Genomic DNA, 72,089 nt, shown 5'->3' with positions numbered 1-72,089 from the left:
TTAATCAAACGAATAAGTAAATCGCATTCATGTTTTACGAAACAATAACTAGATGTAATCAATTCATATCACATATATGTTTATGGCTTTGAATTCACCTATAGCTAAAACGAAATTAGTTCCACATGTTTGCAATTAAACAAAACCAATCTAATTTAAACATTGAACTAAAACTAAGGATAGAAAGAACCCAGAAACACTCCAGCACTCCAATGGCCTTGGATGGCAGGTCACAGCACAAGTCCTTCTTCTCCTTCCTTCCTTGATGCAGCACTCTTTATATTTTTCTCTTTGAAATTCTCTCTAAAGCTCTACCTTTATGCGGCAGATATGTGGTGTATTTATAGGGCTAGGGTTCACGACACCAATCCTTGGAGGACAAGGATAGGGCATGAAAGATTTCTAGGGGAAAATGATAGAGTGGTTTGGCACAATCTTAGGGCTTCTAGAACCAGATAACAGGTGGTTTCATATGAAAAGGAGTCCCCCTTGCAGCTGGAATTTAGGTAAAATAAGATTAGGATAGGATAAGATAAAATAAGGTAAGTTTGGATAAGTTTTAGATAAAACAGGACTAGATAAGGTCTCCTTGTTTTCAATTGATTGCAAGCCATAATAAATCCTTCCTGATTCCTTGCACATTCCTAGCACCTTGTAAGCACCAAAAACGTCCATTCCTTGCACTCCATACACAAGCTATCCATTCCAGCCCAAAACTGCTCCAAATTGCTCCAAAATGCCATTTCTTGTCACCTTTGCCAATTGGACCTACAAACACACGAAAATAGCTTAAAACACTCTAATAAATATAAACTAACTGAGTAAATGCAAGGAAATAGGCTAACAAAGTCTCATAAATATGTTCCTATCAAGAGCCTTGCTCTAGATATACACAGAGTGATCTCTGAGATTTGCTGGTATTGGGTGGAATCTCACCATAGATTGTGATCGTGTCGGCAAATCGTGTAATACACCTTCATTGTTTGATGGTACAAATTATGCCGCTTGGAACGAGAAGTTTCAAATCTTTTTTGAGGCACAAGATCTTATTGATGTTGGTTATTTCACTCTTGAGTGGAAGTCTCCATTGGGCCTAGTCAATAGAGAGTCTGTGATTAAGCCAAAATGTGAATAGACTCAAGGAGAAATTGCTTCGGCTATAGCAAATGGGAAACCAATTAATGCAATTGTTTCTGCCATTTTCTCTAATCAGTTTGCTCATGTTCGATGTTGCATTACTACCAAGCAAGCTTGAGACAAACTCCAAATTCTTCATGAGGGTGATAAACAAGTGAGAAATCTGAAGCTCTAAATGACCCTTTCAAAATTTGGGGATCTGAGAATGCTCGAGTCTGAGACTTTCTCAAGTCTTCTATAAGAAAGTTGAAGGGTTAACAAATGAGGCTTTGGGGTTAGGGAAGCCTATTGATGAAACAACCATTGTTCAAAAGATTTTGAAATGCTTGTCCAAGAGATTTCAAGCAAAGAAGGCTGCCATTCAAGAGTTTAAGGACCTAAATGAGATCAAGCTTGGAAAATTAGTTGGGAAACTTATTACTTATGAGATGGAGCTTGACATGGATGAAAGTGACTCCAAGAAAAGAAAAGAAGCAGCCCTTCGTGGTGTTCAGAATTGTGAGGTTGTTACTGATGTATGTAAACATGCCTCAGATGATGATCTTACTCTATTCGTTAAACAATTCAGAAGAATTCTAAAAATTAAAGGGAATGATTCTAAATAGTTTAGTGAGCCATCAAACAGTCGGGAAAAACAACCACTAGAGTGAAGAATAAAGTGTTCACTAGAAAATGAGACAAAGGTTTATTGAAGGTATCTGGTCCCTGCTTTGCATGTGGTGGAAGTGGGCATTGTTCTGCTGATTGTGCTAACACCAAACTCCTTGGTCAAAAGCGTGAAAAGGAAATGATGGTTGCTTTGAGTGATGACAATGAACAAGGTTTTGTGCAATCTGATCAGTTGTCAGATGATAAAGAAAAGGTTGTTACTTTTGTTGCTCCAATTGAAGAAGTGTCTCTAAGTGATGATGATTCCGTTCTAAATGGCAATGAGGATAAAACTTATGATGAATTGTGCATTAAGTATGATACTCTTTGATGAGACTTGCTCTACAAAAGTGGAGAAGATTGAACTACCTAAAAAAGTTACTGAGTTACAAAAGGAAAACAAGTATCTTCTTCTAGTCAGAATTAAACTGGATGAAAAGATTGGTTATCTTGAGGCTCATGTTGAGGAGCTAAATGGGAAAGCTCATAATTGCAATGACAAAGTTAAAGATAAAGATGTCATCTTTACTCTTGAAGCTCAAGTCCAAAACTTGCTAAAATCTCAAGAAAATTTGACGAATCAAATTCATGTGTTGTAGCCAAACAATGTAATGTATCATGAAACTAACAGGAAACAGCTACTTGAGTTGAATGAGGCAAATGATAACGTTATTCGCCTTACTATTGGAGCTAAAAAATTTGACAAGATGCTTAGTTTTGGGAAACTACACGGTGACAAAAGTGGTCTTGGTTTTGTAGAATGTGGCTCAAGTTTTATTCCCACCAAAACAAAATTTGTGAGAGAATCTAGGCCTGTATCTTAGAATGCCGAACACTGTCCGAAGACAAGATCTGTTCCTACGTGTCATCACTGTGGTGAAGTTGGGCACATTTGTCCAAAATGTAGAAAATTGTACTCTGGAAATACCAACTTGCTGAAGGATCAGGTGGACTGTCTCATCATCGAAATCAACAGAATTGCTCAGCTTGTTCATTCTTCTTCATCTGGAAATATTAAGCTAAGTTCGAAGTGGGTTGAGAATGACTCAAAATGGTGCCTAGTTGTTCTAAATGTTGTATCTTTAACCAAACCAAATGTGTGGTATCTTAATAATGGGTGCTCTCATCACATGACTGAAGATAATGAGGCTTTCTCATCTATTGCTCTTTTTATTGGCGGTGGTGTTATGTTTGGTGGTGGAGACAAGTCTCAGATCATAGGGAAAAATGATGTCAAGATCCCTAGATTACCTAAGCTTGAAAATGTTAGCTATGTCGATGGGTTGAAATCAAATCTCATTAGCATTATCTAGTTGTGTGATGATGTGGCTAATGAAGTGTGCTTCTCAAAAATAGGGTGTCGGATTGTAGATGAACATGGAAATAACTTGCTTGTACTCCAGAGATCTGGAGACAGTCGCTACATTCTTCATGATTCTTCATGTCTCTAAAGTTGTTGAATACTCCTAGTGTCACAAAGCTATTGATGAAGCTAGTGTTCTGTGGCATAAGGGACTTGGGCAGGTGAACTTCAAAGACCCCAATAAGTTGTCTAAATATGAGGTTGTGAGAGGGCTGCCACCTCTTTCTGTTTCTAACTCATATGTTTGTAGACCATGTCAATTGGGAAAGCAATCTAGGGTGGCTCACAAGAAAGTGACTGGCATCGAAACAACCAACCATCTTTAATTAATTTATACGGATCTTGTTGGACCAATTTGATAACTCATATATTTCATACATTTATTGAAGGAAGATTTGTGAAAAACATGTTCATTTAAGCAATATCAATAGCATGCAATTAACAATTAAAGGCGGAATCATGCTTGTATGCACTTAAAAACAAAACATTTACCCATGAAATTCAAAGCCTAGTAGATAGGTGAACCAAGACTCAACTCAAAACAAAGTGAGTTGAGAAATCAATACCTTTGTAGATTCCTCTTTGCATAAGCAAAGGCTAATCACCCAAAGAGAGGGCCTTCATTCCTTGCATCTTAGATCCATGGATTTGGATGGATGAAAAGGTTTCTCCAAAGTTCCCAAAATTGAGAACCTCTAATGATTCATCACCAAGGCATAATGAAGAAGAAATGAGTGACCTTGGAGGAGTTTGATTGCTAGATGATCCCTCCAAGGTGGCCGAAATTTTAGAGAGAAAGGAGAGCTTGTGTTCTCATCCTTTCCCCAAAAAAAATCCTCAATGAATTTTAGGCTATAAAGTCCTTTATATAGTCCCTTCAAATAAGTGACCTAATGGACCAAAAGCCCTATTCTTCTAACATGGCCGGCCTATAGGTTTATTGGGCTTTCAAGCCCTTTGTTTATTCAAGTTGTCATACAACTTGAGTTAATGGGCTTGACATTCAAATCCCATTGGGCCTTGCGGCCCAAAACTAACCCGAGGTCTTTAACGAACTTATTCGTTTGATTAATTAACATATTAATTAATCCTAGCCTTAGATAAATAATTAAACCATTTAATTATTCTTACTCATCTCCGTTGTTTCTTCAAACTCTACCTTACTCGGTGAACGATCCATTAGGTTCCTTTTAGCGAGGCAGTGGGCGATTAAAAACTCTTTCTAATCGATTGTGAATTGAAACTTACTTTCAATTCTCCCGTTAGTGATAATACACTTTTAGGGCTTCCACAAACCATGGCTGACGCCTAGCAGCATGTCATGGTTACCCAAGCTAATCAGAAGAGGTGGAGAACCTATTCAGTTTTAGGATTACAAATGCAATACGGTCTTTCTCTAATACAATACTCTTGACCACATTGTTTGGTTTGATAGTTTATTCATGTCTACTATCCAATGTGAATCTTGTACTTATATAATTACCTTGAATGTGATCTGGAACGCATTCCAACATCTCATTCATACTCTGGCCAGAGATTCTAAATCATATCATAGAGTATTCTCCCTCAAACAGTTTGAAGGTTAGAGATCCCTTGTTGCGCATTCACTTGCCTCCATGGCTAAGTGGCTTAACCCCGACGATGCCGTGGACACCCTGATAGAGTGACTTTGACATAATCAAAGATCAAGTACCTAACCACAAGACAGCTGTGATGCCTCAGGTCAAAGGACTACTTTGCATTATCCCAACCATGAGTTCTCATGTGACATGAATATGAGAACTCTTCGTTGATCGTGTTCAGTGAACTCATTCTCTATTGAGCACCTACGTACTTGTCTTGATGTCACACACACCAATGACTCGAGACTAATCACTCTCCCTGAGAGAAGACATAGCACGTACTGATCTTAACGGACTGTCAATGCCCAATTGACAATCCTATGATCAGGAACGTTTAGGATATGTCTACGAAAGAATGGTCTCATGAATCTAACTTCTTTAGATCGCATTCTCCCAATCACATATTCCTTGGACTTATCGTTTAAGCATATAACATTTATATGAGACGGCTCAAACAATAATGTTTGCCCTTAATATTAAACTAGATTAGTTTAACATGTGAAATGTCCATAAAGTATCATCATATGATTGGTTTTAGGGCACATTTCCAACAATCTCCCACTTGCACTAGAGCCAATCAGCTTAGTCATCAGTGATGATACCTCTTCTGTAGTCATTTCATAAATGGCTGAGTAGTAGGCCTAGACAATGGATATCTATATGTTATCCATAGAAGCAACCTTGAGAATAACGACGTCACCATTATACATGATTCTCAATCATGTGGTTCAGTCTCTCATTTGAGTTCGGACCTTGATGAGACCTTGATTCCCTGGCTTGAGCTATCGCCCCATTAGTGTCATACACTTTCTGGTTGGAACCGAATGGAGAGTTCATAAATGAACTTTCCCATCCAAACAACAATGTTGTAAGCTTCTATATGGCAATATATTTTGCATACATGATGGAACACATTAAAGTCATTACTTTTAACGTTTCCACCCAAATATCTCTTTAGTCATAATAAAGAGATATCTCATTATCACTTCATTCATAATGAAGAGATATTCTATGATGGATTAGATTCATAATCTAATACATTTACGCTTCCATTACGTTACTCTAATTCTTCCTCATTCTTGAGGAATCCATCCTTAGTATTTCTTTAAATACTTAAGGATTCACTTGACAGTTGCCATGGTTCTGATCCTGGGCTTGCACTGATATCATCTTGTACCGTTCTAGGTACAACTTATATCAATGTTTTCATACAATATGAAATACATAAATCACCTTTCTGCGTCTGCATAAAGGATTCTATTTACGCATTATTTCTTTGGGAGTCAAAGGGTACATTCCCTTTGAGAAGAACAACTTCCTAGTCTCACTAGAATTGTCATTCTAATTGAAGTTTATCATCATATGAGAAACTTCCTAGCATCTCTTGTCTATTTTAGGGATTGATATAATCCAATTATATCTTGAAATCTATCATTATAGATTTCCATCCCATGTATATAGACTATGTCTCCCATATACATTCTATCATTATAGAATGTTTAAAGTCATAACTTTAACGATGAAGAATTCCTTTCATTTTCAAAATTAATATATATCATGTATATATATATATATTCAAATTTAGGAATATGATTAACTCCCACTAATCTTTTGTAAACCTAGTAAACAAAAGATTCATTTACATCTTTATGAGAAATCAAACGATTTGATCCTTTTTCTCATAAGATGCTTATAGCTCCCACTAACTTGCTGAGATTCATGATGGATGGATCTCTATAACTTATATGTCTTGTGATTCTTAGTTTTAGACATATATTATCAAGACTATCTTGATAATGGTTTCGGAAACCGATATTATGTCCAAACATTGAATCACCATTTAGTTGTTTCTTGCAATCTTCGAATTAATTGAAACTAAGACTATGTCAAAGACGGTTTCTTCAAAGTCAACCATTTTCTTTGAGTGTAGTCACCTTAAGCTACCGATTAGCTATTAAGGTTTCATTATTTCGATTCAAATGGTACTTTACCATTTCCTTGAGTATATGTCATATATATACACTCAGTGTAGTCATAAGGATTTTCATTCTTATTTCTTTCGAATTAAGAGGTGTAACTCTATGACATAGTCATAAAGTTCAAACCATTCAACTGAGACGATTTATATATCCTTCTCGACTACCTTGGAGCTTGTGGTGTAGGAACTAGGTTGTTATATTTGTTGATCATATCAAACAAATATTGCTTATTAGCACACAACCCCAAATCTTAACATGTTTAAGATTTGTCTTTCTTTCCAACTACATCTTATGGAGTTATGAAAATTTTGGAAGATCTTCTAATTGACAATCATATTGTTTTAGAAGTATATATATCCTATATATGGGTAATAGATAACATCCAACGAACTAAATTTTATTCAAGTTCGTTCTTCTCCTAATGGAGAAATTCATTATCTTATGATGCTATTTTCCTTGATATTTTCAAGGAAACTCATCTAAAGTGTTATCTTTCCTTGGATCAAATCCAAGGAGGTAAATACTTTAGACGTCTTACTCATCAACTTACATTTCTTGAATTCTTTGAAACCTTTTGCAAAGTATTCGGACTTGTGTTTATTCAAAATAAACTATAGTCCAACCGAGAGTGATCTTCGGTGAATGTCATACAACATGAGTAGTATTATGTTGTGGATAAGTGCCACTAACATCTAAGTGAATTAATCTCGACAACTTTGTGATTCTTTCTTCTTTCCAAAAGAATAAAGATTCGAACATTTCGCCTCTATACAATTTTAACAAGAAGGTATTGGATCCGGATCTTACGATCCAAAGCATCCATCTATGACCAACTCGTAACTTATGTTTTAGAGGTATCACAACTCAGTTGGGATTAGTCACTACCTTGCAACCTTTTGGGTTTTAAGCATCATCGTATTCTAAACAGTTAAACTACCACATCATCTCTACTATAGAGACAACCAATTACAATAATCTAATTATTGATTAATAAAGAACAATGTTTTGTCAAACAAAACATTCATCCATCTCTACTATAGTGACGGATTTAAGTTCCTTAAAATTGGAATGTAAAGACAATCTTTAGTATTTTCCAATTTCTTTGGTAGTTCATATGAGGAAGTAAGTACAATCCGCTTTCGCAGAGATCTATATTTTATTCACTTTCCGAATGTGAAGTACTTTCTCTTCTCTCATTAATCTTCTACTTTTTATTAGCACACTTTTACAACAATTGTAAAACATAGTTACTAATACGGAATCATGCATTCAAGTAGAAGAACCAACTGTTTTGAACTATTTCAAGAACATATTACAACACCTTCGAAAGGTGTGTTCTTGACACTTGCAAGACATTTCTTGCAAATACCCCTTCCAATGTCCATCCTTTCATAAAGAAAGTTTGTTCCCTTGGAGTTATTTTGCCTTCTTCATTTGACTTCTCCTTTGACTACAATAGTCATGGTCCCTAAACTCCCACTATCTCTCTTGAAACTTATTTCAATTGTGTTATACACATCAAACAATTTGGAGAGTGTGTGGTTATTGTTCACTATATAGTTTACAATAAACTTAGTGAACCATTAGGATAGGGACACAAATGTGAAGTCCTTGCCTAGTTTCCGTCTCGTTAAGTGGTTTAACACTTCAACACTCAATGATTCAAAATCATCATAAGTCCATATAAATGGACTATTTTTGTCAACCAACCATTATGTTCTAAACATAATAACAAACTTTCAAGAGTTGTTCAAGGCAACTCTCATTTCTTCATACAACAATTTTGTAAGTGAAGAATCATGGCACATAAGGTGTCCATGCCCTTGTGCTTACTTCTCAAGTTCCTTGTTCGTGTAACAAAGAGACAAGCACTAAAGTTTGTGTTGATTAAGGGTTGTTCAAAGCAACTCTTATTTCTTCATACAACAATTTGTATTTGAAGAATTATGACATTAAAAGTGTTGTCCTTCTCATGTTAGACTTATCTAACATATTCTTCCAATGATACATTATCAATAGGAAGATTGTGAGGATGAGACTACTTAGTTACATCTACAAGTCATTAAAGACAATCTATGGGATTGTAGAACTAAGTCCGGAAATTAAAGCATTCGGCTTTTCTTTGTCAAGTTTTGGATAGCGTTTGCAAATATATTGGTAAACAAATACATAACGAATATAAATTGATTGATTTTAAGCTATTTGATCCGGGTCTTTAAATCAAAATAGCACCACCCACTATTTTTAGCAAATTCCATATCCCTCATCGGAATTCGAGAGTTTTAGAGGAAACTCTTAGTAGGGTATGGGAGGCTCACTATTACCAAGCCCACCTCACGATGATACGATATCGGCTAGCATTAATAATAATGAGAGAGTACGCTTACTCATTTGCATCTCTTGCAAGTACCCATCTTATTTGGCCTCTAGAGAATGTTGCCTCACAATGATATGATATCGGCGCCATTGCACTTAGTTAAGTTATTCCCACCATGCTTAGTTCATGAAGGGGTTCAAGAATAGCCTCACAATGATATGATATTGGCCATCCTCGTTGCCTACACTCACCTCATCATATGCGTATAGACTCCTCCTGAGTGTAAGCATGCACTTTGTACTCCCCCATGATAGTGTGAAGCCGGTGTACAAGTCACAAACGATTGGAGCCTACCACGGTGGAAGGCCACGAAGAGATATTCAAAGCATCTCTCGCTTATCAACTTAATATTGATTTGGTTGAGGGTTTTTAGGTCTCATCACATATAAACATACATTTTAATCCAATTAAAACATTTTGGTCCTATTACAACTATTGGTCCATATGATTGATTTAGTAGTATATAATACTCCCACTATGCTTTTAAAACGGTTTTTAAAGCAAGAGTATATGATACTACTAACATAAGGTTTGCATTCATTGATGGACTATATAGTTGCCTTAGGGCCTTAGGATGACTATGAACCTTTGATTCGATTCAACACGAGCCTAGTGTTGAATCTCGGTCTAGGGATGGTGATTGATTTTAGTTACGCGTTTAATCACATTAAGGCGTGTTGTCTTATTGGGCGTTGGACCCAACTACTCCAATTTCATGCATATCGAATAAAACAAGAAAGGTGTACTTCAAAGTAAATAAGAGCTTATGCTCTTTTACAACAATTGATCAAATCAAATTACTTTAAAGTAAAGAAGAGCTTATGCTCTTTTACAACAATTGATCATATCAAATTACAACCAAAATTTAATCTACTCATTCCCATGGTTCAAACAAATTTGAAACGGCCATTCACATAGCTCAATTATCGTAGGCTAAGGTTCATAATCACCCTTTCTTTAATTAATTAACGCTTTAACTAATTAAACTTGAATGCAACATTTTCATTTGGTTTTTGTATCCATAGAATTGATTTAAATGGAGCTAAATGAAATGAAAATCCAATTCTCATTTAAAGAGACAAAACAATTTTGTTCTCTACCTAATTTGGGCCAAAATGCTATGACCTCAACTTTTGCGCCATTTTACAAAACTTAAACTTTTGGGGTCACTTTGTAAAAACACAAAAGTCCACTACTTCATGTAATTACAACTACAACCCAAAAAATTTCCACAAAAGCTAAAACTTCATTAAAGGAGCAAAACAATTTGTCCTTTTAGTGATTTTGGACCTTTACGTAAAAACGTAAACTTTTGGGTCAAATTGCAAATACACAAAAGTATCAAAACTTTATATAATTGCACAAAAGCCCCACAAGGACCCTAATTGAGTAGGGTGGCCGGTTTTGAAGCAAAGTAATAAAAAAAATTTCAAAGTTTTTGTAAGTGGGGTGTGTGTAATGGAATAAATCATTACACACCTACCCACTAAAATTTCTTTAATTTTTCAAAACAAATATCTAAGATATTTAAACATAAGAAATATTTCAAAACAAAAACTTTATGAAATAAATCAAAACTTTGAATCAAAACACCAAACCTTTTGTTCTTGGCAAGAACATATCAAGAACAATGAAGAACATTCATGAAAACCCATAAGAGCTCCATGAACATTCTTCACCCAAAAACATACCAAAACCACTCAAACTTAAGGGAAATAACATACAACCATACTAGGGTACATAGGGGTTCCAAAAGTCACTTTAAAACACTTTTAACAAGTCAAACAAGAACCCAAAAATCCACCCTTTGGATTTGGCCGAATTTCCCCAAAAACATGGCACCAAATTTTAGCTCCAAAATTCATGCTCATATGAACTACATCTACAACATTTGAGATGGCAAATTTTCTAACAAAATTTACATTCAAAGAAGCAAGAATAAAGCTTGTAACAATTACAACATTCAAATCACAAACTATGAACTACAAAACCCAAAAGGATTCACCAACTACTAGACTTAGGCTCTTGATACCACTCGAAGGAAGATTTGTGAAAAACATGTTCATTTAAGCAACATCAATAGCATGCAATTAACAATTAAAGGCGGAATCATGCTTGTATGCACTTAAAAACAAAACATTTACCCATGAAATTCAAAGCCTAGTAGATAGGTGAACCAAGACTCAACTCAAAACAAAGTGAGTTGAGAAATCAATACCTTTGTAGATTCCTCTTTGCATAAGCAAAGGCTAATCACCCAAAGAGAGGGCCTTCATTCCTTGCATCTTAGATCCATGGATTTGGATGGATGAAAAGGTTTCTCCAAAGTTCCCAAAATTGAGAACCTCTAATGATTCATCACCAAGGCATAATGAAGAAGAAATGAGTGACCTTGGAGGAGTTTGATTGCTAGATGATCCCTCCAAGGTGGCCGAAATTTTAGAGAGAAAGGAGAGCTTGTGTTCTCATCCTTTCCCCAAAAAAAATCCTCAATGAATTTTAGGCTATAAAGTCCTTTATATAGTCCCTTCAAATAAGTGACCTAATGGACCAAAAGCCCTATTCTTCTAACATGGCCGGCCTATAGGTTTATTGGGCTTTCAAGCCCTTTGTTTATTCAAGTTGTCATACAACTTGAGTTAATGGGCTTGACATTCAAATCCCATTGGGCCTTGCGGCCCAAAACTAACCCAAGGTCTTTAACGAACTTATTCGTTTGATTAATTAACATATTAATTAATCCTAGCCTTAGATAAATAATTAAACCATTTAATTATTCTTACTCATCTCCGTTGTTTCTTCAAACTCTACCTTACTCGGTGAACGATCCATTAGGTTCCTTTTAGCGAGGCAGTAGGCGATTAAAAACTCTTTCTAATCGATTGTGAATTGAAACTTACTTTCAATTCTCCCGTTAGTGATAATACACTTTTAGGGCTTCCACAAACCATGGCTGACGCCTAGCAGCATGTCATGGTTACCCAAGCTAATCAGAAGAGGTGGAGAACCTATTCAGTTTTAGGATTACAAATGCAATACGGTCTTTCTCTAATACAATACTCTTGACCACATTGTTTGGTTTGATAGTTTATTCATGTCTACTATCCAATGTGAATCTTGTACTTATATAATAACCTTGAATGTGATCTGGAACGCATTCCAACATCTCATTCATACTCTGGCCAGAGATTCTAAATCATATCATAGAGTATTCTCCCTCAAACAGTTTGAAGGTTAGAGATCCCTTGTTGCGCATTCACTTGCCTCCATGGCTAAGTGGCTTAACCCCGACGATGCCGTGGACACCCTGATAGAGTGACTTTGACATAATCAAAGATCAAGTACCTAACCACAAGACAGCTGTGATGCCTCAGGTCAAAGGACTACTTTGCATTATCCCAACCATGAGTTCTCATGTGACATGAATATGAGAACTCTTCGTTGATCGTGTTCAGTGAACTCATTCTCTATTGAGCACCTACGTACTTGTCTTGATGTCATACACACCAATGACTCGAGACTAATCACTCTCCCTGAGAGAAGACATAGCACGTACTGATCTTAACGGACTGTCAATGCCCAATTGACAATCCTATGATCAGGAACGTTTAGGATATGTCTACGAAAGAATGGTCTCATGAATCTAACTTCTTTAGATCGCATTCTCCCAATCACATATTCCTTGGACTTATCGTTTAAGCATATAACATTTATATGAGACGGCTCAAACAATAATGTTTGCCCTTAATATTAAACTAGATTAGTTTAACATGTGAAATGTCCATAAAGTATCATCATATGATTGGTTTTAGGGCACATTTCCAACATTTATACCATCAATTCCTAGTCCCTTTGTGATATTTTTGAGTTAAACTAGTTACATTTTACCCTCTTTTGTGTTAGTGTGCAGCTAATCATATTTTGGAGCTCAGTTGAGGACAAATAAGGCAAAATGGTGCTAAAAGTGGAGAATTGAATAAGGATGCCAATGTTGACAAAGAATTAAAAGTGGACACTGAATATGGTGCTGAATATGGCTCTTTATAAGACCAATAACAGCAAAAAACGTGAGAATTAAATGCCCAATTACTGGGATGTATTGGCAATCTGTAACAGCCTCTTTAACCTTGTAAAATTGAGAGTTTCAACCACTTTTACATAAGCTTCCCCTTGGGGACGCCCATAGCTCTCTTTCTTCTCTTTCTTTGGCCTTTCTTCCAGAAACAAAACCCTATTTCCCTTCACCATCCGTTGCCACCGAAGAAACCACGCAACCGCGCTGCTCTTGAAGGATTTCAACATCAGAATTGTTTCAAGGGGGTATCTTCTATGAACTTTAGTTTCACAGTTGGGGATTTCAATGTAGCCTTGCAAACCTATTATATGTTATTAAGTTAAAGAATTCAAATTACCAATCTATGTTCTTGTTTCATTCATTAATTTTATAGTATAATTTGTTTGTTAATCTTAATGTTTGATCACCATTAGGATTTCTTATGAATTATTTGATCAAGGTTATAGTACACATCATGCTTAATCTTGGTAGACATGTGATGAATGAAGAAACTGCTATGCATACATCCTGCCATGTGATTTCTTTGGTTCTTTGAAGTTTTCTTGTTCTTAATGAATTCTTATTTGGTAATCTAAGTTGAACATCACAACTAGGTTGCAGATTAGGAGTACTTGATCACAACCACACATCAAAAGGATGATCATAAATAAGTAAAATGAACCCTAGTTGCAGATTGGAAAGTTAAATGCGTTTTGACTTAAATTTCATGGAATTGGCTTACAATGGTGAAATCGGTATCCCTAGTTCTATTCTCATCGTTTCTGAATCAATCTATCATTCATTTTTATCTTGTATTGCATTTTAAGTTACTTTAGATTCCAAAACAAAAATTTTAATTCAGTTTTCATTTTCATTGTTAGTGAGGGTTCAAATAAAGCTAGTAATTTGTAGAGTTCTAATCAGTCCCTGTGGTTCGACACCCTTACTTGTGCCATTATACTATCCTTATATTTGCACTTGAAAGGAACCCAACAAAATTTTGGCGCCGTTGCCGGGGACTGATTTCAGTCCCCTATAATTGCTTGCTTTATAAACCCTATCTATTTTTCTTTTCTTAGTTTAGATTTTTAATTTACATTTTAGGTTGTTTGATTTCAAGTGGTATACAAAGATGTATGGTAAATGTCCGTTATGTGCTAAAACTGGCCATCCTCTTCAATTTTGCCCAATGAGAGATGAGTTTCCTACGTTTATCCGAGAACACTCACACCGCATGTGTTTCTCTAACCAAAGGCCACTGCAACCATTGTCAAATACATACAACCTCGCTTGGAGAAACTCTCATTATGACTCTTGGAACAACATACAAGCTCTAAATCAAGCATTTGCACCTCCACCACAGCAAGAATTGTTTGACACTACATTGGAGGACACTTTGAAGCTACTTGCTCAAAACAATTTGCAATTTCAACAATCAACGAGTAGTATTATTTAGAACCACTCTTTAGCACTAACTAAGTTGGTAATTCAAATGGGTCAGATTGTCTAAGCATTAAATGAACATCAATCTGGTGGTGATGATCAACAAGAGAAGGAGGAACAACAAAACAAAGCTTGTTGTGCATATTTTCATGAGGTTCCTGAGCTTTACGAAGATGAAGAGCCTTACACTCCTCCCAAGCCATATGTTTCATCAATTCCTTTTCTAGGGAGATTTGTCAAACAAAAGCATGATGAGCCACCCTATAGATGCGTTTGAAGAAATTGTGTCAGACATAATGTTTGAAGCTCTTCCTCTATCTTCTAATTCAATTGATTGTTTTTCAAAATCTGTGTCAGATTCTCCATGTTGTTTTAGACCTTTACAGGTGCCATCTTTGGAGTCTTTTGGAGATGATTTGCTGCCATATCAAGAGAAAAACAAATTGAACTTGAATGACGAATCATTACTGCCCATTCATCATAAGAAAGAAGATTTAGAGCTAGATGATGAGATTGCTACCTTGAACGAATTTCATTCATCCATTGAAATAGTTGCTCCAGCCACATCTTCAACAATTTTTGAGGATATACTTCTTCGCAAGAAGAGACGAAAACACCATCACAATCAAGTCCTTGTGGAAATTCAACGCACCATATTCAAAGTCCCTCAAAAGAAACCACTTCTTCCGACTAAGGTTCGGAGGTACCTTGACTTCCTGCCACCCTAGCCGTTCATCTATCATGGTACCATGTCTCGCCTAGACATTAAATAAAGCACTTGCTAGGAGGCAACCTAGCTGGGTTTGTATTCTTTTCTTTTATTTTGTGTCTTTTAGTTTTTGTTTTATTTCGTTCCATGCTTACTTTGCCTTCCTGCATTGCTGCATTTCATTCTTCTTTTTTTACGCATAAAGGACAATGCTTAGTTTAGGTTTAGGGGTTTTGGATTGAAATTTTCTGTTTGCTTTTAGTTTTGGCTAAAGTTTACTTTTGCTTACTAATGTGAATGTATAGGATGGGTGTGTATACAATCTGACTATGGTGCTATCATGAAAAGTTCCATATCATAATTTTTGAAGTTCACAAAGTTATTACTCTTGAATTATGGTGATTAAGCTGTCATGCCCAAATTATTGAAGAAGAATAATGGAGACTACCCTAGTGAGTTATTTTGAGCCTATTTGCTTCTTTGAGAGGGTTTAAAGTGTTTTTGCTCCTATCTTTTTCTTTCGATTTCATTTCAAATGATCTCATTATTTCTCTTTGATTGAATGCTAAGAATAATCCTATGTTGCAAGATACCATGTGCTTGTTTTCACTTATGAATGAACTCATTGAGACGATGTTAGGCTATGCATGTTTTAACGACTAAAAGGCCTAATTCCCATTCCTTTGTGTACTTCATTCATCCTTGTTGCAGCCAAACACTTTTAACCTAGTTCTTTCATCACCTACACCAAACTCTACACATCTAAGCCCATTACAGCCATACCTTATAGTTTGGGGAATACCAAAGTGATGAAGACAAAGATAGATTGAGCTAGATCAAGAATGTGGCGTGTACCGAGGTAACATGTGCTGGAATTGCAAGACAAGAAACAAAAAAGTTTCAAACAAAAAAAAAACAAAGAAAAGAGAAGAAAATGAATAAAGAAGATGCAATTTCCAAATCCTTCACTATTGTATGAGTGTCCTGGACGCCAAAAACAAACAACGAAGATCAATTCAAGAGGAAAGCTTGTTGGTTGCAACAAAAACACTTTGGTATGTCCCAAGCTCTAGTATTTCCTATCCATTGTTTCGTAGCCCTAGCCTAAGCCTTACATTACAACCTTGTGAAAGACCTAACTAATCTTTGGGGATATATCCATAGGTGTGATGTGATATAAACTAACACACAAATTAAACCCTCTTTAGATAGTTGTAGTATGTGAAGGTAGGGATCGTTCTAGGCCGGGGATTAGAAGGGATGCTAATCTACACTAATTAGACTCAAAAACAGAAAACTAGACTCAAACAACTCAAAACAAGCTAAATTGACTCAAATAACACAAAACTAAGTTCACTTGACTCAAAACATGAACTAAAAACAAGTTTGGACGAAAATTAAACTAAAAAGACTCAAAATACTCAATGAGGGTTGTTTTGACGAATTTAACTAAAACTAAGTAGATTGCAGAAAACAAATTAAGTTAATACAAAATTTGGGTGAATTAAAGGGTGAAAGGCTAGCTAGAGGGTTCATCTCCACACATGACACATATGCATACAAATCAATTTCCAGTTATTATTCCTATAAACCATGAATGACAATGCCCCAAGTTAATCGTGAACTGCACAAATTAACTTTCAGATTTTCCTAATTTCATTGAATTGGACTTAGCGACGCAATCAAATTATTCTTATCAAGTTCTCTATATGAACTGCATGATAGAGATACATATCAAAGATCATTAAGTTCTATGAAAATCATAAGCATTGACAAGGCATTCGTAACTATGAACTGCATGATACTCCTGCCATGGATTTACTTAACACAATCATGACTAGTGACTTCCACTACTTATAAATATAAGTTCATAACGATTAGGTGAAACTCCCTTATATTTTAGCATCAAATCCATGCATGCAAACTAAGTAGGCCTCCTTAATCAACATACAAGAATAAGTTATCAATCAAATAGGTAAATTGCATTCATGTTTTACTGAAACATTAACTGGAGAAAATCAATTCATATCACATATGTTCATGGCTTTGAATTCACCTCTAACTAAAATGAAATTAATTCCACATGTCCATCATAATTGAAAACCAAATTAAAATAAACATTGAATTAAAACTAAGGATAGAATACACCTAGAAACGCTTTAGCAATCCAATGGCAGATTGCAGGTCATGTCACCAAGCTTCTTCTTCTCCTTCCTTCCTTGTTGTGACACTCTTTGTATTTTTCTCTGAAATTCTCTCTTAGGCTCTCTATGTCTCCCTCTCTAAATTGCGGCACAATGTGTATTTATAGGGCAGATACATGACATTGTTTGTGGAGGAAAAGGATTAGTTCTTAGCATTGTTTTAGGACTCCTAGAAATCAGATAAGAGGTGGTTTAATATGATAAGGAATCCCCCTTGCAGCTAGAGATAAGGTAAGATAAGATTAGGATTAGATAAGATAAGTTGGTTTGGTAGGTTGGATAAGGTTTGGATAAGGTCTCCTTGTTTGCAGCTGATTCCAAGCCTCTAATTAATTCTTCTTGATTCCTTGCACATTCCTAGCACCTATTAAGCACCAAAAACGTCCATTCCTTGTACTCCATACGCAAACTATCCATTCTAGCCCAAAACTGCTCTAAAATGCTCCAAATTGCCTTTTCTTGCCACTTTTGTCATTTGAACCTACAAACACACGAAAATAGCTTAAAACACTCTAATAAATATAAACTAATTGAGTAAGTGCAAGGAAATAGGCTAACAAAGTCGCATAAATATGCTCCTATCAAATTCCCCCTCACTTAGCTTTTGCTAGTCCCCGAGCAAAACGAAACAAACAAAACACAACCAAAACCTTCCAACAATTGCCTCAGGGACTACTCCCACATATTTTCAATGAAACATGACATGTTAAAAATCACTACTCCTACAGATTTTAGAGAAAGAATTAAAAGTGGAAACTGAATATGGTGATGAATATGGCTCTTTATAAGACCAATAACATCAAAAAATATGGGAATTAAAGGCCCAATTACTGGCATGTATTGGCAATCTGTAACAGCCTCTTTAACCTTATAAAACTGAGAGTTTTAGCCACTTTTACATAAGCTTCCCCTTAGGGACACCCATATCTCTCTCTCTCTCTCTTCTCTTTCTTTGGCCTTTCTTCTAGAAACAAAACCCTATTTCCCTTCACCGTCCGCTGCCACCGAAAAAACCACACAACTGCGCTGTTCTTGAAGGATTTCAACATCAGAATTGCTTCAAGGGGGTTCCTTCTATGAACTTTAGTTTCACTCATGTTGTTCTTGATATTTATATATTATGTATTCATGTTGTGTAATTAAGTTCATAGCTGGGGATTTCGATGTAGCCTTGCAAACCTATTCTATGTTATTAAGTTAAAATATTCAAATTACCAACCTGTGTTCTTGTTTCATTCACTGATTTTATAGCATAATTTGTTTGTTAATCTTAATGTTTGATCACCATTATGATTACTTATGAATTATTTGGTCAAGATTATAGTACACATCATGCTTAATCTTGGTAGACATGTGATGAATGAAGAAACTGCTATGCATACATCCTGCCATGTGATTTCTTTGGTTCTTTGAAGTTTTCTTGTTCTTAATGGATTCTTATTTGGTAATCTAAGTTGAACATCACAACTAGGTAGCAGATTAGGAGTACTTGATCACAACCACACATCAAATGGATGATCATAAATAAGTAAAACAAACCCTAGTTGCAAATTGGAGAGTTGAATGCGTTTTGACTTAAATTTCATGGAATTGGCTTGTAATGGTGAAATCGGTATCTCTAGTTCCATTCCCATCGTTTTTGAATCAATTTATCATTCATCTTTATCTTGTATTGCATTTTAAGTTACTTTAGATTCCAAAACAAAAATCTAAATTCAGTTTTCGTTTTCATTGTTAGTGAGGGTTCAGATAAAGCTAGTAATTTGTAAAGTTCTAATCAGTCCCTGTGGTTCAAAACCCTTACTTGTGCCATTATACTATCCTTATATTTTCACTTGAAAGGAACACAGCACAATTCAGACCTTATCTCTTGATGGCAAATGTACATCTTGGTAATTGTGGATGACTACTCTAGATTCACTTGGGTATGTTTTTTAAGGGAAAATTTTGATACCTTTCAACAGTTCCTTGCTGTGTACAAAGTAATGTTGAATGAATCTCTGTCTAGCCATCCTGCTCTAGTAAGAATCAGAACTGATCATGGAATCGAATTTGAGAATGCTCACTTTGATGATTTATGTTCAACCAACGACATAAAGCATAAATTTTCTGCTCCAATCACACCTCAACAAAATGGTGTAGTGGAAAGGAAAAATCATGTTTTGATAGAGATGACTAGGGTGGTACCTAACAGCAAAAACTTAGCAAAGCACTTTTGGGCCGAGGCCATGAACACTGCTTGCTACATCTCATATTGAGTGTTCCTTAGACCTGGCACTAATGTGACTCCTTATGAACTCTGGCGGGGTAAAAAACCAATGTTAAAGTATTTCAAAGTTTTTGGGAGTGTTTGCTACATTATGCGTGATCGTGAACATCTAGCAAAGTTTGATACTAAGAGTGATGAAGCAATCCTCTTAGGCTACTCCAACATAAGTCGGACATATAGAGTTTACAATCTGAGGACAAAGACCATCATGGAGTTTATAAATGTCAAGATTGATGACACTGATATCCCTCATTCTCTAGCAACTGAAAATGATGATGTGTTATTTCTCTTTTCTAAGGATAACAGTGATGCTTCTAGTGAGTTAAGTGTGGCGTCAGAAAGTGGCAATGAGAGTGAATCAAGCACTGATCAAGATTCTCGTGTCCTATTCAAGGACAAGCCAAAGTGGGCTAGAGGTCATTGTGATGAGGAAATTATGGGTCCAATTGACAAAGGTGTCAGAACTCGAAGACAAATAGCTGATGAAGTTGCAAATGTTTGTTATGTCTTCCAGATTGAGCCTAAGAATATCAAAGATGCCTTAACTGATGAAAAATGAATCCTAGTCATGCAGGAGAGCTGAATCAGTTTGAGATGAATGAAGTCTGGTCCCTTGTTGATCGTCCATCGAACACTAATATTATTGGCACAAAATGGATTTACAAGAACAAGTCTGATGAATCAGGAATGTAATCAGAAATAAGGCTAGGTTTGTTGCTTAAAGATACTCTCAACTTGAAGGTGTTGATTTTGATGAAACCTTCACTCATGTTGCTCGTCTTAAATCAGTCAGACTTCTTTGTGTTATTGCATGTCACTTAAAGTTCAAACTTTTTCAAATAGATGTCAAAACCACATTCCCTAATAAATATCTTAATGAGGAGGTCTACGTAGAATAATGAAAAGGCTTTGAGGATCCTCACAAGCTATATGGGGTGTACAAACTGAGGAAAGCTCTTTACGATCTTAAACAAGCCCCTTGTGCTTGGCATAATAGGTTGTCTTCCCATATTCTTACTCATGGTTATACTCGCGGCTGTGTTGATAAAACTTTGTTTGTTAAGAAGGTTAAATCTCATGTTGTGATTGCTCAAGTATATGTAGATGACATAGTTGTTGGGCCTACTTTTGATTCTCTTGTGAAACAATTTATTGATATAATGACAAGTGAATTGGAGATGAGCTTGGTTGGTGAATTAAACTACTTCCTTGGACTTCAAGTGAAACAAGAAAATGATGGCATTTTTATTTCTCAAACAAAGTAAGCCAAGAACTTGGTGAAGGAGTTTGGCCTTGAAGGTTCAAAAGCTATTAGATCTCCCATGAGCACATATGCCAAAATTCACAAAGACTCCAATGGCGAGGATGTTGATCAGACTTTGTATAGAAGCATGATTAAAAGCTTACTCTACCTGATTGCTAGTCGACCAAACATCACATATTCTGTTGGGGTAATGTGCACGGTTTCAAAGTTGTCCCAAGGAGTCTCACTTATAAGCAATCAAGAAGGTCATCAAGTACGTGAGTAGGACCACTGATTATGGACTTCAATACATTCATGACACCAACACAAACCTGGTTGGGTACAGAGATGCCGATTGGGCTGGGTGCAATAATGATTGAAAGAGTACCTCAAGGGGAGCTTTCTATGTTGGGAACAATTTGGTTGCTTGGCACAACAAGAAGCAAAATTGTGTCTCTTTATCTACTGCCGAGGCCGAATATTTAGCTGCCGGGAGTTGTTGCACTCAACTGATGTTGATGAAACAAATGCTTAGTGACTCGGTATATCTCAATCCACCTTTCTTGTTTATTGTGATAATATGAGTGCAATTGATATCTCTAAGAACTCAGTCCAACATTTGAGAACAAAACACATTGACATTAGGCATCACATTAGAGATCTAGTGGAAGCTAAGATTCTTACACTAAACTTTGTGCCAATGGAAAAACAACTAGCTAACATATTCACTAAAACCCTAGTTAATCGAAGGTACAAAGATCTTCGATGGTCTATTGGTCTTTCTGCAATGAAATGAATTGTTTGAATAGCTATGCTTCCAGGTTGTGTCTGTTTTGTCAACATGCTCATCAGATACCTACGTTTTGTCTCTCTATTTGCTCATCTTAACTGTCATACATTCATGATATTTTTAGCATTATCCTTGCATAATTATTCACTGTGATGTCAAAGATTCTCCCTATTATCTTGATGGCCTCTGAAAAATCATTTTTCCAATCATCCAAATCTTGTGGTGTTCTTGAATTTATAATTGCTTTGGTCCTCATTGAATGGTAATGACTTTACTTACACTATAATCCGGACCATGTGCAAATTCTCTTCTTTTTGTCCTCTCCCCAAAATCAAAACAAAAAATAAAAATAAATGGGAGTGTATTGTGAAAGGGGGTATCTTCAAAAGAAAGTATATATTTTCAAATGCGAAAATCCCTTCATTTAGCCTTCCATGCAATGTCATGAGTAGTGTCTCAAGATCCCCCCACCCCCTCCCCCCTCCCCCCTCCCCCTCCCCGATAGGTCATGCCTTGTCACTTTCCAAATTGGTGCCTCACTCAAAGTTCTTCACCAAAGTTGGCTTTTCCTCTTTTCCTTCAAGGCATATGCCTTGCTTTTTGCGAGTCTTGTCCATTGTCCATATTAAGTAGGAAGTGTTGTCTCTTACGGTCAATGGATTATTAAAAGCTTGGTTAACTTTGAAAATGCTTTTGAGATTAAATGCTTGGTTTTATGTTTTTAAGAAGGCTATCCAGAATCCTTTCTCCCATACCTTGACACATCATTGCAAAATTATGAGCTTATTGATGTGAGAATTATACGCACACAAATTAACCCTCTTTTGACAATTGTAGTATAAGTATGTAAGTAGGATCGTTCTGGACCAGGGATTAGGAGGGATTGTTAATCACTTGGATTTGACTCAAAAACGTAAAAAAACACAATATAAGACACCAAACTAAACCCAAAGAATGCAAAACTAAAGTTTAAAACACTAAGACAAACCAAAAGACCCAAAACAGCAAACTAAGACTCAAAACTGCCTTAAAACTACTTTCTGAGCAGTTTTAAGCACTAGAGAAGAATTTGGACGGACGAAAATAGTTATAACTTGACTCAAGATACTCTAAAAACACAAACTAAATTGATTTCTAACTAATTTGACACTCCAAGTAAAGGGGGATTTTGATTTTGACGAATTTGGAAACAAAACTTAACTTTTTGAATTAGAACAGATTGTAAAAACGAATTTGATGGAATTGAATGGATGGGAAGCTAGCTAAGGGGTTCATCTCCACACATGTTATACTTGCACACAAAACGATTTCTAATTGCTTTTCAATAAACCATGAATTCTCAACGCCCCAGATTAACCGTGAATTGCACTAATTAACCCTTAGATTTTCCTAACGTTATTGAATTGGATGATTGCATACGACAACCCAAAACATTCCCCACAAGTCCCCTACATGATTGCATAATAGAGATACAAGCAAGAATCATTAAGTTCTATGAAAACCATAAGCATTGACGAAGCACTTGTTACTATGATTGCATGAAACTTATGCCAAGAATTTACTTAACGCGATTGAGATCATCAACCTTTACTACTTGTGAATATAATTCCATAACGATTAGGTGAAATTTCCTTATATCCTAGCATCCAATTTATGCATGATAATTAAGCGTGCACTCTCAACCAACACACACAAATCAATGTAATTCACATAGATAGGTAAATTGAATTCACAACTTATGAAACGCAATTGGAAGTAATCAAATCATATTGCAAGCATAAACATGTATTTCGAATTCCCCCCTAGCCAAGGGGGGATTTAGTTCCTCATACGCACAAAACAAAGATAAGTAATTTTAACCATTAAAATCAAGGAGAGGAAAGCACCTAAAAATTCCAACAACTCAAACTTGAATTGTATAAACGTTTAAGCACTCTTCTCCTCCTCTTTGTTGCAGCACAAGGTCTAAGCACGGGTTTGATGGCTGGAATGTGTATGAATGCACGGGTTTGGTTTGTGTGTTTGGAGATTATGGAAGAATTTCTGTGATGAATGGAGGTGTGGAATGGAATGGTAGGGAAGGCATGGCTTTTGGGCAGATTGGGAGATGGTAGGGGGAATGCACGGCTTTTGGGCAGATTGTGTGAAGTGTGTATGAATAATCGTCCATTTGTGGCTGCAATGGATGTTTATTTATAGGTGGATGAATGATTAAAGAGGGAATATGACAGCTAAGGAGAGAATGTGGCTGCCATCATGAAGAGTGCATGGATGTGGCTGAATAATCACATGGGAAAGCATGTGGCTGAATGGATTAAAGAAGGAATGATGATGGGAGAACATGTGGGTGACAGCTAGGTTGGTTGGTGGCTGCAATGGAGGTGTGGAATGATGATGGGAGAGCATGTGGGTGCGGCTATGGTGGGAATTTTGGGCAGAAAATATCCTAAGGCTTTATTACTTAGTTTAGGAAAGGATGTAACTCTAAATCCCTTAAGGAAAAAGGAAACACAAAGTCAGAAATTAAAGGGAAAAACATGTAATTTGCGGCATTCACTTGTGAGAAGGAGAATGTCATTTATTTCTGAAATTAGGCAAGGACTTTGAAATAGAAAAGGATATATGAATTATGGCTGAGTTTGATATGAAAAAGGAATGTGTTTGAATGCTTTAGAATAGGAAAGAAGGCCCTCCCTTGCACGGCAAGGAAGGGAAACACCAAGGGGATACACGGCATGGCTTAAGGTTGCAAGTTTTGTGACCTAGAATAGGTAGGAACCTTCTTTGACTAAGATTCCTCATTTGATTAGGAATCCTCTTCAATTTCGTCCATTCCTTTTGCTCCAAACGTAAGCTATCCATTCCAAGCCCAATTTTGCTCCAAAATGCACCTTTTTGCTTCCTTAGCCATATGAACCTAGAAACACACGAAAATGGCATAAAGGACTAAAATAACTAAAGAAACACCACGTAAATGCACGAGAACAAGCCAATTAAGTCGCATAAATATGCTCCTATCACTTATGTTAATCTCATTATTAATGTTTGTGTATGCCTTTGAAGGTTTGTCCATTGGGAACAACATTGCACGTCTACTTTTTGTATTCTTCAAATTACATATCTCTTGGAAGCATTGATATTCAAGCTACATTATAGTTCATTCTCATCCAGTGGTTATGTTGTTGGTTGTCTATTGGTGAAAATCTTAAATTTTGTGATAATCTTGTTCAAAAGCCTGTTCATATTGCAAGCATCATTTCTAGGGGAGTTTTCATTATGGGGGAGTTCCATCATAACACATGCATCTTTTTGTGCTTATTTGTTGATAGTCTCATTGTTGCTACACTGTGCCTAGGCATATCCACATGTTCTATTTCAAATTATGTATCCATTATGCTCTTGTTGTTTTTATCATGTTTATTTATATCAAATTTGACTATTCTGTATGATCTTCCTCCATTTTTTTGTCTTACCGTGACAAAATGGGGGAGATAAAATTTCGTTGTGCTTCATATCTTGCAAGCCTTTACCCTTGATAAATTTCACTTGTTCTTGTCAAAAGTTGTTCTTTTGTAGGAGTTGTTACTTGGTCTTCTTTTGTTGCTTGATGTTTTCATGAGTGTGGGTTTTGAGTGAAATTAGTTATAGGCTTGGGATATTTTGTCAAGGAAAGCCAAAGAGAGAGATTGTAAAGTTTGGCTTTAAGTGTTTGGCTTTCATTGTCAAATATTGTAATTGAACCATCACATATGCTCAATCTAGGTTTAGAATATACTCAGTTTATGGGTTGGTGCTATTGGAGTAAATGTTCAAGACGTGGCACATTTCATCTTAAAGGTTTGTTCATGCATGTGTATTTCATAACTCTATTAGTGTTGCATTCTGTCTAGTTTGATTGTCTAGTCATTTTTGCGTGTTGACTTCTAGTTGTCTAGGCACACAAATTAAGATAGCCCACATGGGCTGACTGACACATTTTTTATGTTAGTCAGTTTCTAGCCATTGATCTGCCTAGATCTCTTTTGCAGCCGACAAGTGTCCTTGGGATAAGTTGGCTGATGGAAAATCTGACTTCCTTGGGTATATTTACTTCTAGGGTTTTAGATTGTTCTTTGAGGTTCAAAATTTATCTTTTAAAGAAAGAGAGAGAGTTGCTTGAAAGCTTGAAGCTTGCATCTTTTCCATCTATGAACCCTAACTGCCAAACCTCCTTCATGTATTAAACACCCAATCATTGTCTATTAGGTTTGCATTTAAGTCTTAGTCTGGTTTTAAACTTTCAATTCAATTTTAACCCAAGCTATTGGATTCAAGTTAGATTCTTCCTTCATCTGTTTGATTGGAAAATCTAACTGGTCATTTAAATTTAGATTTCATGCGCATATCATAAAATCATATCACATCATTGGTCATGTTGATCTCGGTGCCACAAGGTGATGAGCTCAGGAGAAGCTGTTGTCTCGTGTAAGGCAAGGTTGCACAAAGGTAAAGCTGCTCCATAAATAGGGATCTAGGAATTGAGTTTGTGTGGTCTTTGTATGAACATTTGTTTACACTAGTGGATTTGACTCAATGGAGAGTCCTCGGTTTTTTAACCCAGAGGTGGGTTTTTCCGCCAAAAATATCTTGTGTCCAAGTTATGTTTATTGTGTCACACATCCCACATACACATACATGGTACATATATCTATTGAACATTTAAATGGTATGTGCTCACTGTCATGCTCACTTGACACATTATAACTTGCAATGATCTACAACCTTACTGACTAGGCCAGTTTTTGTGAATTGAAATTGGTATTTGAATCTCAGATTTATCGACTAACAAATCTATCTTAGTTGACTAGTAGGCTTGACTAATCAGTCAAGTGGATTATAATTTTTATATAAAGGTTATTCCACCTGGTACCAGTTACAGAAGACAAGAAGGATGAAATATGAGAAATTTTGATGCTAGTAAAACTCCTCCTAGATGGCCGGCTAACTTAGAAGAAAAGAGAGAGAAATGCTTCCCTCTTTTCTCTCAAAGAAACCATAATGGGGAAAGAGCTATAAATCTCTTTTTATACTCACTCACAATTGAGTGGCAAACTTGAAATTTCTTCCTTTCCTCTTGTATGGCCAGCTTCTCTAGTGTGGATGGGTTTGTTGCTCATTTGTTTAAGTTGTCATACAACTTAAGCTTAATAAGCCTTATGATCGATGCCCATTGGGCCTCGAAACCCAAAACTAATTTAAGACTCAATACTATCCTTTTGTATGATTAATTAATCAGTTAATTAATCTTGACCGTACTCAATTAAACTATTTAATTGCTTATTCCATCTCAGTTATATTTCTTCAATATTATCCTTACACGTTGTACAATCCATAAGGTTCCAATTAGTGATGCAGTGGGTGATTGTAACTCTTACTAATCGGTTGTGAATTACAACTAACTTTTAGTTCTCCCTTTGACGAAGATTAGTGATTGCAAATCTTTAGGGATTCCACAAACCATTAGTGACACTTAGCAGTATGTCATGGCTACCCAAGCTAAGTAGAAATGGGTGGAGAACCTATTCAATTACAACTACAACGCAATACGATCCTTCTCTAATTCAATACTCTTGACCATATTACTTGGTTGATAGTTTATTTCATGTTTACTATCCAATATGATACTTCTCTATATGATTCTAGTGAATATGATTTATAACATTCTTCCTCAGTCATATTGATACGTTTTGGTCAAAGACTTTCAAACCACATCTTAAAGTATTCTAAAGGAAAAAAATTTCCCAGCTAAGAACATACAAGAACATTTGAACACATAAGCATACATAAAACACTTTAAGGTAGGCATGCATTAAAAAACAATTCTAAAACCCATGACTTCAAAGCGTAGTGAATGGTGAACAGTATGACTTTTTAAAGAGAGAGTTTGAGTTTCATTACCCTTGAAGCTTATCCTTGTTTACACAAGGTATTCACCCAAGGCCTTCAAGTCACTTCCTTTGCTCCTTGGATCTTTCCTTATGATTTGTGATCTTCTCTCCTTGGACGGTTGTTTCTTTGCTTCTCCTTTGCTCCTTGAGGATGTGAGGAAAGGAACCCCAAAACCACCAAACATTACTACAAATTTTTACATACGTGCCAATGACGCAAGGGTTTAGCGTCATCTTTGTGGGTTTCATTAAAGATACTTTTTATGACATTGAAAGAGTGTGATGTATTACTTCTAAGGACGCCTAACAAGCGTCATTGAATTAAGAATTTGTGTCATCTATTACCACTTAAGACGCGTAATAAGTGTCATAAATAGAAGAACGAGCTTCATGGTATACAAAACATGACATATGCATCGTGTCATGTATAGCTACTACAAACACCTAACAAGTGTGATTGAATTAAAAAAGTGTGTCATCTATTTCAATTTGAGACACAGATTATGTGTCATAAACAAAGGAATAAGCGTCATGGTATACTAAACATGACATCTGTATAGCATTATGTACTATAGCACTAAAACCATCTGCAGCATCATTGAATATTAGCAATGACACAAAGCATGTCATAAACCATTCAATACATGTCCTAAAATATGTTTGATGACATATATGATGTATTTTCAAAATGAAAAGAAGACCTACGTAATTCATCCAGAAAGTAAGATCTTTACCTCAAATAAAACAGTATTAGTTCACAAATTTGAAATTTATCCTCCACCAAAGTATTACAAAAGACAATATAATGTGTAGAACTTTGCTACTAAAATAAAACTATAAGATCACTTAATTTAAAATTTCACAAACTAGCTAGCCTACTATTTCATCTATTGGGATAAAGTCATCAACATACTCAGCCCTTAATGTATCAATTTCCTGTTGAGTGTACGTAGCTTTTTCTTTGAACTACAACAAATCACAACCAAAGGGAACGTGTCATGACAAAAACTAAGTAAAGGTTGCACAAAATTAAGGTGACTTAAGGGGTGAAAGGCTAGCTAGAGGATTCTTCTCCACACATGAACCATATGCATACAAATTGATTTCCAGTTATTATTCCTATAAACCATGAATGAAAATGCCCTAAGTTAACCATGAACAGCACTAATTAACTCTCAGATTTCCCTAATTTCATTGAATTGGACTCAGTATGCAATCAAATTATTCTTATGAAGTTCCCTATATGAACTGCATGATAGAGATACATATCAAAGATCATTAAGTTTTATGAAAATCATAAGCATTGACATGGCATTCATAACTATGAACTGCATGATACTTCTGCTAGGAATTTACTTAACACAATCATAACTAGTGATTTCCACTACTTATAAATATAAGTTCATAACTATTAGGTGAAACTCCCTTATATTTTAGCATCAGATTCATGCATGCAAACTAAGTATGCATCCTTAATCAACATACAAGAATAAGTTATCAATCAAACAAATAAGTAAATTGCATTCAAGATTTATGAAACAATAACTGGACGTAATCAATTCATATCATGTATATGTTCATGGCTTTGAATTCACCTTTAGCTAAAAGAAAATTAGATCCACATGTTTGCAATTAAACAAAACCAATCTAATTTAAACATTAAACTAAAACTAAGGATAGAAAGAACCCAGAAACGCTCCAGCACTCCAATGGCCTTGGATGGCAGGTCACGGCACAAGTCCTTCTTCTCCTTCCTTCCTTGCAAAGCTAGGGCACTCTTTATATTTTATCTCTGAAATTCTCTCTAAAGCCCTCTCCTTGTGGGGCAGATGTGTTGTGTATTTATAGGGCTAGGGGCACGGCAAAGACTGTCAAGGAGAAGGATTACACGGCACAAACCAAGAAGGAAAAGGACTAGGGTGTTGCGGCAGATTCTTAGGGGAAAAGGGTTAGCTTGTGCGGCATAAATCTAGGGCAGAGGATAAGGCTTCTAGAACCAGATATTTAGGTGTTTCAATGTGAAATTAATTCCCCCTTGTAGCTGGAATTAAGGTAGGATAAGATTAGGATAGGATAAGATAAGATAAGGTTAGTTTGGATAAGGTTTAGATAAAACAGGACTGGATAAGGCCTCCTTGTTTTCAGCTGATTGCAAGCCTTAATAAATCCTTCCTGATTCCTTGCACATTCCTCCCACCTTGTAAGCACCAAAAATGTCCATTCCTTGTGTTCCGTACGCAAGCTAACCATTCCCTCCCAAAACTGCTCCAAATTGCTCCAAAATTCCCTTTCTTGCCAACTTTGCCATTTGGACCTACAAACACACGAAAATAGCTTAAAACACTCTAATAAATATAAACTAACTGAGTAAATGCAAGGAAATAGGCTAACAAAGTTGCACAAATATGCTCATATCAATGGATAACAAAAACCCTAGGAAAAATGGTAAATAGTCAATGATACACAATAGAACAAACCCTTAAATCAAAACCTCCCATTTTTTTCTAATTGACGACCCCTTCCTCACAACCCCTTCCTCACCCATCAAATTCTTCTAATTGACAACAATAGTAAGCATTACTATCATAGGAACAACAAAAACCACTAAAAATAAAAGAAAATCGCAAAACCCATGAAATTGAAAAGCTGCAGAAGAACCCATGAAATTGAAACTAAAATCTACAAAACGCATGAAATTGAAAAGAGAATCTGTAGAACATCAAAGAAATTACGATGAGACTAACCTTGCAAAGGAAGTCGTGGGTCGAGACTCGAAATGGCAAGAGGAAGTCACGGGTCATAAGGGTGAGAGATTGAGAGTGAAACGATGACATTTGCAAATCAGTGAGATGTGAGAGATTGACTGACTAAGAGTGAGACGGGTCGCAGGTTGCTGGGAAGGAAGAAGACGAAGATGGTCTAGATGCTACAGAAGGTGCACAGAGGCTGGAACTTGGGAAAGAGATGGTCCAAATGCTAGTATGCTACAAAGGGATTGATGACTTTAGGGTTACCTTTGAGACTGAAAGGAGTTAAAATTACACCATTTAGTAATAAAAGCATTAATTTATAATTATTTATAAAATCGAACCGAACCAACCAGATTTGGTTCGATTCGGTTTAACAGTTTTGGTTTGATTTTTTTAGGCCTCGGTTTGGTTTTCGGTCCGGTTTTTTTCAGTTTTTGATTTTTCAAACCCACCCCTACCCCATTACTACTTGTTGCCATCACAATGCCTTTACAAATTTAAATGACTAATTCTTATATTTTGTGATTTAGTGAATGGATTTAGGGTTTGAAACTGAATAGATTCAGGGTTTTTCTTAGGAAAAGAGAGCCTCTACTCAATTAAAAAATAAAAATAAAAAAAAGCTAGGAATAAAAAAACACACTTACCTAGCTGTTGGCTTTTGTCCTCTCTCACTTTTTGAGTCTCCATAATTTCAGAAAAATTCGCAAACATTCGACATGCTCAGGTTGTTCATGTTAGGCTCAACCTGCTGTAACTAGGGTTGGGCACAAGTCGGGCCAAGCCCAAATTTGGATGAACTGGACCTTACTTGTTTTAAAATGTAAAAAGATGGGCCAAGCTAGGTAGAAGGCTTTTGAGTTTTGGAATCGGACATAAGCCGGCCCGTTTGAAATGGGCCGGTTCGGGGTAGGTCCACGGTTCCTATTACATTTTTTTTTTATCAACATAGAATGGACGACGTCGTTCAAGTCGTATTCCTCAGTCGTTGAGCAACCATTTCCCCGTTTCCTCCATGACAACCCAGATGCTCAAATTAGATAGCACCAGAAAACCCAGATGCATCCATGGCTAGATGGCGCTAGAAAACACAAATATAGCTCGGACCCGTCAAGTCGTCTTCCTTAGTCATCATCTTCATCGATCTAGAACCATAAAACCCACCCAAACAACACAAAATCAGAACCATAAAATAAAATAAAAATAAAAATAAAGCCAGAAAAGACGTGTCAAGGAGAGAGGAGAAGACAAGTCCGGAATAGGGAGAGTGGCCTACTAAGAAACTCAATATTGCTCATCTTTTTTGGGTTTTCGAGAAATTTGGATTAAAACTCAGGTTTTTGAAACACTCCAGCTTGATTTCTTTTTTGTGAGGAAGAAATGAGAGAAAGAGAGAGAGAGAAAGAGAGAGAGAGAGAGAGAGAGAGAGTAGTGATGGAGAGTGATTTACACGTTGGAGAAGAAGACTGGATTTGGGAATGGAAAAATAAGATGGTAATAACTGATAACATTTTATGCGAGCTATAAAAAATAAAATGAAATAAAGAAAGAAAACAATGTAGTACATATGGGTTGACTGACATCTCGAACTAAATAGTGTACGAAATTTGCTCAGAACGAGTCAAGTAAAGAAACATTCACAAGCCACCTGATACCACTGACCTTCCCTATATGTATTTGGAAATATTTGATTTTAAGTTGCTATTTTTATTTTTTTTTATTTTTTTGTTTGTTTGTGTGCAAGTATTTTACATATTACTTGGGTCTTTTTCAACCATTTTTTTGGTCGGTAAGCTGTTCATATTGTTTTGTCTTAATTGTTAGTGACTCTGTGCTCTTAGTTTTGGTTTTTTTCTTGAATATATATACTACAATTGTAAGGAGTAAGGAAGGGTAGACTCACGGTCAGCATGCTTAAAAGTTAAACTGTCTTTTTACAAACTGCTTAAAAGATAACAATTACTTAAATTCTTCTGTTAACGATAATAATTTTATTGTGTAAAATTTTTTGATGTTATTTCTTTGTGTGATTGAATGTACATTTACTAATAATAATACCCTTGATGCAGAATCAAGTGGTACAAATAATGTTCAAGTTGTTGGGGATGGATGTGATGCATATAGGATAGCTTTTTTTTTCCTTGTTTGTTGGGTTAGTTCCTGTGCACAAAGAAGCACCAGACCAACAGCAAGAAACCATGATAAATAGAGGTTGAGACATAGCTACATCCACGTTGCAAAAAAAAAAAAAAGCAAAAAAGAATGTGCATCTGCTTGATGATCCCTTCCTTTATTAGTAAAAGATACATGGGTCATTTGCAGAGCAGGATTAGTCAGCTACAAAGTGGGGCTATTATGCTTCCAGGGACGCAACTAAATAACCCCATAGAGTGTTGTTCCTCATGAATATGTTATGAGGTCTTTGGCGATTCACCATTACTTAAAAAAAATGAACATCTAGGCAAGGAAAAGCAAAGGGATTAGTGACTGTCGATAAAGAAATGAGTCTGCGTTTTGTCCTCGACTTTTGTCTGCTAGGGTGCCATTATGAGTATAAGTTGACAATTTTTGCAAGGAACTGCGATGAGTCATCTTTTGATTAGTCATCGTTTGATAATAGTATTTAAACATTAGAGCTACAAGGAGTCAATCTCAAGCATCAAAGTCTTCATGCACATTAAACCATTTATAAGGTCTTTGGTTTATGGGTGAGCCACTATGTTCTCTGCATCTGGTGATTCTATGGTCATAGAGTTCAATGTTCGGGTTAAATTCTCTTGATTTGTTTGTGAAAGGCATATGGCCCTCTCAAATGTATAGGTATGGTTTTGCTAATGCGGTGTGATGATCTTATCTTTTTGCCTCAGACCTGAATTTGTTGACAAACATGTACCGTTGTGCGAGCCACATGAGCCTGGATGGTTGTTTCCAATTAGAAAATCCCAAGATGCTACTGTTGGTGCTCTTGTACAGATGTTAAGAAAAGCCCCACCTCTCTGGCAGAATCACTCGAATTTAGTAAATTTGTCACAGGCCAACAGGCCTAAAACTTGGAGCAACTGTAACCAAGAGCCTGATCGGTCTTCTGAGAGTCATGCATCAGTTCAGCGTGCTGGTTCTTCAAGCGTTGTTTCATCTAGGCTCATATCATCAAAAACTACCACGGATGCATTACAAGAGCTCCAGGGTTACAAGACAAAGAAAAACTTGTTAATAGGGAAAGGCAGTAAATCTCATAAGTAGTCCAAATATGCTTCTGCTTCTGCAGTAAACCTACAGCATTTTGGTTTTCGGTTTTCAAGGTTTCATTCTGAATGGTTGCATTTTTTTTTTTGGCGTCCACTTCCATTTGTACATATATTTGAGAAAATTTGATTATATAAGTTTAAAGATGATGTATATAAATCTGTCCATAATGCTTGCTCCTTCATTTTACTATCCTCGTTTTTGTAATAATTATAAACTTTGGTTCATTAGCCGGGATGTGGTGCTTTTATTTTGGTTTCATGTACTTGCATTCTTTATCAAAGGTTGAGGGAGAATTTGAACTTGGAACACCTTCCTGGAATGTGGAGAGAAATACTGCTACACCAGACTAACACTATCAACTATTAGTTTCTGCATAGGCGATCACTACTATTTCTGGCTATCTGTCTGTCCATTCTCTTAGCTCTCATCAAGATATTTCACAAGATATGGAGAAGCTACTTACAGATAGCGTTGCGACGACATCAAAGTGAGAAAAATGGACAAAATTGCGAAAGCTGGCGGACCTTGCCTTCCATGTAGAGAGCTTAAAAGTGAGTTCTTATAGTTTATATATTATCTGACAATTCTTATATATAAGGAGAAACAAATAGGAAAGGACACAAATTGAAGGAAAATTTGCTAATTTGTAGCTATTGTGTTGCCAGAATATGATTTCGGTAATGGTAGCTAGCACCGAGTCGATGCTAGAAAGATGGTAAAATCATGAAGATGAAGAGAGAGGCGTTTGAAGAATTTAGGCTTTTGACTTCAGAAGTGATTCCCAGGAAAGAACATTTTTGAGATGATGATGAAATTATCCTTCTTAACATCCAAAAACTCCTCACAATCAGATTTCCAGATCTCAGGCAACTATTTTTTTGTTCAAATAGTGGTTCTAGTGGATGACTTTCCTTTCCCTAGTTCTTCTGCCACTTCCTTTTTGGTGCAAGACAGACAGACGTCATTGGCTTCGTGAAGCCTGCGTTAGGCCTTCTTCTCGAGACGCTACTTTTCTGGGTCAGTCTTCTATATGCGTTACTTATAGTAACATGTCTCCTGGCTTTCAGGTGTTGATCTTCAGCATGGGCTAAGAAAGGAAAGTCAGTCTCTCTCTTCATTAAATGCATGTTCTATTGGGGTTTCATGTGACTTTAAAGCCTTAAGCTTTTGCATGATGGCATGTAGGGAAACTAGTCCCATTTTAAAGCAGTTGAATTTTGTAGGGAAGTTAGTCCCATGTTAAAGCCTTAGGCATTTGCGTGATGGCATGTAGGGAAGCTAGTCCCATGTTAAAGCCATAGGCAAAAGCGTGAAGGCATGTAGGGAAGGTAGTTTCTTGTTAAAGTCGTAGGCTTTTGCATGGTGACATGTATGGAAGCTAGTCCCATGTTACCATCGTAGGTTTTTACATGGTGGCATGTAGGTAAGCTAGTCCGATGTTAAAGTCAGAAAGAAACTAGTCTCATACTAAAGCCTTAGGCTTTTGCGTATGGTGCTTGAATTTTTAGAGGTTTTGCTTTTCCTGGGCATATTTGCTTATTTTCCTAGGTATTTTCATTTCTTGCTTTGCCATACTTTAAAGGTTGTATTCTAACCGAGTCTCTTCATTGTAGCGTCTGATAAAGAAGCTGCACATGTTGGTCCCACTTATAAAACCAGGATTTCTCAGGCCTCTGTGTCATCTGGTACTCTTAAGTCTCCTAAATATCTTAATATTACTGGTTTAAGTGAAGAGGATTGGAGAATCAACGGTGCTGCTGACGACAAGGTGTCCAGTGAGGATTTGGATGGTGAAGAGAGTAGCAATACAAGTGCCGAATTTGAACCGAGAAGTAGATGGCATCCTCAGGCTTCCCCTAGGAAAGGTATTGCTGGCAGGGATAGTGATACAGGATTAAGTTATGAGAATGACAACAAAGTGATTGGTAATGTTAATTTCGATGAGGTTGATATTTTCCTCAATGATGATGTCCGAGTAGGTGTAGCATGTTATCCCATTGTGGCGAGTGTTACGACTTCAATGAATGTAGAAGTATTTCTTTTCCCTCATGGACATCTTTGTGTGGATTTTTTCAACTGCTTGCCCATTCTCTCTTACTTGCATGGATTCATTCATGCACGTATGAGGTGATTAATCATTGTTGAGCATTGGCATGTCTTTCTTCATGTTACATGTTTACCTTGGATAGGTTCAATGGCTTCTGATATTTCATGCTTCTGCTTACTGATATATCATTTCATGATGCACACTTTGTGCTTTCCTCACAGGTGATATCGATGGTCTGAATGTGTTGATTCATTTATTCTTGCATGCAAAGAGTGTTAGGACATATGTCTCTCTAGCTAACATTGTCATTCCGATGTCTTTTATAAGTCCACAAGCCCCCAATGTTGTTCCTTCCAAGCATGTGGCTTTCCCTAAGGAAATGGCAGCGGGAGTTTTCCCTGGTAATGTCCAAGCTTCAACTATTATGCTTCCTTTTGTTCCTTGGAAGAGCAGGTTCGATCGAGGAGTGGGCACCATGGCACGAGGCATTTGGTGCTCTCAAGGATAAGTTCAAGAACGGTGCGAAGGTGCTAAACTCGATTGAATAATCGTTTTTTGAGGGCGAGGCTTTCATCTTTCACACTGACTTTAAGGGTGATGGTTCACACAAGGTTGCTGGACTTCCAAGCATGTTCTTTGAGAAGGTAGGGGATGCCGATAGAAACTTAAGGAACTTGTCACCTTATCTGCGCGACATAGTGCTTAAAGAGCTAGGGGTCCTGTTGTTGGGCATGGAGTGCATGCCCTGCTCGAAGCTTACAGAATATAAGCCATTATACTAGTGTGACATGATTACTGATCTGATGACCCTGGGCATGCTTATAAACTCATTGGCCAAGAGATTAGAGAAGTTTCGCAACACAATGTTTGGGCACCACCTCGAGAAGGATAAAGACATTATGGGGCAAACTTCCAAAGTAAGAGAGATAAAGTGTGCCTTTGAGCTCAAGCATAAAGAGTTGGAGCATGAGAGGTCCAAGTTGAAGAAGATGTGCCATGGGAGTTTAAAGGAGATAGCGAACTGCCTTCAGCTTGCGGCGAATCAAATGCAGGCTGATGCTTCCAACGTTCATTTGGAAAGGTAGCGCACTGAGGTTAGTCTTTTACTTTTCCCAAGCAATCCATGTTTCTTGGCTCTTTTGTTTACTTGACCTTCACTTTCCTTTTCTTGGCAGAGCATGATCCTGATGATGTTGTACCAGTGAAATAGCAACGTGATTGATGAAGAACCTATTCTCCTTGCTTTATTTTACCTTTGTTACATTTTTCTTTCCGAATGGCTAGTTACTCCCTCAGACAATGGGCATGGGGCCTTTTGCATTTTGTCTTACTTTTATTTCTCTGTTTGCTTCAACTTTCAACTATGATATTGAACTTGGCATGATGTTTGGGATATTTGATTTTGGAATAACATTGGTATTTACTTTGTATGTGTGCGAATTTGTTGAGTAAAATCATGTTAGATTAAGATACAAGCTTGAGCTTCTGCTTGTTTCCTGGGCAAGGATGGCTGAGTTTGGCACTTTGCATTCTACCAATGAGTTTCCTTGGGAAGGTAGAGAATGTCACCAGGCTTGCTTCCTTAAGGAAATAGAGCATGGTACGAAGGCTCGTCTATAATTTAGTACATCATTCATAGATCATCCTTACAAAAAATATACAAATCCAAAATTATTAAGACATCCAATTGTAGTGAAGAAAGTGGACGGATACGGGTTTTGCAAAGAAACGCTACTATGACTACCATTTAATCCAACAGTCAAATGATTTCAGATTTGGGTAATCTTTTGTAGAGATGATTATTTATGGAAGACCTAAAAGATGAATAGTTAGGTTGTTGAAATACGATGTAGAATGGACCCAGGGCCGCCCCTAAGAATTTGGGGGCCCTTGGTGAACCTTCAAAGTGGAGCCCTAGAGTTCTTTGACTTTCGCCTCTTTGTACATTGATATGTATAAAATAAAAAAAATCACCAAAAAAAAAAGATATATATATATATATATATATATTTCTACATCAAGTATCTTTGAAAGTTACTATCAAAAGAAGAAATATATTCAAACATTACTTAAATATTATACGTAGAGCTAGGCACGAGCCGGGCCGGGCCTGGCCTAATTTTGAAGGGACCAGACCGGACTTGGGTTTAAAAGAAACGGGCTGGGCCGAAACGAGTACAACAAATTTTAATACAGGAATCGGACCTAATCCAGTCCATTTGAAACGGGCCGGTTCCATATGGGTCCATAGGTCCAATTCCCCTTTCTTTTCTTTTTTTTTGGAATTTGGATTGGTGTATGAGCATTCAGCTACAGTATCAGATTATTTTTGTCTGTAAGAATGCTGCACACTCAGAGTCCTAGCTTATTCAAATCCAAATAAGCTAAGAAGCAATCACCAATTTAAGCCAAGCTTTGATATTTGGAGCAAATCCTCTACGAGCAGCAGTAACATAGAAAATAAAAGTATTATGAGAAGACAAGTAATTTCTGGGCTAATATGTTTGGATGTTTAGAGCTAGCATTACGAACACATGCCAACAAAAGTTGCAGAACTGCCAAACTAGTGTACAAATACATATACTAATACTGCTAATTTACAATATATATATATATATTATGTATATATAGTCCAAATTCAAATTGATAACCCAAATTCTAGAACATAAGAAGTTAAGAACCCAAAACATACCAGATTCCGGAACCCAGAAATTGAGAACCCAGAACAGATTCATCTTCCCAAAAGCAATCTCAAACTGATTCTTAAAACAACATTCTATCAACATAAGTATTCACGATAGAAAGCAATTTTCACAAATCCAAATTCAAAAACATAAATCCCTAAATCAGAAGCTCACATAAATAGAAAACCCTATTTCATAAATTAACTAAATTTTTGTAGGATGATGGTGGTGTTCTCGACGCGGCGATGGGGAGGTGGTGGTGCCAACTTGCGATTGGGAGTCAAGAGAAGATGATGGTGAATCGGTGATGATGGCAGGCTGTGTGGTGTATAGGAGGAGGAGACTCAGGACTCTGGAAATGACTGAGGGGGAAAAAAGGTCGAATCGAGATAGTGAGCAGACTCCACCTAGTGAGAAACAAATTCAATCCCTTGATCCAATCCATTCATTACAAATTCAATCCCTTAATCTAATCCATTCATTTCATATTAGATACGTGTCGGTCCAACCCCATGCTTTCTAAGTGTTGGATCTGCCCCGCCCTGTAATTACATTCGCCCTACCCTATTTCTTCTTTGATAAATTCGTACCCGCCCCGAACCTGCACCGAATCGCAAGTACCCACCCCGACCTACAGGTCCTGAACCCGTTTGCCCACCCCTAATTACACGTCTCGTGTTTTTAGTCACAAATATACTAATTAAGTTTACATAATCTATTTTTTCAATAATTATTTTTCAATGGACAAAATAGCTAGCCCATTTAGTCTTTCTTGTGACATAGCTAATCAAAGATATATTTGATCAACTTTAATTCTGTAAAACTTTTTTATGTAGAGGCAACTGTAACTGGTGTAGTTAACAAATTTCTATAAGCAAACCATGCATTCAGAAAACAAACATCCATTTGTCTAAGATATTTCAACACTTCCATTGCTCAATTTATTTTATTCGGTAATTTTTCTTAGCTCTAGCAATAAGTTTTTCCCATGAATATTAGAATGCTCACCATGTTTCAAAAGTCTTTCAAGATTGATACATGTAAAAATTTTCTTTGTGTAAAATTATATTATTGCCTATGATTTTATTTTATGATAGTTTTATTAAATTCGAATTGTAAATATATATATATGTTAAAAAATTGGGAACCCCTCCAAAGTAGGGGCCCTAAGCAGGCGCCTACTTCGGCAACGCCCCCAAATCCCTTTCTTTGTCTTTTATCCCCCCTGAACAGAATAAGTAAGGCCTCGTCCTTTCTAAAAAAAAGGGGAAGTCGAAGTGACCTAAACCCCGGGCCCTATCAGACATAGACTTTGATTCAAAGGCAAGAAATCCATACAGAAAGATATCGTAGGGATCTTAGCTACCGAATCCTTTCATAAGAAAGATCAAACTTAAGATTCTTTGGACAATGCGCAGCCTTTGAGTCCGTTACACTTACGAGGACCCTCATGGTCGGCCTTAAATGGACCCTATATAGGATCCCTCAAATAAGCTTATTTGAGAGATGTGAATGGAAGGGACTAATACATTACATATCCCAATCTGTAGTTTCTAATTAATATTTGACATTCACTAGAGATGAGCCACAACACAAGTTGGAGGCAGTTGAGGCCCATCTCATGTAATTTAGTGCTCATTTCATCAGCTTCTTTGTTTCATTTAAGTTGTTCCACACTTAAATCCAACAGAGCTTCACTTTAATTAATTGAAATGGACATACTCTCACCGAAATCAATGTGATTCAAGATGTCATGCAATTGGAATAATCACCCATAATGTACTCATTAAACCAAAGAACGCATTGACAACAAATGATAGGTTATGATGTCTACATTACATTCAATTAAAGTACCATAATAGTGATTCGAATTTGAGTTAAAAAGGTAGAGCACATTATTCTAGTCACTTTGATTAAACTCAAAGCTTTCACGTACCCAATGGAAGCTTCTCGTCGGTGAAGACATTCTTAGAAGGTATCAGAAAACAGTTGCCTAAAGATTGTTGTCCAAGTAGAACAAGAGTTCAATTTCACGTCAATTTCAACAATGTCGTTTGTAGAGTTTTTCTATGAGGTTGTCAACATTACACTGCTTTCCGACTCACTCAGGACTAGTTTTTGTGGTTTAGGGTACAAAACGGGATTGAAACAACGTAATGAACATGAAATCGCCTTCCTACTCGAGCGATTATGGAATCAAAAGCCGATGCTCTATCAATCATCAATCCATCACAAATTATTCCACTTCTCCTGTGTGGAAGGGTGAAGAAAGCTTCTTAACTATTGTAATAGTCAACTACTGTCCTTGTGTTAAATATAGTACAAAAATTATGCTAACAACCAAACGCCGGGATTGAAAAAGGAACAAACTACTACTCAATAATGGAAACATTTCTATATGGATTTGGCTTTTACAAATATTGACATCCCAAAAAGGACCAAAATGATCATCTTTCTAGCATCAGTAACTACAACTTAATTAACTCCACAGAGAATCCTATGACTAAAAATCGGTTGACATATCAGAACCCGACATATGAAACATTACATTAACTACCAAGTGTTTATAGAGGTGAGAATGGCAGCTATCAGGGGTCAAATTCCATGAGTGTAATACACCGTTTCGTAGGCTTACTTATAATTGGTAATTCATTTTTACCTTCATTCCTTTCAGCTTCTGATTTTCCGATTTTCTCTGCAACAATACTATCAAGTACCATGTCATCTAGCTTCTCAACTGGGCTTTCATTTTCTTCACCCCCGACTTCTTTTCCTTTCGTTTCTGCTTCTGTGAGTTGATTACATTCTGCTTTTGATTTTACACCGTCTATTGTAATAAGATTATTAGCTGCCATAGCTTCTGTCGGTACGTTTTCTGCCTTCTCAATAAGACTATTATTTTTCGCAGCTTCAAAGACCATGTCCTGTGGCTTGTGAACTGGGCTTCTCTTCTCGTCACCCATAACTTTCTTTTCTTCTGTAGCAGAATGAAACAGGAGTTACGATGCAATGGAAGAAATGATGGATACAAAAATTAGTGATAAATAGATTTAGAAAATGCAAGGACAGGAAACCTGTTAAATAGATAGGTGACCCTAGTTCATCATTTTCAAATTCAATTAGAGTGCGGTAACCATCTTGGGAAGACAATGCTAGACAATCAGCGTCGGGTGACCTTCTGAACAAAAAATACCTGAGTTCAACCTTATCATAATTAAAACATCAAAAAAATAGTTTATTGCTGAAAACTGATACAAAGTTTACCATGCAATGTCTGTTATGGCTGCATAGTGAAAACCAGCAAAGATAGCAATTGGAGGAACACTCTCTGTTTCATAAATGTACAACGAATTGAGAGTGGCCACAACAAAAATAATACAGTAGGGAAGGTTAAAGAACCCAGCTGCAAATTCACCAAAGACTATTGCATATTACTATCATCAATCAACAATGTTTAAAAATTACAATGTAACCAATGTGCGTACATTGATTTGACCCCCACAGGCTGAATAGCAAAGGGCGGAAATGAATTGCTATAACAGGTTTGCAGGCACCAGGGAGCTGTACAGCAGGCATGTGTTAACATGAAATGGGAGAATAATGCAAGAAGAAAGTTCCCTTCAAATTTAGTTCATTTACTTGACCATTATGAACTGAAAAGCACAGGGTCAGGCTATGAAACCCAACACGAAACTTAGGTGGACTTTATTCCATAATATACATGACGAATCATTTTAAGAAAAGCAATATTCAGAACCAAAATGTAAATGCTATGCCTTGCCTTGACAGGTCATTCCTAGAAAATACATAAGCAGTATTTACTATTTCTGTTGTGGGTGATACTTTGTAGGAACCTGAAATTGGAAGATTGTTGTGTCAAAAAAAAGGAGCAAAGAACCCAAACCTTAGTGGTAAGTATAGATAGTAGGGAGTCAGGATATAGAGGGATGTCTAAATCACCATCATCTTTCAGGAACATACAGTGGGGCATCTCAGATTATCCTTTCATTGTTTTAAAACATATATGCACCAAGAAAAATCCTAAAAAAAATTATAAAAACCCATTAAAAGTTCAAACTAAGTACAGATCCTTACGTACATACATACATAGGTGCATACATACACTTATAGGCATATATGTACATGTCTACCATGATTCCAAAGCAAGTCTAGGATGCTTATATTAAAGACAGAAAAGCACAAAATCAACATGAGTAAGAGCCTTAAAAAAGGTGCTTAACCTATCGAACAAAATTCAAACTAAGGCCCTAGACCAAGATAGCAAATATCTACCAGACTGAATTCCAGCAGCACCTATGCTAACTTAAAAATCCAGCAGAAGTAGTCACAAGTCATAAAGTTCTAAAACTGAAGTAAGTTATTCTATAGACGCTTTAGTCCATAAAATTCCAGAGTTCCTGTACACTCATTTTATAGCCTAATACAATCATACATGTCTTGTGCGAATCTACCAACAATGGAAATTAAAATGACGTGTACTTCAAATCATCATAAATTAAATTCACTTTAAAGAGTCCTGAAAATTAACATGATTACAAATAATGGGCTCTTTTGAGTTTGCATAACTCAATTAAACAAAAAACAATAGCATGACATACTTAAGGCCCTACAACACATAATGCACAGAAACAAATAAAACTAAGCAACCACTAAACAGCTAAAAGTTTATTCACAAAAGTCACAAATAATGGATATAAACATTATACAACTTACTTAAGCACTCTAAATCTACCCAATCATAGCCTATGCGGGATTTAAGGGTATCAAAGTTTCTCGTCCATTAGGCATTCACATCTTCACCAACAAGAAAATCACACATATGACACATATACTCTTTGGCGTGGCCCATTCCCTCAGTAGCCCCAAGATGTCATCATAACAATGGCCCTTGAATCTCACAACTAGTTGATCTCATACCATCGGTAACCACCCAAGGGTGGCTCCATGTGTGCTAACTCAAGTAGGCATTTGGATTTATTACCATACTTAAGTAACCTAGATCTTCTCAAATTGCAACTGATAGTGAGATTCATGAATATGACATTGTCCATCTAAAAGATAATGGAGCAAATTACATTTCTCCAAAGCAGACTTAACCCAATGGACATGGTACTAAATCAGTTACAGTCCTCCCCTAGAGGTCCATACAACAATAATTGCCAACAAAAAGGTGGAAGGGTGGAAACAAACATACGATTCCCATTGGAACACAACCGACCATTGTGGACAGAAAATTACACTACATAAGTTCACATTTCAGTGAGCATTCTATTGAGGCTAGTACCTGCTGGAACAAGCAGAAAAGATCCATGAGGTAACCATGCTAATCTTCGAAAGAAAGATGGCAATGTCTCATCAAGAAAGAGATGGTTTTTTGTAAACTGCAGTTGAAAACCTCAAGAAGCTTAGAACATGTCTATTCCATCTATTATTATGATAAACAAAATACATAGACAATTTACTATCTGCCAACCTTAGAATCATCCGAAAGTGGAGCCTTCGAAATAGCATGCTGAGAAACATATTGAGGTTTCTTGACATAAATGCGACAAGTCTTATCAGAACTAAGAGAAGCAACGTAGTTGACCAATGGGACCCATGCCATACCTTGAACATAATGGCAATGGGAATCCAGAATCTGATGGACAGAACCTGAGGAATAGAAATAGGTAAGGTCATTCTTGATCTTTCAATAAACAGAGATTTGCTGTAGTTATTTTGGTTGGGCATTCTCTCTCACCTTTGTTCACATCCCATATGATGCAAGAGTTATCCACTAACCCAGAGATGAGATATGCACCATCAATGGACCACTGGAGGTCAAGCACATCCTTGAGGTGAAGTCTAACTCAAGAAAAGCCAATCATGAACATAGGATTTATGCAACAAATATACGGCCTGAAAAGCTCCAAACAGAATCCCACATTTTGATTGAAATACATCTGCAATTGAACTCCAACATGCAATCTGATTTGGTGTTCAACAAAGCACCAAGCCTTCACCAATCACTAAGTTTCATTCATGCGAATCTGATTTGGTGTTTAACTAACGTGCATGTGAGGTGTACATTATTTTGTATCCTATAAAATCATTGTTTTGTCATAATTTGCAAACCTAATTGGTTAAACTGTTTTAATTTACAAAGCTAAACCTCAAATAGCTAGCTCTAACAAGGATGGGATGAGGAACAGGTACTATCTCGGTTCAAGTTTTCTTTTTTCTGGGAGATCATGTGTGATCTAATGACAATAAGCACATTGAATATCCAATTTAGTGTTTCATCATTTATATGAGCTGAAAACAAAAGCCTGGGCACTGTACAGTAAAAGGACTATTTCATATGCATGGATAGGATTCCTTTGTCCATATAAATTCATCAATAGCGCCACCACTTGTTACACTCATTAGCAACTTTTCTTCACTTCTTCATGACGGTCATTGAGTGCACCTAATGACATTCCTGTTTATTTTAATAATCATCTGTACTTAAAAAAATTTTGATCTTAAACTACCATGGACACTTCTCTCTAGACCCAAAAGACTATATTTAGACTTCAACCAATGGACTGTCTTAGGATCCAAAGAAGATATCTCTTACATAACCATGATGTAGGTATTGCATCACTTACAACAATGTCTTTAGGACCTTCCACGTTTTGTTAGTTTATGTTCCATGCAACTTCCACACAATGAGATCACCTCCTAATGATAAGAAGAAAAACAGGAAAAAAAGAACAGGTAATTCAAAGGACACTGTATCAGCTAAATAGGTGAATCATGATTGTCTTGTTATACATATAAAAACAAATAAAGTTTGATGAGTGGCTCCACATACCATCTGCACTAGCAACAAGTTGTTCTCCTGCATCGTCATTAAAGGTATCATATTAGTTGGAACATCAACAATAAGCATGATGAAGGCAAGACATGTGAATAACCTAATCACCCAAGCTTCAGTTTATCTTTTGAAAAGAAACTTCACTTATTGCATAAATGCTACTCAGAAGTACAACAAACAGAAGCTATTGTTTGAAGGACAAAGTTTGGTTTCAGATACGGAAGGGACTGAGAAATCAAAGAAACTTCAACAATACTCTTATTGAAATACATTTTAAGACAAGAATAAACCTGGACAATAGTTCCTTTTAATGAATTTTATGTTTCTTAGTAATCCAGTAGTGACAAACAAGATTGATGAATGAAATTATCCTAAATGATTCCCTCTCGGCTTTCTAAACCCTAATCTCTCTTCCATCCTCAATTCTTTCTTATCTCTCTCTTTCTCTTCTATTATCTCCTAATTCCCTTGGTGTTTCTCTTATTCTGTCTCATTCTTCTTCTTTAAACCCCTCTATACTTCTAAATTCTCTTTACTGGTTCTACACTTTTTTTTTTAATCATTACAAATGTTCTTTATAATGGCATCAATGAGAGTTGGCTTCAAAATAGAATGTTGATGCCATAATTCCTTCATAATCTATTGACAATCTGGGAGCCCTAACGACATTCTTCTTCATTAGACTCACATTTTTCTAATCTTTCCAATTGTTACAAAAAGTACACACTTCAAACCTCTCAAAATTTAGAGCATCTCCGTGAGAGGTTAACCATACTAGCTATCGAGTTCCTAAAATAGCTTAACCTCTAGGAATTCCTGTGTTTAAGGAGAGAGAAAGTGGCTTCTAGTGCCTAGCTATTCAATGCTTTAATACTATTACATTTCGCATGAGGCTGGAGTAGCTAAAAAATAATTGTTAAATAAAAAAGACGAATTCAAAAAGTAAGAACAAATTGGTGAGTATTTAAAATAGCTAGTATGGTTGGCTTGAGCTTTTTAAAAAGTGACCAGCTAAACTAACTTTCTACTTTCTAGTCATTTTAGCATAACGTTGACTAAAATTAAAACAGCATCCCTGGAGATGCTGTGGAATCTTGAAACTAGATATTCATCCTTATTAATTCAAAATTACAACTTTAAAGTATAGGAACTTATACATTGCAGTATAGTCTACTATGGATGCTTTGTTCTACCATGAAGCTTCTTGCTTATTTATATATTTCAAAACCTGGGAGCAACATGTTTGGGGTCGTATTTGAGGATCATTGGGATTCTGGTAAATTTCCGAGTAAATCCATGCAAGTCCTAACTACTTAAATAGTAAATCTGATACTACATTTCTGCTTAAAAACTTAGTGATAGGTTCACACCAACATCATATATGGATAATAGTAGGAAATCCTAAAGTTTCAAGCTACTCCTGAATTCTTATAGACTCGTACAAATGGAAATCATGTTCTAAAATAAACTAGAAAACAGAATCTGCTACCCTTTGAAGATAAAGTAAATTAATAACGGTATAAAGTCAAATGTAGACTCCTGAAACTTCAACTTAGTGTTCTGCATATGAAAACACCTTTCAACCTTAATACAATCCTAGAAAGTTGAGAAAATACACAGCCAGTATGCATTCTGTTCTCCGAGTCTGGAGTTAGCATTACTAACGTTTAACGAGTTTCAGGATGTAATATGTAAGAATTTGCGGAAACTAGCTATGCAACTCAATCACAATTGTACAGTTCAGCACATTCATTACTCACTTCTGAGTGGAACATACAACAGTGAGACATAGGTATTCACTTGCCGGAATGCGAGAAGTGAACAACATTCACGGCGGAACTATAGTAAGAAAGGCTGTTTTGATATGAAGCTACTGGGAGTTTCTTCTATGTTTCACACCAACTTATTGACCAAAGCTGGTAAATATTAAACTTTTAGTCCAACAATTAACAACATGAAATCACTATAGCAAGAAAAAAAAAAGTAACAAAATTAAATCAACATTTTGAGCGAGTACCTTGATGTCTAAATCAGCGCCTCCAGTGGCGAGAGTGCCGAGAATCGGGTGGAAATCTAGGGTTAGGACCGGCTTGTTGTCGTGCCAGTTGATCTGAACATTCCCTCCTTTCATTTTCTTGGTTTTTGGGGATTCTTCTTATTCGGAAGTAACAGAGAAATTTAAGATTAGCGAGGATATTGATATTAAAATGGAGTAAATAAAAATGACGAGATTTTATTTTTTATAATTTATGAATTTTTTTATTTAATTAATTTAAAATAAAAGGAATACGAAATTTATTATTTTTAGACTCTTATTCATAGAAATTGGGAATGGCATCTATTTATAGGGAATTTAAACTTTGGAATTGGAGCTCCAAAATTCCAATTTTTTTTATCACAAGGAAATTCTAAATTTCTATGTTTATGAATCCAAACAAGGGAATTGGTGTATGTCAATTTATAAATTATGACTTTTATATAAATTTCATGTTTATTTCCCTCATCCAAACATAGTGTAGGGGCATCTCCGATTCCAACCACCACACAAGAGGACTCATTTAGAGAATTAAAAGAAATCTCTGTGTCCTAAAGTAATATGTCTCTAATGGGGGACACATTTATCGTAGAATTTCTAAGCTTGAGGTTTTTCTGGTTTTATATTTTAATTTGATTAGAGGCAAATTTATTGTTTGTGTTAACTTTTTTTAAATTAATTTTATATTATGTTGTTGTAAAATAGTTTTGTGAATATTTCGACAAAAAAAATTTAAATTCTGATATCAATTTCTTTCTTCACAAAAAAAGTAACTAGAATTTGAACCTTTTGTTTGGAATTTGGTGAAAAGAAAAATAAAAATAAAAAGCTACATGCTAGAAGCCTGGACATGTAGGAATCTTTACAAGGCTAGGCAAAAAAATATTTAGGTTAAAGAAACAAAAAAGGCACGTATAAAGGCTCAATAGGCTAACTACAAAAAATAATAATAAGGGTTGGCTAAAAAGGCTCAGACAAAAGAGATAAATACCTACATCACTTTCAAGTATTTACGTGAATTGATCAATGCAACGATAAGTATAAAATAAGTTTTAGAGATACAGATAAAATAAAACCATGCGCACAAGAATAAATGAAATTGATGCATAATGGATCAATCATATATAGGCTTAAAAACTCACAAGGGTTACAAAAGCTCACTAGATTCACATATGAAGCTTCAAATCGTGCTCTAGTTTCACATCAACAAGGCTATATGCATATAAGTTTTCCAAGTCATGTTCATAAAAAATATGGTTAAAACAAAGAAAATATAGGGAACTAATGTCACGCTATAAATTTCTTGAAAGTTTTGGATTTTATGAAATTTTATATATTTTATGTATTTTCTTATTTTTCATAAATAAAACAATAATACTGAAAAAAAAATGAAGATAAACGAAAATAGACAACAAAAGTATAGAAAAAAGAAAATAAATGAGTAAAGCTCTTAGACAAAGAAACTTCCCGGGTTTAAAGGAGGAGTGGAAAGCGAAGATGTAGATGACAATCCACCAAAAGATAAAGTAAAGGCAACAAGGTTAAGTGGCTTCAATTTTCTGAAGAAAAAAAAAACATTGTTCTAAAAATCCCCGCCTGGTGTCGCCTTGGCACTAGGTAGCTAGTCACCGCCGCAATTAATGTCTAGGTGTTTGAAAATTAAGAAATGGTGCCTAGACCTGCTAAGGAGCCCGCCTAGACTGCTTGGCGCCCGCCTAGCCTAAGACATCCCACATCGCCTAAGGGAGTGATTCTTATATGTATATTCTCATCCCTACCTAGCACGAAGCCTTTTGGGAGCTCACTGGCTTCGAGTTCCATGGGAACTTCGAAGTTAAGCGAGTAGCGCGCGAGAGCAATCCTAGGATGGGTGACCCATTGGGAAGTTCTCGTGTGAGTTCCCAGAAATAAAACCGTGAGGGCGTGGTCGGGGCCCAAAGCAAACAATATCGTGCTACGGTGGTGGAGCGGACCCGGGGTGTGGTCCCCCCGAGCGGGGATGTGACAATTTGGTATCAGAGCCTAACTCTGGCCGTGGTGTGCCGACGAGGACGTCGGGCCCCTAAGGGGGGTGGATTGTGACATCCCACATCTCTCAGGGGAGTGATCCTTATATGTATATTCTCATTCTTACCTAGCACGAGGCCTTTTAGGAGCTCACTAGCTTCGGGTTCCATGGGAACTTCGAAGTTAAGCGAGTAGCGCGCGAGAGCAATCCCATGATGGGTGACCCATTGGGAAGTTGCTCGTGAGTTCCCAAAAACAAAACCGCGAGGGAATGGTAAGCCCAAAGTGGACAATATCGTGCTACGGTGGTAGAGCGGGCCCGGGAAGTGATCCGTCCCGGACCGGGATGTGACATAGCCTGCCCAAACCTGTCTAGGTTACGACTTTCTTAGACAAAAATTAGATAACTTTCATTTTGCATTTTAGTTTTTTTCAATACATTGTAAGAGACTTGTTGAATACTTAAATGAACAGACATTATATGCTTGTTCTCCATGTTTTCATAGTGTTCCAATATTTCATAAGATATATGTCATTCTATTTTATAGTTTATGATGAAATTATATATATATTTTAAGTATAAATAGACGCTTATTTACACGAAATATAATAGATTTACTTAAATCTGCTTGGTTCGCCTAGGCGCTAGGCTCCAACCCGCCGCCTTACTAGCCTAGCATCTTTTAGAACCTTAAAAAAAACAAGAAACAAATGGCTAAGCTAAAAAAGAGATTTAGAAAAATAATTTATTATTAAAAAAACTAACAATAAAGCTAAACCAACCAAAAGATGTAACAATCTAATTAAGTGATAGAATCAAATTTGATCCCCAACAATGGCGCCAGAAACTCATTGGAAAAATTTGGGGAGGGGGAACAAGTGATGGGTGGTGATGAAAGACAACAAAAGACTTAGAGATGAAGTAAGGGAAAGAACATGAAATTGCCTGCGCAGTACAATCTTGACCGTTTAATTTGTTGTATGGCTAGGATTAAAAGACTTGTACAGTATTGTAGTGGAACAAGCATGCAGATCTCGTGAAGAAATCCATCAAACTCCACAAGTGTCTCTCATCAATATCAGCCATCAAGGAATTTGTAATTCGTAGTGGAAAAATATTGTCGTTGTTTGCGGTTCTTTACAAATTTAGTTCCAACATATTAGTTGAATTGAGATTTGTCTTTTGTACTTCACCATATTTGCTACATTTAGGAACCTTTACTCATGCGATGTATGCAGAACTGGCGTCCTATTTGTATGCTCCTTTTGTTTGAGATTTTTTGTTTAGTCCTTTTGTGTAATAACACGTCCCTAATTTTACGGTTTTTATAATTTTAAAGGTGTGAATTGACCAAAATGCTCCTAGAGACAAGAATATTGACTTTCATTGAACGTCATGTATGAACCATTCTTTTAGCATATTCTCATAGTACTCGTCGATATGAATGCGTACACGCAAGCAGAAGTGAATTTGGAATTATGATGAAGATTTTACAGAACTACAAAGGTGAAGGGTATTTTAGTAAATTCATATTCTAGGTATTTTATCCTTTATTATTATATTATTTTTCCTTTTAGATTTTTATGTTGTGGGTCCCATACGGACCTCTCCCTTTTTGCCACCAGTACCCTTCCTTCTCCAGACTTCTCAGTCTCTCTCTTTGCTCCCTCTTAATTCTCTCTTTATCAAACTCTCTATTATTCTCTGCAAACCGAGACCATCACCACTGTTGCCCATGTACAACCATCGTTACTCCGACGAGTTCTCAAGCCACCATCTTCATGTCTCATCTCATCTCTCTCTCGTACACCTCAAACTTCTCCCCTAAACTCCCTCGATCTCCCTTATTACCTCACTACGCTAAGACTACCCACCATTATCTCCGACGAGTTCGGCTTTGAAATCAAGGTGAGCTTGAATTGAATCAAACTTATTTCAATTTCTAGTGATTTTTCTTAACTGTCTGGGTTGTCTTTGAGTCAAAAATCGATGGTTTTAACCATGCCTTTCATTTCCCAGTTTTCTGGCGAGAACCACAAGTTTCAGGCCATTGTTTAGCCAACTCTGGCCACGGCTCGACTTGATTTTGGTATAAAATTCTTCTCCTTCTCTAAGCTTCAAATCCATATACAATTTGCTGAGTTTGGTTGTATTTTGAACTTGAACGGAGGTCTAAAATTGTTGCCAAGATTTCGGTCGACTCACGGCTTCAAACCGAGTCAACCCGACCCGTAACCTAGAACCGGATCCAAACCGGGATCCGACACTGACATGTTGACCTAACCTAGTGACCCGTTGAACCAACCCAGTGACCCGTTGACCCTAACTTGACCTAGATCCAATTCCTAGAATATTCCTATAATATTTCTTGCGTTGACTTTTACGAAATTTTCCTGAGAATCATCCTAGACTAATTTTGATGCCATGAATTCGTTTTGAGCATTTGTTTAGTGAAATTCCGAAGTTTTAACGTAGTTGACCGCCTTGGCGGCTTGGTTGACTTTTCGGTTGACCATTGGCTTTATGTTGACTTTTTACATAATTTGCCGGGAACCATTCTTAGTGTATTTTGACGCATTGATTCCGAATTTGCCGTCTTGCAAGTAATTATGAGTAGGTCTTTTCTTTTATATAGTGTGTGTGTGTGTAATTTTATTTAGTTTTCATATATACTTAATAATGAATTTTCTATGTGATGCCATAATTAAATTAAAGTTTATAAAAAATATCGTATTGTTGGGAATTATGAAGTAATTCTATAGGATGCACAGGTATGCGTACTATAAGGGGATGCCTTAATTATATTTACGTCCATGAATAGTATTATATTGAGTAGAATTATCAAATTACTGTTGCATGATCATATGTATGTCAACTGCTCATTGTGCATGCTTACATTGGTGTTTGTACTCGCCCAGGGCCAGGGCCAGCCTTCACGTGTATGTTCACATCACACCATTACACTCACTTTAGATCCATGGTAAGTGCCAGTCCTGTCCTAGATTGCTATAGACAATTAGGACTCATACATGGTGTGCTTAGTGCAAGTCTTTACGTGATCATAGTATTAGAGCGTAAATCATCATTACACCCAATCATGTTCATGTCAGAATACCTCCGCATGAACTCGTGTGTCAGCATATGTTTCATTTATGCGAGATATTGTGATTACCAGATATTATATGTTTTATATGCGAAATATGGTGAATTATTGCATTTTTGAGATATTACTGTTAATAGCAAGTGTTTTCATACTATATGTAGTATGCTATTTTTGGAAACTATATTTGTTTTATGGTGAAGGGTTATTACGTTTTCGAAAAAGTTTTGCAAAGCTTTATTTTTTAGGCCCACTCACCTTTATTTTTCGCTCTTCCAAGTTTCAGTGGCAGAGTTTTCATGTCAACGAGGATTCTTAGCAAATATTGATATAGGAGATTACTTCTGATGGTATAATTCTTATTTTACTTTTACTATACTTTACTTATGCTCTGACATTACGTGTGAATGGGTTCAATCCCGCTTACATATGCACTCTTGCATTTAGACACTTTTAGTTTTGAATTTACTCATATCTTCCATCTCACTACACTTTATAGCTTCGTCACCTTCCTGGTGTAGGCCAGCATATCTCGATTCGGAGTCCAGGTGGACATTCCGAGTTGAAGTGTGCCACTTTGGACTTCTTTTAGTGATAAAATCTCCAACTAACGAAAATAAATAAATGAATAAATTGGGCCATTGAAGAATAGGCAAAATAAGTGAACTAACCAAAATCAAAGTTTAGTAACTTGATAGTGATATATAATGTCTAAAAATTGATGGCTCTACTATTGAAAGATCAATTGAACCAATTGAACCGAATAAATGTTTAATTGTAACCAACTTTGGCTTTGGAGGTAGCCATTGGTATTTGGTTTCAAGTGAAATTAGGGAAATAAATAAACATAGATTGAAGTAAGAAAAGTGACAGCACACACACACACACTAATTAGTTGGATTCAGAATTGACATACAAATTCACATATATAATGGTACCATGATGTTTCCGTATCATGTTTCTTTAAATATAAGGAATTATTATTAACACTCCAAAATCTTATTCTACACTCTAAACTTTCTATATCAAGAATAAAAAAAAAAACTCTAGAGCAATGTAGAATGAGATTTTTGGAGTGCCAATAACACTTCTATATATATATATATATTTAGATAAAATAAGAAAAAAACTAGAAAACGTTAAAACTCCCTCCCTCCGAAAACGGTGTCCTTCCTTCCATCCAAAACCATTTCTTCTAATTTCTAAATCTCTCGGGTTGTTAATTTGTAATTAAATTCATTAAAATTTCCGATGACCACTCTCCCATTCTGCCACGTGTTATTCTCCAACTGTACGTACGGTTACTCCCCCCAGCTGGATTCCCTCTCTCTCTCTCTCTCTCTCTCTCTCTTACATTGGAGTCATATTTCTGGCTCTAGCTGCGTCCCGTAAACTCTGTAGGTGCCCAAACCACACACCAGTCTGTTAGAATCGTTTCGCTTCCCCTCACACCAATAAACCAAACAAACTGCCTCTCTCTCTCTCTCTCTCTCTCTCTCTAGAAATATTTCTCTCTCTTCTTGTTCATGTTGTTTGATATTCTTTGAATCTATATATATGATATTTTCTACCTGCGACAACCTCTGCGTGCGTACGCATGATCGCATTTTCTTCCATTACGATCGGGTTCGGATCACAACGCAGCATGGTAAATGAGGCGTACGCAACATCGCATTTTCTTTGTTATTTTCTTGCGTTTTCTCAGAAACCAAACACATTTTCTCTGTTTTTCTCCTGCGTTTTCTCGGCTACCAAACAGATTTTCTTCCTTTTCTTTTTATTTGCATTCTCTAATTGAAAGCAAGAAAAGGATTGAATTAATGCGAAATAATCTGGTTAATTTGGTGTAGCTAGCTTAGGTAGGGAGGAAAGCTCGCACTACTAGTAGAAGAAGAAGAAGATCCAGAATTACGTAGAGAGGAAGTGCTGGTCGTTGATTGATTGATTGATGTCAAACCTGGATCTGCCTGGCCCTAGCGGCCCTCAGGGGCTGACGAGACGGCCGTCGAGGAGCGCGGCCACCACTACTTTCTCCACGGAGGTCTTCGACAATGAGGTCGTCCCCTCCGCTCTCGCCTCCATCGCTCCCATCCTCCGTGTCGCGAGCGAGATCGAGGCCGAGCGTCCTCGCGTCGCCTATCTCTGTACGTCGTCGTCTTAATCTCCTTCATCGATTAATTACGCATTAATTACTGCTGTTATTGTACTTAATTAGGTTTTGAAGGAAATCATGACTGCATGGTGTTTGTGAAAATGTATGTATGTATGTATGTGAATAGGTCGGTTCTATGCGTTCGAGAAGGCGCATCGATTGGATCCGAGCTCCAGCGGCCGTGGCGTCCGCCAGTTCAAGACGTTGCTCCTCCAACGACTCGAGAGGGTGAAAATTTCTTTAATTTCTTTACAATAATGTTATTTTTATCACAATTTTATACCACATTTCTTTATCATCAGTAGATGGCAAATGAGTTAGACAACCACATTATCTAAATTAATTAGTATTTATTCAAAATGTTAATCAATAATTAATAAAAATATTGTTAATTAAATGATGATTGTGGTATACGAGAAGTCTCATTTTTCCACCTAAGATTATTTAAGTATTTTAATTAATAAAAAGATTGAAATTAAATGATTGTAACTTGTCCAACTCATCTGTTACCCAAGATAGAAAATAAAGAAATGTGGTAAAAATATCATTACTCATTTCTTTATATATTGATTATGATTATTTAATCAATTAATAAATTAAATTATTAGTTAAGTAGCTGCTTACGCAATTCACTGGGTCCCCCCAATGATTTAACCTTTTTGTTGTCTCTCTCCCAAATTTTACAATTTTAATTAACCATTTCTAAATTTTGTCTTTCTCCAAGGATTTACCCCTTTTTTATAATTGTCTTTCTCCCAAATGAACTGGGTCTCTAGTACTCGAATGTTGGATTTCCTAATTTTTCAATTTTAATCAAGAAAATAATTGGGATTTATTAACAAAATTTGCTTCAACAATTTCCACATAGATTAGTGAGGGGCTGCCTTTTGATTTCAAATGGGGTGGTGGATTTGAATGTAAGGGCATTTGATTGGGGCTTTTCACTGGTTTTCTTCTGCCCAACTGGCTTATATATATATATATATGTATGTATTGGATTTTATAGGACAATGCATCAAGTTTGGCTTCTCGGGTAAAAAAGACAGATGCCAGAGAAATTGAAAGCTTCTATCAGCAATATTATGAGCATTATGTCAGAGCTCTTGACCAGGGTGAGCAGGCTGACAGGTGAGTAATCCCTAATAATGTTCTTCTTCTTTTACTTAATTAGTTAATTGTATGCTGAAGTGCAAGTAAACCCTTTTATTTTTCCAAATTCTGAAAACAGAGCCCAACTGGGCAAAGCCTACCAGTCTGCCGGAGTCCTTTTTGAAGTGCTTTGCGCTGTTAACAAGACAGAGAAAGTTGATGAAGTTGCTCCTGAGGTTTGTAATTAACTTACCCCCATTTCTCATTTTTATTATGTGTGTGTGACTCTGTGTGTGTGATGCGTTTGATCAAACACAAAATACATAGGAATTCAATAGTAGGGAGGGAATTCGTTTTATGCATTTTGATCAAATGTGAAATACAGCTACCGTCTCTGAGACGGAGACACACTATTCTTTTCAACTCTATTACTTGAATTTCGCATGTATTGCTAAATCAGTTCGATTGCTCTATAGCTAATACTTCTACCAAATTGAATTTAACTACCAAATTGACTTTAATTACTCGTATCGTATTACACAACTTATTAATCACTTAACATGCTTAGCAAACCACTCCTCTACTTCATCTTCAACATTGAACCTCATGGTCCAACTTTTGGAAGTATCTTCACATAGCTATCAACCTAGAAGGAAACAAGCTTGTTTTAGTTTTCAGACTACATGCTAATTAATGTAAGATAGAAGTTGCGGAAAGTGGCTTGATCATGTGCATATTTAGCATAAGCAGAACCCTTGCAAAAGATGGCATATAATTAAAAGTACAAAGATACAACTCTTCAGGTGTGATTTGATTACTTACTAGCGTAACTGAACCTGCAATGATGAGGTTGATTAGGCTTTGTTGTCTTGTCAAGTCGGCCAAAGGAATTTGTAATCCTTATCGAAAAACAGATGTATATAATATAATACGTGTAAGAGAATTAGTGCATTCCTACAACAAGTTGGAGATGGATTGGAACCAAAAGTTATGTTTCACTATGAGGAGAAAGAAATGTATAACCAAACTCTGTAAAGCAAGCAAATGAAAATTACTAAATGAGAATTTGAAAGTAATAAATAATGATAAGCATTATGCAGGGAGGAGAACATAAAATACTATTATCAATAAAGATTTTTGTAACCCTTGTCTGTAGAAAGTTTTAAGCAGAAGATAAGATCCTCAACCTTGATGACAGAGTAATCATACAACAACCTATAACATAACATGATTGTGTCTGAGTTGACAAACATTATATGACAGAATATTCTATAAAAAAAAAAAAGAGGAGTGACAGCAAAAACACAGTACCCTTTTGTTCCTAATCCTCGTCCTTAAAGTACAGAAGAATCCATTGAGCAATGACAGAAACTACGAAGTGATTTTGAAATTTCTATTACATAATAATAGCCACAAATATATTTTAATGCTCTGAGCAGATTATTGCGGCTGCTAAAGATGTTCAAGAAAAGACGGAAATTTATGCTCCGTATAACATTCTTCCTTTGGATTCTGCTGGTGCTACTCAGTCTATCATGCAACTTGAAGAGGTATTTCACACTTGTTATTTATCCTGTTTGTGCTGATATACTTCGGCATCTTATATTCTTATTCTTTGGTGCCTGGTTTGGAATCTCAATCGAAGTTTTTTCTGTTTGCTTGTTAAAGGTTAAGGCTGCAGTGGGTGCACTGTGGAACACTCGTGGTTTGAACTGGCCTAGTGCATTCGAGAACAGGCAGAAAGCTGGCGATCTCGACCTCCTTGATTGGCTGAGGGCCATGTTTGGATTCCAGGCATGAATAACAACGACCAATCTGAATGGTTAAGATTCACTCTATGACCTGAAGAAATTATTAATTCATTCGTCTATTTTGGTGACCGCAGAAAGACAACGTGAGGAACCAGAGGGAGCATTTGATATTGCTACTTGCAAATACTCATATAAGGCTTCATCCCAAACCCGAACCTCTTAATAAGGTATGTCGGCTATGTCACTGTTGATGGTGACCGGATGAATTACATAGATGCATGCCAGAGCTATGTCACTGTTGATAATTTGAATTCCTTTCTGATAAATTTTCTTCTTAATTTTTTATTGTTGAAATCATTGTGTTGTATTCAGAGCACTCTCTTTTTATGAATTTTTCCCCCTTTGTGTGCCTTTTATTTCTTCCTGGCCTTAAACTAAGCTCATCTCTTTTGTGCAGCTGGATGATCGAGCTGTTGATGCAGTTATGGGAAAACTTTTTAAGAACTACAAAACGTGGTGCAAATATTTGGGAAGAAAACATAGTTTGAGGTTTGATACAATGATATCTACAACAATTGTAATTGGTTCATGTTTCAAATTTTTTATGTTTGCTTTAAATTTCAAATTTTTTATGTTTGCTTTAAATAAAGCAAACATAAAAAAAATTTGTGCTATATTGATACAATGACATGTACGTTTTGGATCTTATGCTTAGTCTCCATGCAGACTTCCCCAAGGTCAGCAAGAAATACAGCAAAGGAAGATACTATACATGGGTTTATATCTTCTCATCTGGGGTGAAGCAGCGAACATCCGCTTTATGCCAGAATGTTTGTGCTATATTTTTCATAATGTAATGATTTGTGGGTTCTGTTTTTTGGTTAATCTATTTCTGGGTAATGAAAATTATGTGCTGACTTCTTACACATTGATGCCAACTATACTTTCAGATGGCATATGAACTCCATGGTCTGTTGGCTGGAAATGTCAGCATTGTTACTGGGGAAAATATAAAGCCTTCTTATGGTGGGGATGATGAGGCTTTTTTACGGAAAGTTATAACCCCCTTATATCGTGTAATTGAAAAGGTATGTTGCCTGAGAAGCATGCGCGTCCTTTAGAAGTTTCAGGCCTTTATGCTATACACATGAGGATGTTTGTTATGATGTTCCAGGAAGCCAAGAAGGGTGAAAATGGAAAAGCTCCTCACATATCTTGGTGCAACTATGACGATCTCAATGAATATTTCTGGTTTGTATTATCAATATTTTTTGAAAGACTGGCCTCTTATTCTATTTATATTGATATGATTCAGATTTAAATTCACTTACTTTCAGGTCGTCTGATTGCTTCTCTCTTGGTTGGCCCATGCGTGATGATGGTGATTTTTTCAAATCAACGCGTGACTTGGTGCAGGTACTCTTTTATTTTTCACCACTGCCACCACTATTCTTATGTTAATTTTCTGGAACTTGTATAAATGAAATCTTGTTCCAGGGGAGAAAGGGCTCTAGAAGAAAATCTGGAAGCACAGGAAAATCTTATTTTATTGAAACTCGGACATTTTGGCACATTTTTAGAAGTTTTGACCGGTTTTGGACCTTTTACATACTTGCTCTACAGGTATTTATTTACAACAGAGTGGATAAGTTCTAAAATGACACCATATGTTCCCTGTTCATTATGACTATCTGTTTAAATAATATATTATCTGGAACTGGATAACAGGCTCTGCTCATTATTGCTTTTAGAGGGATTTCACCATTGGATATTTTTCAAAAGGATGTCCTAAGAGATCTATCAAGTATTTTCATCACAGCGGCATTTCTTCGTGTCCTTCAAAGTATGACGTTCTTACTTAAAACTGCAATTCTCAAATGCTGTATCTCTGTTCGTATGCTAGAAGAGCTATTATGTGCCAGAGCCAAAATTAATTTTATTAGAAGTATCACTATACTTTGTGAAGGACAACTTCTTGTAAGCTGTTGGGGCCAAAAAGAATGTTATGACAAACTGGCCTTTCACTAACTATATATATGAAGATGCATAGATCAAAATTCGTTTCTATTTTGGATGAGACTAGAAGCCTAGAAGGAAAAGAAAAATCTCTGTTCATGTATGCTTTAGTTTTCTGGTTGATCAATATAATACTTCAGCTTTTACACAAATACTGTTAGGGACAGAATTGAGTGTTGAAATATTTCCAGTTAAGTCCTTTTTTATGTTGAGGAAAAACTAGAGTACACAACTGTGTTGGAGAGACAACACAAGTAAACAAATTACTTGTATTACACACACAAAATATTACAACACACAAACACTCAAGGACACTCTTTAGAAGCTATGACACTCTTTCTAGAGACACTCTAGACCACCCACATTCTTCACAAGACTACTCACTTACAAGGCTTCTCACTCTCTTATTTAGCTCTCTTCTTGGCTACTTTCTCTTAGTTCTTTACATAGCACCACTCCCATATTTATGGTGAGGTTTGCTGACTTTGGCATTGCGAGAACTTTCTAGCTATCAATCATGCATTGCCACCTGACATATGGCTTTGCTAATTGGCTTCATATTTTCCTAGCTTCTAATATATTCTACAAATGCCCACCGACATGTTTGCTAGAGTTCTCTAGCAAAATCCCATGCATATTAACTATCCAAAACCAGAGTTCGTAGGTGACATGCATTTTTGGCTTAGGCAATATATTTCACATCTATGTTTCAATGGGGAGCATATTTGCTCACTGCCATAAACTATGTTGTATGCTCACCATACATCTTATCATGTGCCACGTGCCCCTTCACTTAACATTGGTTAATTTTTTCAAAATTGAAAAAGTAACATTTAATGTGAAAGGTAACTAGAGTAGATGAAAGGACATGTGGCAGATGTTTAGGTGTATGGTGAGCATACACCATAGTTATGGTGGTGAGCGAAAATGCTCCCGTTTTAAGGTGGGGATTTACCCCTGTTCACTATGATTGCCTGTTTCAGTAATATATAATTTGGAGTGACCAATGGCCTTTTCTTGTATATCCTACTCGTTCGATGGCCCTTCTCTTTCCCCTTTAATCCTGCCATTTGCAATTTGGAGGGCGAAAGTACACCTAGAGGTTTGCTTGTTAGCTTGGATTATTTCACATTTGTGGGCGAACCTCTTCTGAGTTTAGGGAAATTCTTTCGCTGCATTTTAAAAAAAAAAAATTGGAATGTAGCTGTTACTAGTATCCTTTGTTTCTTTCCTTTTTCTCTGTTGTTTTTAAGGTTGTTGTTGCTGTTTGTGTTCTCCAATTCTTAGAAAGTGAGCAAATTTTAGTTTTTGAATTACTAGATATAGTAGTATTCATATATTTTCTTAAGCTGAATAGTTTTGTACCTATTGTGGAAAGCATTGTCCAGATTGGATATAACTGTTTGCTCTTGCCTTGTATTTCCTTGCATAACTTCTTTTGAGTTTTTCACTCATTCTTCCACGGTTTTATACGTAATCTTTACAGCAAGGTTTCTATGGGTCCTCATATCTACTTTGTATTTTGATGTAGGCATTTTGGATATTGTTTTAAACTTCCCGGGATATCATAGGTGGAGGTTCACTGATGTACTGCGAAATATTCTCAAGATAATTGTTAGTCTTGTATGGGCAATCATTCTTCCACTGTTTTATGTGCATTCCTTCAATAATGCCCCTAAACAAATCATGGATGTACTGTCATTCCTTAAGAATGTGAATGGTGTTCCTCCTTTATACATCATGGCTGTTGCAGTATATTTGCTGCCAAATTTACTAGCGGCATTTTTGTTCCTTTTCCCGCTGTTCCGACGATGGATTGAAAACTCAGACTGGCATATCATTAGGTTCCTCCTGTGGTGGTCACAGGTATTTCTGTTTCCTTGATCACCCCTTTGCAAAATTTGTACTATATTTTACTTGGGTTTGACTTCACGAATAGCAGTCTGTTATGAAATAGTCTTTTGATTAATGCTAACTAATGGTTAGACCATACCAGTGCATGAGACCAAAAGTACCATGTGGTATCTAAAATCCATTTACCTAGTCATATTCAGCCATATGATTAATCCTTGTATGAAACCAAAATCTTGGAGTTAATGATAAGTTTTTTTTTTGTTTTTTTGTTTTTTTTGTGGTAAAGGCTACAAATTCTACCTGTTAAGAACTAATGTACTTAAAGAGTTTTTGTACCTATTCTCTTGCATAAAAACTAATTGCTTATGGACTATGCTGTAAAAAGGTTTTGATTAATCTTTATCTTTCTGCAGCCAAGAATCTATGTCGGGAGGGGAATGCATGAAAGTCAATTTGCCCTTATTAAGTGAGTTTGATGAGGAACACGCACCCAATTTCATCTTAACTATATGGCTTAGCTTCTTTTTATCTTTTGGGGTTGGTTGTTTGAGATTTGCGTTTGTTCTGATTTGCTATGCAATTTGCAGGTATACTATTTTTTGGGTGCTGCTTTTGGCTTGCAAGTTTACAGTTAGCTATCTTATCCAGGTGGGAGTTGTCAAATAACATTTTTGTGATATTTTAGATTCTTTTTATGAATTAGATTTTAATAATTGTGCTCTTAATTTTCTGCCTGTCCTGTTTCCAGATAAAACCTTTGGTGAAGCCAACTAGAGACATTATGAACATTCGTCGTGTAGATTATCAATGGCATGAATTTTTCCCTAATGGTAATCATTTCTATTGCTTTAATCTTTGCATGATTTTCAACTTGTGGTTTTATGCTAAGTAATCCTTTATTGATGCAGCTCAAAACAACTATGGAGCAGTTGTGTCACTTTGGGCACCAGTAATCTTGGTCTGTATCTTCCCCATGATTGAATCAACATCTTGAAAGTTTTCTGAGTTTTTCAGGATGTAACTATCTTATATTAACTTTAATAAACCATCTCATACTTTTTCATGAATTCAATGCAGGTTTATTTGATGGACACTCAAATATGGTATGCTATCTTTCAGACTTTGTATGGTGGTGTTGTTGGGGCATTTGATCGCCTAGGAGAGGTGATCCTTCGATCTCTGTCTCGTCCCTGCTTTTCTCTCCCCCCAACTATTTTCCCTAATTTCAAAACTATCTGTTACCTCTTGTCTCATATTGTGTATTCATGAAATTATACGTCTCTTAAGATAAAACTGTCTAACTTCTGTTCTCTGTCATTCATGAAATTATACATATTTAGAGATAGAATTGTCTGACTTCTGCTGTGTCATTCTTTATTACTGAACACGATACCTTGGCCAATTTATCTAGTTTTGTTTTTAATTGCCAAAAGAAAAATCATAGGTAAATGTAGTACCATTCTAGCACTTCTGTATTTGGGTTTGAGAATTGAATCTTGGTCTAAAATTTTAACACCATCTGTTGTATTGTTCCACTGTCAATTTGCCAGAGACTTTTTCGAGAGAAATTAACATGGATCATATTCTAAACCAAATATTCTTATCTGCCCAAATATATGTTGCTTAAGACAATCATGTAGTTTACTCTATTGAAGGCTTTATTCAAGACATTCTTTTTTTTAGATCTCTTTACAAACATCAAGAATATGACTATCATCAAGCTGTATTTTAATTGAACAATAGTCCTTATATGCCTCATCTTTGCTTTGCCTTGGATTGTTATTCATATATTTTTCGCCGTTTACAGATTCGGACACTTGGTATGCTGAGATCACGGTTCCAGTCTCTACCCGGTGCATTCAACACATACCTAGTGCCTTCAGATAAGTCAACCAAAAGGGGATTCTCTTTCTCAAAGCGTTTTGTGGAGGTTGATTAATTTTTTTTACAACTTTCATACTTAAGTAAAACCTTTAAGCACACTTATAATTAGCACACATATTTAGCATTTAAGATTTCGTGGCTGTAGATTACAGCAAGCAGGAGAAGTGAAGCTGCAAAGTTTGCTCAGATGTGGAATGAAGTGATATGTAGCTTCCGTGAGGAAGATATCATAAATGACAGGTAATGCTCACCAAAGTAATTGTATTATTCATTTATTCAGCCTCTTACTCATCATGAGGAACAAACTAAACTGGGTTCTTTTACTTCAGGGAAATGGATTTGCTGCTAGTTCCTTATTCATCAGATCCCAGCCTGAAGATAATTCAGTGGCCACCCTTCTTGCTTGCTAGCAAAGTCAGTACCGTTCTTTTTAAAGTCTTGTTTAAGTTACTTGATTTTATTTTTGACTTTGTCTACCTTTACAGATCCCAATAGCATTAGATATGGCAGTTCAATTTAAATCGAAGGACTCCGATCTCTGGAAGCGGATATGTGCAGATGAATATATGAAATGTGCTGTGATTGAATGTTATGAATCTTTCAAACATATCCTTAGTACTCTGGTAGTTGGAGAAAATGAGAAAAGGTCCGTACTGCTGCATAGTGTTTCGTAAAAAATATTAGTGTTCAATTTCTGTAATACCCAAGCATAGGATAAGACTGATATTTGGGCCTTTACAATTTCATGCTAACAGTATTTAGAGCCTTTAGTGTTTGCTTAAATCTTACCATCATTCACTCCCTTGGCCCCCATCCTCCTTTCCCACAGATAATAATTTTTTGGCTAATCAGTAGTGTCCTATATAGTTGATGCTTTCCCATAATTGAGGATCTCATAGTATAATATAAGGCTATCACTTGAAAGGAAGGGTGTTCAATTTCTTCAATTTTTTTTTTGTTAAGAGGAGATTATTCAAGAACAATTGTGTAGTCATCTTATTTTTTATCATTGCGAAAAATTCTGATTGGGTTATTATCTGACAGGATAATTGGCATCATCGTGAAGGAAATTGAAAGTAACATTTCAAAGAATACATTTCTTGTAAATTTTAGAATGGGTTCTTTGCCCACTCTTTGCAATAAATTTGTAGAGCTTGTGAGGATCTTGGTGAGTCATATGTGAAAGAATGATTAATTCTGCAGTATGTGCTTGTGCTTGTTTTGGCTATTATCTTAACAGAAACTTACCACTTTCTTTCATGTTGCAGAAAGATGGTGATTCATCCAAGCGATCTTCAGTGGTGTTGTTGCTTCAAGATATGCTGGAAGTAGTCACTCGGGATATGATGGTGAATGAGATCCGGTCGGTAAACTTTAGTAACATAATATTTGGATGAAAATATTTAATTTGTTTAGTTAAAAAGTCCTAATGCTTGGATGCTTTGTTTTAAATCTTAACAGTTCTTGTATTTCCTCATGTGATATTTTGTAGAGAGTTGGTTGAAGTTGGTCATAGTAGCAAGGATGCTGGAAGGCAACTTTTTGCTGGAACTGATGCAAAACCTGCAATATTATTCCCTCCTCCAGTTACAGCACGGTGGGAAGAGCAGGTAAGTGTATAGAACTACTTAATAATTTCAAAGTCAATTGTTTTTCAGAAACAATCCTATGATGGTTAATCCTATAAAAATTGTATGAAGTTGACACACTTCTTGCGGATTACATTTCAGATAAGCCGCCTCCATCTTCTGCTAACGGTGAAGGAATCTGCCATTGACGTACCAACAAACCTAGAAGCACGTAGAAGGATTGCATTTTTCACAAATTCATTGTTCATGGATATGCCACGTGCTCCCCGAGTCCGTAAAATGCTTTCATTCAGGTTTGTTACGTTCATACATATGAGCTATTGTGCTTAGGGCATATCTGAGTTCCATCAGTCAATTCTTCCTTAAACCAAGTTGTTAGGGTCTGATTTTGCTGGTGGAAAGTCCATATGCTTACTTATATTTCCATCGTTAGATATGGGGTCTTTTACTGTGTGCATCTCTAAATTATTGGAGCATTAGAAAGCGTCATGACTTACAAAATGACCCAAAAGTTCCGATTACTTTATTTGGTTTCTCCTTCTGATGTTTAATCAGTGGGAGCAGTGAGTTTTGTAAATTTTTTTTCCTTTCTAAGTTCAATTGAAAATTAGTGTAATTTCTTTATCATTTAAGACATATCACATATGAAACCTTTGGGTTTTCTGACGGGCCAGTGTCCTGAATAACAGGCCAAGGTTTTCAGGCTTCAGATGTCTTTTCCATAAAATAATTTCTATTTTACATTGTTGCCTATTGACAGCATCATGACCCCATACTATAGTGAGGAGACTGTGTATTCCAAATCAGACCTTGAGATGGAAAATGAAGATGGTGTATCAATCATATACTACTTACAGAAGATTTTCCCAGGTTAGTAAAACTATCTTGTAAAATGCTCGACTCTTTTGAAGTCAATGTGTGAATGATTTGACACCCATTTTGTGACTTTTATAGATGAATGGAATAACTTCATGGAGCGCCTTAATTGTAAAAAGGATAGTGAAATATGGGAGAATGAAGAAAACATTTTGCATCTTCGTCATTGGGTCTCCTTACGAGGACAAACTCTCTGCAGGACTGGTATTTGTTTTATCATCTTCTTCTTTATGAAGTGTTATTTCTGGTACTAATTGTTTTGATGTTGCAGTTAGAGGAATGATGTACTACCGACGAGCACTGAAGCTTCAGGCTTTTCTTGACATGGCTACTGAAACCGGTAAGACTAAGAGCATGGTACCTTTTTTCTCCCATAATGTTTAACTAGTTATCAAAATAAAAGAAATCAACATATGTGAAATATAGTGCCATCATGCCTAAGATCTCCACCTTACTCAAGTATGCAAAGAGCGCATAATATTTTCCATTTTCATTTTTTCACTCTTTTGATGGTATGCAGTCGAGTGTCTAATGATGTTGTTATAGTGGAGGTAAATATGTTGGTTACTAATTATTTTAGTTATAAGTAGATATACTAGATGGCTACAAAGCAATCATGGTTCCACCAGAAGAAGAAAAGAAAAGCCAGAGATCCCTTTATGCTCAATTAGAAGCAGTGGCTGACCTTAAATTCACCTATGTTGCTACCTGCCAAAACTATGGCAATCAGAAACGCAGTGGAGATCGACGTGCAACAGACATCTTGAATCTGATGGTTAAGTACGAATCTGTCTGATAAGTCAAAATATTTTTGCAATTTGATTTCTTAAAGTAGTGTCTCTGAGCTCATTTTCTTGAAGAATCTTATTCCTTCTTGTTCCCTTATAGTAATCCCTCTCTTCGGGTTGCATATATCGATGAAGTTGAAGAGAGTGACGCTGGTAGTGGAAAGGTGCAAAAGGTTTACTACTCTGTCTTGGTCAAAGCTGTTGACAATCATGACCAGGTAATCACTTCACCTTATAACAGAACCATCATGTTCACCATGTTGCTTTTTGTACCTAAAACACTAATTATTTTTCTAAATTTCCAAAGGAAATATATCGTATAAAATTGCCTGGTTCGGCAAAGATTGGAGAAGGAAAACCTGAAAACCAGAACCATGCTATAATTTTTACTCGAGGAGAAGCTCTTCAGGCCATTGACATGAACCAGGTGAAACCTTTAGAAGTCTTGAATTATGATAAGTTCTATTTTAATTTTTCAGTCCAACTGAGATGTACTTTTCCAATCTCTTGTAGGACAATTACTTAGAAGAAGCTTTTAAAATGCGAAACCTTCTTGAAGAATTTAATGAGGACCATGGAGTGCGTCCACCTTCAATTTTAGGTGTTCGTGAGCATATCTTTACTGGAAGGTTTGATACTTGTTAGCTTTTTCTTTTTATTTTTAATTAACAGATGGAGATTGTATTGCTACGTATATATCCTGTACTTCTAAGACATCTGATTTGTATTCTATGTTAACTGCAGTGTTTCTTCATTGGCCTGGTTTATGTCAAATCAAGAAATGAGCTTTGTGACCATAGGTCAAAGAGTTCTTGCAAGACCTTTGAAGTATGTTTTCTCTTCCACTATTCAACTCTTTAAGTAATCCAAGGCAAATGTTTAGAAAGATCTGAATCATTTTTATAACAGAGCAGTACCTTTTAGTCTGGAAGAATTATTCAGATTAGACTTAATTAATAAATGAGTATTGCCATACTTTGGAGGTGTGTTGCATCTGTTGATATATGTAGAAGATGGTGATCTCAGTTATGTAGGGAATTTGTTTAGAAACCAATGTATTCTGGTGAACTATCTAACCTCTCTCATGTTACCCTTTTTCCCTAGTCCCCTTTTCTAGTCCATCTTGAGGTCACAGTTTTTCTTTTTCTTTAACCATGTTGAACATGTAGGCCTCAGTTACAGACGAAATGGAACTAAGATTCATATCTCTGTTCTAAAATGAAATTCATATGATATATATTTGATTTAAATAAGTTTTTGAGTCATGACTTATTATCTATTAGTTTCAGGATTCGCTTCCACTATGGACACCCAGATGTCTTTGATAGAATCTTCCACATTACTCGTGGTGGCATGAGCAAGGCTTCCCGTGGCATCAATCTTAGCGAGGACATCTTTGCGGGTAACATTTGTGGATACCACACACACATGCACGAACGAATGTGTGTATGCAGGAGAACACAGACTAATATCTGCTTTATGACATGAGTACTTGCTGTGTAGGTTTTAACTCAACGTTAAGGAGAGGCAATATTACCCACCATGAATATATTCAAGTTGGGAAGGGTAGGGATGTTGGGCTCAACCAAATCTCTCTCTTTGAAGCTAAAGTTGCTTGTGGTAATGGAGAGCAGACGCTTAGCAGGGATATCTACCGCTTGGGGCACCGTTTTGACTTCTTTCGCATGTTGTCCTGTTATTTTTCAACAATAGGGTTTTATATCAGCGCAATGGTAATCTGTCTTTAACTTTTACCTTTATTTTCTGTTTTTAGTTGTAAAATGTTACTCTATTTGTTTATTCATATTGTCATTCTTCAGTGAATTCATCCTCGAATATGTTGCGAAATAATTTCAATGAACTGAAATCCTAGATGTTATGGTACATCAAGTTGATTCATTTAAATTGATGGGCTGTATCAAATAAAATTACTGTGAACTTCTCATGCTTACTATTTAGAGCCCGAAGTGTTAGAAAATGTTGGTAGCTTTATTCCATTGACAAACACAAGTAATTAGCATTTATATCATCGAGCCCTTGGCAGCATAGATGGCTACATTACTTAAAATACTAGGTGGTTGAAACTGTACAGATCCGATATATGGGGAAGTCTGGTTCAGTTTTATTTGATAAATAACCCATGGAAATTATGTCCCTATTATCCAAATGTTATGCTTTGCAGTCCTACATTATCCTTGATTACTCTCTCTCACTCAGCCATCACATTTCCTGGTAAAACTATAGTACGTGAGTCCAATATTGGAACGCACAATTCTTTGTGTAATGGGAGAAACTGAGCATTCTCTGTTCAGTTCCTCAAAAAAAAGTTTTGCATTTTCATTTTCATGCTAACATGAACGTTTTCTTGTAATGCAGTTGGTTGTCCTTACAGTCTATGCTTTCTTGTATGGAAGACTTTACTTGTCATTAAGTGGAATGGAGAAGACAATTGTGAACTATGCCGCCACCAGGGGAAATAATGTTCTACAGACAGCCATGGCTTCACAATCTGTTTTCCAATTAGGTCTTTTAACTTCCTTGCCCATGATCATGGAAATTGGACTAGAAAGAGGGTTCAGAACTGCATTAGGGGACATGGTAATCATGCAGCTGCAACTAGCATCTGTTTTCTTCACCTTCTCTCTCGGTACAAAAGTTCATTATTTTGGCCGAACAGTGCTGCACGGCGGGGCTAAATACAGAGCAACTGGCCGTGGCTTTGTTGTCCGGCATGAAAAGTTTGCCGAGAACTACAGGATGTACTCAAGGAGTCACTTTGTGAAAGGCCTCGAACTTATGGTACTTCTTATAGTTTATCAGATATATGGTTCAGCAGTAAAAGGCACAATATCGTATATCTTTGTCACATTCTCCATGTGGTTCTTAGTGGTTTCGTGGCTGTTCGCTCCGTTCCTGTTTAACCCTTCGGGATTTGAATGGCAAAAGATAGTTGAAGATTGGGATGATTGGGCAAAATGGATAAGTAGCCCTGGTGGTATTGGTGTGCCAGCGACCAAGAGCTGGGAGTCTTGGTGGGATGAGGAACAAGAACACCTCCACCACACAGGGGTTTTGGGACGATTTTGGGAGATTGTTCTTGCTCTGCGCTTCTTTCTCTTCCAATATGGAATTGTGTACCATCTAAATGTGGCCAGGGGTGATAAAAGCATCATGGTAAACATCATTCCGTTTCTTATTTACTGCCGTATTTGCGTCTTCTCTCTAAAAAAAAGCAACAAGTTCCATATTCTTTGAAGCTTACCAGCCTGTTCGGAACTCCTTGTCTGCTTGCCAAATCTCTTTTATTAACTGGAATAATTTTTTTTTTTGTATACGATTGCAGGTTTATGGTCTGTCATGGTTGGTCATTGTCGCTGTGATGATCATCCTAAAGGTTAGTATTCATGCTTCTAATACTTTCTGGTTGCAAGTGATGTTTTCACATCTCAAAAAATTTATTCCACTGACTCATGAACTTTCACATCAAAATCTTAGGTTGTGTCAATGGGAAGACAGCGGTTCAGTGCAGATTTCCAGCTGATGTTCAGGCTTCTCAAGTTGTTCCTGTTTATTGGGTTTGTTGTCACTATTGGAATGCTTTTTGCTTTCCTCAGTCTTACTGTTGGTGACATCTTTGTGAGCTTATTGGCCTTCTTGCCTACTGGATGGGCGCTACTACTGGTACATGCCTCATACGAATCTTAAACCTACTTTGCTTTTCTATAATATCCAGAGTTTTTCTGTTGTCGTCAACTTTTCTACATGTTAACATTTGCGTACACTGCTGGTGTTGTTGCATGATGAGCAGATGTCACAAGCGTGCAAGCCATTGGTGAAGGTCCTTGGAATGTGGGGATCTGTCAAAGCTCTAGCAAGAGGGTATGAGTACGTGATGGGGCTCGTCATCTTCGCACCAGTAGCTGTTCTTGCATGGTTCCCGTTTGTCTCAGAGTTCCAGACCAGGCTGCTATTCAACCAAGCTTTCAGCCGAGGGCTCCAGATCCAGCGTATTCTTGCTGGTGGGAAGAAGCACAAGTCAGACTAAACCCATCGCCGTATTTATCGACCTAGCTAGCTAGAGAGATAAAAAAGGAGGTGACGAAAAATTCGGAGAGACTTCTAAGTCATGAAATGAGTATACATACATACATACATACATATTCTGTGGCATGTAAGTGACGTGTGTATTACATGAAACCGAAATGTGCTATTAGAATACATATATCACATAATGTGTTTTGTAGTAACAAGTGATGAATCTTTGTTTTGTACTTGAAAGAAAGGATAGATGAGAGGAAGGAGGGAGAAGTGAAGGAGATCAACTCCAAGACTCCTTGTGTTAGACTACAAAAGAAAAGTTTCAATGCAATTAATTACCTTCACTATCCTCGCATCTCACACATACTTTTTTAAGATTCAATAGCTTCCAATTAAAATGTTGGGGGACCCTTTGATCAAGCGCAACTTGAACTTTGAGACGATTAACTCCCCTTATTCGTTTCCGGTACCAGACTTTGAGATACCTCGAAAGAAAAGCTTGTCTGATTAGGAGATACTAGAAAAACTGTCCTGCCCCTTGCTGTGGATTTTGAAATCATTATCCACAAAAGACATGAATAATTTGCACAAAAAGATGCACTGCAAAGGCGTTACGAACGGAGTCACATCCTAAAATGCACCAATGCAGATAACAATACATTGAGTAACCACAAAAATTATCGCATATTAATATAAAGGGGCAGACCGAGTTCCCGAGTTTGAAAATCCTCCTTTCCTCACTGTCTCACTACTATAATTACTACTATTATTTCATTTTCCAATTGGTACTACTATCAATTTATTTTCTTGGTCAGAAAAATTGGTATTAAAACTTAGCCTCTATCTTTTAAGACTATGATAGTGTAGTAATGGAAAATTTGGTATACATAAGACTATGATAGTGTATTAATGGAAAAATAGACTTAGGCCTAGTTTGTTATTGCTTTTTTTTTTTGTTTTTTTTTTTTTTCAGCAAAAACTATTTCACTTTAAAGTTAAGCAGTACAAAAGTCTAGTAAAAATAATAAGCAGACTTTCAGTACTCAAATTTTAGACTTGTATATCTAAAATTAGCAAGCTTCGAACCTGTAGTGCCGTTACAAATATCCTTTTACTTGGCACTTCTGAATTAAACAAATCTAGGCTCATTTTGGACATTAATTAGCGACACTCGTCTAAGAATCGCAATTATCTCCATCTCTATGCATCAATTAGTTCAGACATGAATAGTTGAAGATTATCATTCACATAAAAGTATGTAAAGAAATAGATAAAAACCTCTTACATTGCTAACTCGATATCTAAGTGATTGGCAACTGCTACTTGCTTGAGAACGAATATCACATTGATGAGATAAGAGATCTTGCATTGGCTTATAAGTATGTTGAGCTATTATCCATATTACTAATTGGTTTTAAGATGGAACCTCAACTTTATTCACTAGTTACTTACTCACACGATGTTTCTCAAAAGTTTTTATAGGTATTTCAGCTTTGGTGTAACTGAACCATATGCAAATTGACTAATGATATACCTAATAATTGATAGCATGCAT

General features: G+C 36.4%; 2 protein-coding genes and 1 pseudogene across 2 annotated transcripts; 2 read left to right on the top strand and 1 right to left on the bottom strand.

The window, feature by feature from the left end:
* The first annotated feature begins 1,166 nt into the window (after nt 1–1,166).
* LOC125475073 lies at nt 1,167–3,098 on the top strand. Its single transcript, XM_048579380.1, has 4 exons — nt 1,167–1,280; nt 1,380–1,652; nt 1,832–2,100; nt 2,693–3,098. The coding sequence occupies exons 1-4, from the start codon at nt 1,167–1,169 to the stop codon at nt 3,096–3,098; spliced, it is 1,062 nt and encodes a 353-aa protein (XP_048435337.1).
* Nucleotides 3,099–40,848: 37,750 nt separating this feature from the next.
* LOC125475071 lies at nt 40,849–47,543 on the bottom strand (annotated as a pseudogene).
* Nucleotides 47,544–53,898: 6,355 nt separating this feature from the next.
* LOC103963152 (callose synthase 5) lies at nt 53,899–70,881 on the top strand. The gene is made up of 43 exons (XM_048579379.1): nt 53,899–54,145; nt 54,348–54,641; nt 54,777–54,877; nt 55,656–55,777; nt 55,878–55,974; nt 57,178–57,288; nt 57,407–57,532; nt 57,624–57,716; nt 57,947–58,038; nt 58,216–58,342; nt 58,440–58,577; nt 58,664–58,740; nt 58,827–58,905; nt 58,987–59,112; nt 59,218–59,332; nt 61,037–61,371; nt 61,773–61,825; nt 61,947–62,007; nt 62,108–62,189; nt 62,268–62,317; nt 62,437–62,523; nt 63,167–63,289; nt 63,389–63,483; nt 63,573–63,657; nt 63,729–63,889; nt 64,288–64,411; nt 64,512–64,606; nt 64,736–64,853; nt 64,974–65,125; nt 65,593–65,702; nt 65,787–65,912; nt 65,980–66,048; nt 66,299–66,488; nt 66,597–66,714; nt 66,804–66,923; nt 67,010–67,125; nt 67,241–67,324; nt 67,786–67,898; nt 68,000–68,229; nt 68,873–69,670; nt 69,840–69,890; nt 69,992–70,177; nt 70,305–70,881. The coding sequence occupies exons 2-43, from the start codon at nt 54,446–54,448 to the stop codon at nt 70,539–70,541; spliced, it is 5,769 nt and encodes a 1,922-aa protein (XP_048435336.1). The 5' UTR covers nt 53,899–54,145; nt 54,348–54,445; the 3' UTR covers nt 70,542–70,881.
* Nucleotides 70,882–72,089: the final 1,208 nt, after the last annotated feature.

The sequence above is a fragment of a genome, unplaced genomic scaffold (genome assembly GCF_019419815.1).
Source record: "Pyrus x bretschneideri cultivar Hongxiangsu unplaced genomic scaffold, Pyrus_bretschneideri_v1 Contig130, whole genome shotgun sequence".
Taxonomy (NCBI): domain Eukaryota; kingdom Viridiplantae; phylum Streptophyta; class Magnoliopsida; order Rosales; family Rosaceae; genus Pyrus; species Pyrus x bretschneideri.
The sequence above is the reverse complement of the archived record's forward strand: the minus strand, read 5'-3'. Positions and strand labels throughout refer to the sequence as shown.

What these genes read in the sequence shown, in the direction of transcription:
- LOC103963152 (XM_048579379.1), top strand. Translation starts at nt 54,446, where the DNA reads ATGTCAAACCTGGATCTGCCTGGCCCTAGCGGCCCTCAGGGGCTGACG. An exon ending in GGGCCATGTTTGGATTCCAG is followed by an intron (nt 57,533 to 57,623) that starts GCATGAATAACA and finishes TGGTGACCGCAG; the next exon opens with AAAGACAACGTGAGGAACCA. An exon ending in CATTTGATCGCCTAGGAGAG is followed by an intron (nt 62,524 to 63,166) that starts GTGATCCTTCGA and finishes CGCCGTTTACAG; the next exon opens with ATTCGGACACTTGGTATGCT.
- LOC125475073 (XM_048579380.1), top strand. Translation starts at nt 1,167, where the DNA reads ATGGGAAACCAATTAATGCAATTGTTTCTGCCATTTTCTCTAATCAGT. An exon ending in ATTGTGAGGTTGTTACTGAT is followed by an intron (nt 1,653 to 1,831) that starts GTATGTAAACAT and finishes GGTTTATTGAAG; the next exon opens with GTATCTGGTCCCTGCTTTGC. An exon ending in TATGATGAATTGTGCATTAA is followed by an intron (nt 2,101 to 2,692) that starts GTATGATACTCT and finishes TCCAAAATGTAG; the next exon opens with AAAATTGTACTCTGGAAATA.